Source organism: Ursus arctos, unplaced genomic scaffold, assembly GCF_023065955.2.
Source record: "Ursus arctos isolate Adak ecotype North America unplaced genomic scaffold, UrsArc2.0 scaffold_6, whole genome shotgun sequence".
Classification (NCBI taxonomy): domain Eukaryota; kingdom Metazoa; phylum Chordata; class Mammalia; order Carnivora; family Ursidae; genus Ursus; species Ursus arctos.
In genome coordinates this window covers 13,220,480-13,292,568 of record NW_026623078.1, presented here as the reverse complement: position 1 = coordinate 13,292,568, position 72,089 = coordinate 13,220,480, and positions in this window count along the sequence as shown.

The window sequence follows — 72,089 nt, the reverse complement described above, 5'->3', positions numbered from 1 at the left end:
AAGGAGATAGCTTGTGTCTTACAAAGTTAAGTAGATAGCCAACGCATGTGTACATCTTCTCAACCAATAAAAATGATTTCTTTAATAACATTTCTACCAGTGTTATTGGTAGAAACAATAGTGGAAACAGTGATATGAGTAAAAGGTGCCTTCTAGGTTTCTGGCTAAGATACCTGATGAGTGGCTGTGATAGCCACTGGTGAAGAGAACATGAAGTGAAGCAAGTTTACTGGAGAAAATAGTGAATTATGTTTTGATATATTGAGTTTGCATATGCGGGATAGACGAAACCTTGCAAATCAATGACATTACCTAGGAATGGGGTATAGGATGAGAAAAAAAGATCGCCTGTCATTGAATCTTGAGGAGCACCCACAGGGAAAAAAGGACTAGTTCAAGGAGGAGGCATCTATATCAGAGTGAGAGTGACAAAAAGAGGTGAAATATTTCATTCATTCACTCATTCAACACATATAATTTAATGCCCAATATGTGCCAGGCTTAAACTTGACAGTGTGTAAAAAAATAGAAAATGGTCAAATAAATATATTTTGGACCTAGCGGTCATTGGTGACTTTCAGAAGAGAAGTTTCACTGGAGTGGCGAGAGTAGGAGTCAGATGGTAGAGGCTTGAAGATAGAATGGGAGATAAGCAAATTGGACAATGAGTGTGAATAATTCTTCAAATAATTTGATTGTGATTGAAAAGGACAGAATGGTGAAGGAATGCTGGACTTGCCAGTAAAAAACTTGCAAAACTGTCAAAATTAATATTTTGGGGGCTCAGGAATTTAAACAAATACTTGCAGCAATCTGGGGAATGCTTATCCAAGAAAAATATTGAATCTTGCTAATAACAGAGAACGTTGTGGCAATTTTCACTTACTTAGACCTCACTGCCTGCTCTGTAGTTCCACAGTAGCCTTGAAAACAAAGCCTGCATTCCTAGCCCTGGAGAAAGCAGAAAGGACCTGATTCAGAAACAAATTCAATTCTTTGTTTTAGACACTTTAATGGCTCCCTGGGAGACCATGCCTGAAAGGCTTTTCATTTCTCCCCCCCCCCCCCCCCAGATTCAGAACACACTCAGTGCTAAAGATACTACCCTGGGATGTTCCTCAAAAACGTGTGTAAGAAAATGTTTTATAGTTGCTGCTGCCTGAAGTGATAGATAACAGTTGGGGCAAACAATAGACTAAACAAAAAGCTTAAGAGGAAAGCCTGGTGAATGAGGTTTTTAAAAGTGGTTTGGAAAGTTCTAACATATTCCTGAGAGTCTGAAAGGGCTTTCATATCCCCAAATGCTGTGCCTATACTCAGAAAAAAACCTGAGAACACCATATGCTCTCAATTCTGGCTGACCTTGAGGCTCTGTGGAAGTGGAAGTGAATGCTAACAGAGTTGTAAACTGTTTGACTAAGTATTGAAGTTATGCCCCAATGTGCATGGAGATCCCCTCAGCAAAGACTGAGAGATTTTTTGATTCTAGGAATTTAAGAAAAAATATCTTTCTAATCATTATCTGGCTACCATGCTGAGAAGTCTTCACAAGAAACAGAGAATATAGACCTTACAACATTAGATCAGAAAAGTCACTAAATAAACAACAACAACAACAAAAACAACTACAAAAGCAGTGACAAAAACTCTGGGAAGGAATGAAAATATAAGCTCCAAAGTAGTCACATTCTAATAAAAAACATTCAGTTTCCAAACAAAAAATTATGAGACATGGAAAGAAACAAGTACTGGCACATACATAGTAAAACAAAAACAAAAAACAAGAAAGGCAATCAATAGTCTGTCCAGAGGATGCCAAGATGTTGGACCTTTGAACACAGATTTTAAATCAGTTATCTTTTTTAAAAAAGATTCATTTATTTATTTTAGAGAGAGGGAGAGAGAGAGATTGAATGTGGTGGGAGGAGGGGCAGCGGGAGAGGGAGAGAATCTCAAGCAGACCCCTCCTGAGTGTGGAGCCCTATGCAGGGCTCGCTGCATGGCTCTATCTCATGACCCTGAGATCATGACCTGAGCCAAAACCAAGAGTCAGATGTTCAACTGACTGAGCCACTCAGATGCCCCTTAAATCGGTTATCTTAGTATCTTAAATATGTTCCCAGAGACAAAGGAAACCATTTCAAGAAGTAAAGGAAAAAAGATAATAATCTTACCAAATGGAAAATATCAATAAAGAAATAAAAAATTAAAAGGAAGAAAATAGAAATTGTGAAGTTGAAAAGTACAATAACTGAAATGAAAAATTCACTAGAAAGTCTTGACAACAGATTCAAACTGAGGAAGGAATCAGTGAACTTGAAGATAGTTCAGTTGAGATTATACAGTGTTAGGAAAAAAAAAAGAATAAAGAAAAATGAAGTCCCAGGGACCCATAAACACCATCAGGCATAATAACATATGCATAATGGGAGTCCCAGAAGAGAAATGAGAGGGATAAAGCAGAAAAAATTTTAAAGAAATAATGGCTGCAAACTTCCCAAGTTTGAGGAAAAACATTAATGTAAACAGCCAAGAAGTATTACAAGTCCAGGTAGGATAAACTTGAAGAGATCCATTCCTAGACACACCAGGATCAATCTGTCAAAAGTCGATAACAAAGAAAGAATCTTAAAAGCAGCAAGAATGAACTCATTACATTCAAATGATTCTCAGTAAGATAATAGTTAATTTATATTAGAAACCATGGCGGTCAGAAATCAGTGAAATGACCTATTCAGAGTGATGAAAGGAACAAGACTGTCAACAAGAAGTTCTATATTGCTGCTTAAATGAGCCAAGCGGCTTCTGTTTATTGGCCCCAGTTCTTTACTTCTTCACAGCAGAATGGGATCCATTGGCTCCAAAGCTCGATGGTACCAAATTCAAATTTTGTGCATCTAATTGTTTTAACTATAGCTCCCAATAAACAGATTTTAGATATTTAAAGACTGCCTGCATTGCATCTCCAAAAAACTATACCCAACATCTGATAGCCATAGAGAGGATAAACCTGGTAGCTCCGAAAGACCTCAAAGTGCTGCAGCTCTTGGACCCATAGGCTCCCTGCCGTGCTGCTGAGTGATCTTACCTGGACATATGATCCGCCTCTTAGGCTGTACTCTCCCCCAGGACTTCCCTTACCCTCCTTCATTCTGGTCCGTAGCCCTTACGCTGCAGCCTCTGGAAGGTCTTATGCTGCAAAACCCTTCCCCAGATGCAAATTTGTCAAACATCACCCAAATAAAGCTTGTTATATGTTACTGCTACATTGTGTTCTTATTTTCCTTGATTATCCTGGATATCCCTCCAACTCACTATATATATCTGGCAAAACCATTCTTTGAAAATGAAGGCATTCATACTCTTAAGATGATAATACTCCCCAAGTTGATCTAAAGGTTCAATGCAATCCCTATCAAATTTTCAATTGCCTTTCTTTTTCAAAAATGGAAAAACTGTCCTAAAATTTATATGAAAATGTAAGGGCCCTTGAAGTCAAAACAATTTCAAAAGGAGTGAGTTGGAGAATTCACATTCCAGATTTCAAAACTTTCTACAAAGCTATAATCATGAAGCCAGTGTGGTATAGTATAAAGATAGACATATAGAGAAATAAAAAAGAATTTAAGGTCAAGAAATAGAACCATATGTCTATGGTCAATTGGTTTTTTTTCTCTTTTATTTTTTTATTATTTTTTAAATAATTTTTATTTTGTTATATTAGTCACCATACAGTACATCCCCAGTTTTTGATGCAATGTTCCATGATTCACTATTTGCATATAACACCCAGTGCACCATGCAATATGTGGGTCAACTGGTTTTTAACAACAGTGTGAAGACATTTCAATAGGGAAAAGTAGTGTCTTTTCAACAAATGGTGGTGGAACAACTGGATACCTACACGTAAAAGAATGAAGTTGGACCCCCACCTTATGTCATATGCAAAAATTTACTCAAAATTGATCAGCGATCTAAATGCAAGAGCCAAAATTATAAAACCCTTGGAAGGAAACACAAATAAATCTATGTGACTTTGAATTAGAGTCTGACACCAAAACACAAACAACCAAGAAGAAAAAATAGATAAATTTGGGCCTTATCGAAATAAAGATAGTGTAATAAAGGACACTATAAAAAATTGAAAATCTACCCACAGAATGAGAAAACATGCTTGCAAATCATAAAACAATTAAGGGTCTGTATCTAGAATATAAAAGAACTCCTGTAACTCAACAATAAAAAGACAACCCAGTTTAAAAATGGACAAAAGATTTAAATAGAATCTACACATAAGTGATGAATCCTTGAATTCTACTCCAGAATTCAATATTGCACTATATGTTAATGAATAAAATTGAAATAAATAAATAAATAAATGGAAAAAACAGATTCTACATAAAAATCAACATGCACATGAAAAGATGCTCAAAACCATTAGGCATTAGGAAATGCAAATCAAAACCACAGTGAGATTCATTTCTTACCCAATAGAATTGCTAGAATCAAAAGTCAGATAATTGCAAATGTTGATAAGGATGTTGAGAAATTGGAACCCTAATGTATTGCTGAGAGGAATATAAACTGGTGCCAGCTGCCACTTTTGGGAAAGAGTTTGGCAGTTCCTCAAAAGTTAAGCATATAATTAGGATATAGTAATCCCATTTCTGAATATATAAAAGAGAATTGAAAACGTTTCCACAATAACTTGTACACAATCTTCAGAGTAGCAACCCAAATGTTCATCAACTGATGAACAGGTAAATGAAGATGGCACATCCATACAATGGAATATTATTCAGTCATAAAAAAGAATTAAGTACTGGTCCATGCTGTACTATGGATGGACCTTGAAAACATTGTGCTAGGCGAAAGTCAGGTGCAAAGCGTCGTGTATTGTGTAAATCCATTTATATGCGATGTCCAAAATAGATAAATCTGTAGAAACAAAAAGTAGATCAGTGGTTGCCAAGGTATGGAAAAGTGCCAAGGTATGGAAATTGAAACTGATTGCTGATCCCTACTTGTGTCTGTTTTAGTAATAGAAATTTTCTGGAATATCTGGTGATGTTTGTGAAATGTAGTAAATGTATTCTAAACTACTGAATCATTTTAAAATGGTGACGTTTATGTTACATGAATTATACCTCAATAAAAAATGTAAAAAGAGCGTTTTCTTTTTTCTCATTTTAACGTGGAAAACACTTGAGCATATTACAACGCTAGTTTGAAAAAGCCAGGAGAACTTGATAGACCACTCAAAGTTACTGTAACTGTGGAGAAAAATAGTATCATGCGGAGGGGTGGTATCCAGATCCCAGTGGAGGGACTTTGATGGAGGAAGGTCACTTCTGCTGTGGTGAGGGGGAGGGGATAGACCAGGTGCAGCCTGCTGGAGCAGAGTAGTGTTAGTTCTCCTTCTATGGCTCCCATATATTCTATTAGGTAAGTTATCATCATGCTGATGATAACTATAAGACAACTAGAGAATCATAGTGGATATTATAGTCACCGATAAGGTCCTCATGAAGACAGGCACCTGTGAATTTTTGATAAGTATCAATTTGTGGCGTTTGATTTTTCTTTCTTTTTTTTTACAGCAAAGCTCCGATATCTACTGCAGTCATGGAGAAAGTGTATATATTGATCCAAGACTAAAGTTTTGCTGGTCATTTGCAATAAAAGTGAGAAACTATAAACTGAATTGTCTGTTGAATCACTGGGGTCTCCTGGCAACAATTTAACTGAGACCAGTTTCTCTCAACTCCATTGGCAAGGACTTTGTAGAATTTCAACTTACTGTAATGTCTTTCAGATGTTATCAGGAGCAGTGTGCCATTCCCTGGAGCAACTGAAGACTAGCTGCAAAATCTACTACCAAGGCTGCTTTCACAGCCACAGAATCTCCCTGTGTTACTCAATGATCAGGTAATCTCAAAGCACAGGGCTGAGAGTGTTGGCACGAGTCCTGGTGTGTTCAGCTAAGGGTGGAACAAGCACACTATTCCGGGCAAGGCTGACAGTCCCAAGGTCAGCGGGTCACTTACCAGGGCCTCGGTCTCCAGGTTCTAGTGTGCACTGTGTGACATTCGTGGGGGTTAGTTGAGCCCTGAAGGATAAAGAGCCAAGCATATTGGCAAAAAGTAAGCTGAAATGATGATATTATAGATGTTAAGATGGATAAGGTGGAAAGTGAATATAAGAGGGCAATTTGGATGGGGAGAAATGAAGCAGCAGTGCTGGCAGGCTGATGAGAACAAAGAATAAATATATGGGATTCATTAAACAAAGAAGCTATGAAGATAGGACTATCATGAGGAATATCTGAAATATTTTACTGAAGGTGGAAAACTTTGGCTACATAACTTTCGCTACATAAAAGGGTGCCCTCGAAAGTGGGCTGCTGAAATAAGAGGAAGACTTTGGAGGTGATGAAGCCAAACACCAAGGCACCAAGACATGGATGGGTCTCTGATGTGAACATTGAAATAATTGAGAAGCCTGGCAGGTGTCAGGATGGCAAGGAAGACAGAATCTGATGCTAAAATATATGCTCTCTTTTGGATTTGAGTTTTTACCTCAGGTTGGATGACATGGAACCACATAAGGTTCCTAGGATTCTGAACACCAGGCTGATCTGAATTTATTATTTAATGAAACTTAGCTAAAAAGCAGGGCTCCGTCCAAGTACTGGGAGCAATTTTATTTTATATTAAATTCATTGCATGTTATTACCAATCAAAAGGGGATTTTTACATATTTCCTTTATGGTCACCATTGTGTCAAGTATTATGTGGGGATAGAAATGAACTATGAAATATAGTCCCTAGGATCAAAATTTAAATCTGAGTTTGAGAAATATAGGCAACAAACATAAAACAAAATCCAAATAACATAAGGGATTGTGCACGCTAAATTTTGTGATTCAGACGCTGGGTACCAAAAGAACTTGCAGAAGGAAGAGATAAATGGAATATTAAAGAAGATTTGGAGAAACTGTGAAAGCTGAGGCTGGATAAATGGGTATGATTTGGATAGCAGCCAGGGGAAAGGAGAGTATCACTGGTGAAAAAGGAACCAAGAGAAATCCCAGAAATGTAAGTGAACGTGGTGAGCTTGTGTATAGATAGCCTCTTAGCTGGACAAGAAGGAATGGCTGAGTAATATTCCATTGTATATATGGACCACATCTTCTTAATCCAGTCATCTGTTGAAGGGCATCTCGGCTCCTTCCACGACTTAGCTATTGTGGACATTGCTGCTATGAACATTGGGGTGCATATGGCCCTTCTCTTCACTACATCTGTATCTTTGGGGTAAATACCCAGTAGTGCAATTGCTGGATCATAGGGTAGTTCTATTTTTAACATTTTAAGGGACCTTCACACTGTTTTCCAAAGTGGCTGTACCAACTTGCATTCCCACCAACAGTGTAAGAGGGATCCCCTTTCTCCACATCCTCTCCAACATTTGTTGTTTCTTGCCTTGTCAATTTTTGCCATTCTAACTGGCGTAGGGTGGTATCTTAGTGTGGTTTTGATTTGAATTTCCCTGATGGCTAATGATTTTGAATATTTTTTTCATGTGTCTGTTAGCCATTTGTATGTCTTCATTGGAAAAGTGTCTGTTCATATCTTCTGCCTATTTTTTGATTTGATTATTTGTTTCTCGTGTATTGAGTTTGAGAAGTTCTTTCTAGATCTTGGGAGTTTTTGACTGTTTCTGATGAAGGAAAGGGGGTAGTGTTGTGGGCAGAAGGCAGCTGGCTTGAGAAAAAATTAATTTTTGAATATTTATTTTAAGTGACTAGCTCCTGTCCTTGTTTAAACGATCTAAGTCATATAAGCAAAAAATTTAATTTAGTATTTATTTATGTCAGAAGCTGTTCTGAATAATAAAATAAAGTTATTGGTCCTCTCTAAGGCATAATTATAGTTTATATTCTAATATGTATGTGTACAGAGATCACTAAAGAGAGGAATAATACAGAGGTAAAATACATAAATAAAATTTTGTTCAAAGTGCAAGTGAAGTTGTTAGAATTTATGTTGGGAGGAAAAGTGAAGAGACAATGACTTTGTGTTCATATAATATTATAGCTAAAGTTATGCCTAATTTTAAGCATATTTTTCTTGCTAATAGATAATAAATACTCATGCATTTTATTTAATAAGGAATTACTTACTATACTGTTTGGAAATCTACTTTTCTTAAAATTGAATTGATAATATTTTTATTATCAAATAGTATTCTTTGAATTTTTTAATGACTTCATAATATCTTGTTGTATTGATGTTTTATAACTTTTGCTAAGTATTGTATGGTTGGGTATTTAGTTCATTCCTAGTATTTTGTTACTTAAAATAATGCAAAGAACATCTGACAGCTTAATCCTCGAATATATCCATGAACATTCTCTTAGGATAAATTTCTGGAAATGGAGCACCATACAAATTTTTAAAATTATATTGCCAAATTTCTCGCTTGAGAATGGGAATTATCTTTGTTAATATAATAAGCAAAAATAGCATCTCACATTTAAATTAGACTTTACTTCTTACTTACATATACTTATTAGTTTTTCTTTTTGAATCATCTGTTCTTTTCCATTGTCCATTTTTCTTTTCTATTGTTTTGTAAAAGTTCTTTAAGCATAGTGAAGTCATATATGTTGCAAATATTTTTCTTAGTTTGTTATTTACTTTCTAATTTTGTTTATAATATTTTTGTACTAAATTTCTCCCCACAGTCATGCCAGTATCTCTGTGAGTAAAGTAATAGAGAAAAGTGGGGATAGAAGATATTAAACTAAATACAATTATTCTGATCTTCTGGTATAGGACTTTATCTTGGTGGAAGAAAATCTCCATACAACATGTGATAGGAAGTCAACGTAAGATGAGATGAAAACTTAATTTATTTCATTCATTCACAAATACTTTTCAATTATGCTTTGACAAGAAAATCAGGGCAAACATTTGTGTTTACCTATGTTCCAAGTACATTTTAGTCCTTTCTTAGTCTTTCTATACTTTTCTTCTTGTTTTTTTTTTTTTCTCGGAAGTATTTGGATCTACGTCTAGTCATGAACTACTTTGATTTTATTTGCATTTCATCTTTACCTGTTATGCAATTTTCCTTCCTCTAGGTCATGCAAGGTAAATTAGCTATTTTAGGGTCTATGCAAAGCATAACTTACTCAGCAAGAGAAAAATGGGCTCATGAAATAAAATCTGGGAAATTCAAATAAAAACAATTGATCAGCAATACAAATTCAGATAAATTTTATCATATATGAAAATAATCTGAGCACAACTATATACTCAATAATCACAGGTTAAAGCTTATTCTTAATCTTTTTTCTTTCTTTCCTTTACTTGGTTATAATGAGATTAAGTAAATCTTCTTTAAACTTTAATCTTTCTCAATTTAAGTCACTCTTAGTTAAGAAAATATTGCACGTTTCATTTTTATTGCTTTTTTTCTGGACTCCATAGTTTCATAGATATAGAAATGCTGTTTTGGTTCCTGCAATTTTGTGTGATATCTGGTAATCTTCTGTCTCCTTGTAGTAGATTGTCTTCTTCCTACACTCCTTTTAAAAACACTGTGGGCTTATGTACTAAAAACTCTTCCAGAAACAAGGAATGCTTCTAATAACAAAAGAAAAATATGAGGTTTATGATCTCTTTTAAGAATGTGAAATGAATAATCCTTACCAAGGGTTTAAAGTTATGTCTAGGTTACTCTAACCCTTGGCCACATATAGACTTGGTTTTCCATAATGGGCCCTGAAATGAGGGAAAACTATTTCTACCATTACTTGACCTTCTGTTCTACACTCACTGTTTCTTTTCTTGAACAATCTCTAATCTAAGGTCACAAGAGGATGAGTTTTGGCAAAAAAATTCTTTAGAATTGGATTAAAACTTATATGCAGTATTAGAAAATATTTTGCCTTAGAGCAGTATATTCTCTTTGTTCGCTCTGAAAGTCTAGCTACCAAATTAAGAACTAAAGGGAATAGACAAGTCTAACCTGGAGCTTATTATATATGTATTTGTTTCTTAATTGGAAAATTCACAATTGAGACTAATCATGTGACTATTTATGGCTACACAAATGGTTTTCATTAATAGTTTTGCTTCAAGCCATTCTTCCGATACAGTGTTCCAATAAATGTGACAAAAACATGTGGCAATTCCAGGTGCTGATACTGATTGTCAGTATGTTTCTCTGTCAGAAAGGTGGCTTTGTCACAGCTCTACCTGTTAAAAAAGACCATTTCCTGAGAAGTTCAATATTCCGATCTGGGTACTGGGCATTGTAATTTGACAAAAGATTACAAAACTAGATGTTAAGAGCTATTCAGAATGGTTCTCACTGGTGCTTGGCTTTTAATCCTATCTCCATGGGTTCCAATCTGTGGTCCCCCAATGTACCCAATATTACTGAGAACCGGTGTAATGGAGATAAAAACTTGAACCTAAAAGACTGGACTCCAGCTCTATCATTAACACACCATGAAACCTTAAGCAAGTCCTTAATCTCTCAGAGCCTTATCAATAAAATAGTGACAATTGTATTTAATTGTTCGGGTTGTTGGAAAAATAAAAGGAGATACTGTTATATTTAGGGCAGTGTGTAGTACCTAGTAGAAATTCAGTTAATGCTTGTCAAAGAACTTGGCTTCATTCAATCATCCAACAAATATTTACTGTGCGTCTACCTTAGGTCAGGTTTTTATCTACTTCCTTGGGATAAGTCAGTAAATAAAATAACTGCTCTGTCAGGCTTGTGTGTGTGTGTGCGTGTGTGTGCGTGTGTGCGTGTGTGTGTGGGAGGGGGTTGTTGCCCTACATAATCAGCAAGTAAACAAATAAGCTATTAGAAGGTGGTTTGTGCCATTTTGAAAAGAAAGGACCAAAATGAAGGAATGTCAGAGGAGCAGAGAGTGACAAAAGTAGAATATACTTCTTAAAATATAAAGGACTCCTCCAAAATAAGTTGAGATTTTGGTAGCAATCTGAATGAAACGAGCCATTTGTGTATTTGGAAGATGCTTGGTTGGGAAAAAGAAAGGAGGCCAATGAACCTGGAATAAAAAGAACAAGGAAGCCATGGAAGGAAATGAGGTCAGAGAGGATGTGGGAGAGGTTGATACGGATTATACAGAGTCTCCCAGGTTGTTTTAAAGACTGTTTTTTATTTGAGTAATAACTTTAAGCAGTGGAGTGATGAGATATGATTTACATTTTAAAGAAGCATTCTTGCTGCTACAGAATAGACTGCACAAGGGCAGGAATTAAAGTTCAAGAGGCCAGTTAGGAGGCTGTAATGGTGAAGGAAAGATGTGACTATGGTTTGGACCAGAGCGGTAGCTGAGATGGCTAATAATCAGATTTGGATACATTTTCTAGAGCAGGAGTCAAAGATGACTCTTAATGTTTTTAGCTTTGTGTAATTATAGGAATGGAGATGCATATACTGATATGATTAAGATGTGGTCTGAACAAAATTTGGAGGGAAAATAAAGAATTTTATATTATACATATGTTTGAGATGCCTTAGTCAATTTTGTTAAGAGGAGTCCTCAGGACTAAAGATATGCATTGGGAGTTGTCAGCACATGAATAGATTGGACAGACCAGAGAGGAGCTCAGGATCCTGGGCCACAGTAGCTCTCAGGATCTGGTGCATAAGAGGGATCTAGTGAAGGAAGGTGGGATAGGATGAGAACCAAGAAATAGTCATGTCTTTGATGTTAGGTGAACAAAATGTTTCAAAGAGAGGGTGATTCTGTGTATGAAACACTGCTACTTTGTCAAGTCAAATCAGGACAGATAATTGACCAGTGAATTGACCCAGCTGTTTTGAAGATTTTGTTTAGCAAATCAAACCTCTGGGCCAATTCAGAGTAATTTTCTGTTGACTGCTACTTTTCCTGAGTATGATCATATTTCCAATTTCTTTGCATGCCTCACAATTTTTAGCTAAAAACTGAACATTTTATACAATATATTGAAGCAACTCTGGATTCTGTTTTATAGCAAATCAAACCCAGCAACATACAAAAGGATTATATACCATTAAAATAGCATTGATCTCAAGTAAGGAGGGCACGTATTGCATGGTGCACGGGGTGTTATACGCAACTAATGAATCATCGAACCTTGCATCAGAAACCAGGGATGTACTGTATGGTGACTAACATAATATAATAAAAAAAACATTAAAAAAAGAATGCAAAATTGGCTTTACATCTGAAAAATCAATTAAAAACAATAATTTAAAACAAAATAAATATCAATTAAATATTAAATTAAAATTAAAAGTCAGTTAATTATTAAAAATTAATGTCTAACAACCTCTTAACTGATACAGGAAAAGCTTTAGACAGTCCAACATTTATTTATGATAAAAACTCTTAAGAAACTAGAAACAGAGATCTTCCTTAACCTGATAAGTTACCTACAAAAAACCTACAGCTAAGATAATACTAAATGGTGAAGGAGAAATGTTTTTCCCCTAAGACAGGGAATAAGACAAGGAAGTCTGTTTTCACCACATTTATTAACATTGTACTACAGGTTTTAGCCCTTGCAATAAGGCAACAGAAAGGATTTTCTAGGTTGAAAAAGAGTAAGTAAAACTGTTTATTTGCAGACCACATGATCTTATATGTAGAAAATTGTAAAGAATTTATGAAACAAAAAATCCCTAATAGATCTAATAAATGAGTTTACCGGGGTTACAGGATACATGATTGGCATGCAAAATCAATTGCATTGATATGTACTAGCAACAAGTAACCTGAAAATGAAATTAATAAAAGAATTCCACTTCCATCAAAAAGAGTAAAATAGTAATAAATTTAACCGAAGATGTGTAAGAATTGTACACACTCAAAATATGAAATGTTGCTGAGAAAAAGTAAAGAAAATGTAAATAAATTAAGAGATATTCCATGTTGTGGGTTGAAAGATTTAACATTTATAAGATAAAAATGTATTTTCAATTTGATCTAAAGAGTTAGTGCAATCCCTAGTCAAATCTCAGAATGCCTTTGTAGAATTTGAAGCCTACTTCCAAAACATTAATTAAATGTAAAAGAGTCAGAATACCCAAAAAGTTTTGGAAAAGACAAAGATGGAGGTCTTGTATTATCTGATTTCAAAACTTTCTATAGAGTTAAGGAAACAAGACTGTCCAGGTGTAGGTATAAGGGTAAACATAAAGATGAATGACACAGAATAGAGCTCAAAAATAAACTCATGCATTTATAGTCAATTGATTTTGAATGAAGTTGCCTAGGTAACTCTTTTTAACAAATGGTCCCATAATCATTGGACATCCAAATGTAAAAAAAAAAAAAAAAAAAAAAAGACTGCCTGTTAAGTTTATATGCAGAATTAACTAAAACAGATCATATGCCTAAGTGTAAGCGCTAACCCTACAAAACTTCTAGGTGAAAATATTGGGAAAAACCTTAGTGATGTATTTCTTAGTGATTACACCAAAAAAAGAGAGAAATAAAACAATAAATTAGATTTCATTAAAATTGAAAATGTTCGTTCTTTAGAAAATACAATTAAGGAAACAAGAAGATGATCCAAAAATTGGGAGAGAATATTTGCAAATCAAATATCTGATATAAAATTGCTATCCAGAATATATAAAGAACTCTTAAAACTCAGTTGTAAGAAGACAAACAACCTAATTTAAAAAATTATTTGACCAATAATTACCAAAGATAAGAAACACAAATGAGTGTACAAAATTATGCTCAACATAATTTCCAGGCTAGGAGATAAAAATGAAAGCCATAATATATTACCGCTACAAGTTTTGGTAAGGACCCGGAGAAACGGACATTTTGTGTAAATTTGAGTACACACTTGTTTCATCCAGAAATTCTACTACTAGTTATTTACCAGAGAAATAAGATGAACGTCTGTGCATTTGCATATGAATATTCGTAGCAGCTTTCTTTATTTGTAATATCTCCAAGCTGGTAATAACTCAGATATGCATGGACATATGGTATATTTATACAACAGAAAATGACTTCGGAATATAAAGGAATAAATTCTTGGCATAGGCAACGATGTGGATGAATCTCTAAAACATTATGTTACATGGAAGAAACTGGATACAAGGAAATATATTCTAAGTGGTTTCATTTACGTGAGCTCTTATAAATATGAACGTATCTATAATGGCAGAAAGATCAGTGGTTGCTCTGGGGCCAGAAGTGGAAGTGGATTGATTATAAAGAATCAGGAGAAAACTTTTCGGGTAATAGAAATATTTTATATTTTTTTGGTGTAGTGGTTACATGGGTATGAAGATTTGTCAAAATTCATTTGTACACTTAAAATGGTTGCATTTTGTTGATTGTAAATTATACTTTCATAAAACTGATTTAAAATATTTTTAAGGGGTACCTGAGTGGCTCAGTTGGTTAAGCGTCTGACTCTTGATTTGGGCTCAGGTCATGAGATTGCCTCACGTTGGCCTCTGTGCTGGGCATGGGGTCTGCTTAGGATTCTCCCTCTCTCTCTCTCTGTCCCTCTCCCCCTCTACCTGCCCCCCCCCGCTTGCACACTCACTCTATCTCTCTTTAAAAATAAAAATAAAATAAAATAAATTAAAATACATTAAAAAAAGGAGTACAGGAACAAATGTCTTGTACTTTCATCTTTTTGCATTTTTGCCAGTGGTTTATTGATGTAGACCTCCACAAATGTGATTGATGGGCCAAAATGTGAAATTTTTAGATTTATTAGATATTGCCAAATTTCCCCTTCATAAATGTTGCACCATTTTGCATTCCCAGTCATAAGGTTAGAAAGAACTATTTCCCCAGTCTTGATAATAGCGTGTGCTACAAACTTAGATGTTTGTCGATCTAACAGAAATGTATGAAATCTTAGTGTATTTTTAATTTGCATTTTTAAAAAATGTATGAGCAAGTTTTAACAACATTTTACATATTTAAGATCAATTTCTATAGGGTCTTTTTTGTAAGTTTCTTTTTAATAGGGCTTTGATTTTTTTTTTTTAAATCTGTTTTAAAAAGCTCCTTCTGGGGGCGCCTGGGTGGCACAGCGGTTAAGTGCCTGACTTCAGCTCAGGGCGTGATCCCGGCGTTATGGGATCGAGCCCCACATCAGACTCCTCTGCTGGGAGCCTGCTCTTCCTCTCCCACTCTCCCTGCTTGTGTTCCTTCTCTCGCTGGCCGTCTCTATCTCTGTCAAATAAATAAATAAAATCTTTAAAAAAAAAAAAAAGCTCCTTCTGGGGAAGCCTGGGATGGTTCAGTCCGTTAAGTGTCTGCCTTAGGCTCAGGTCATGATCCCAGGGTCCTGGGATCTAGTCCCACATTGGGCTCCTTGCTCAGTGGGGAACCTGCTTCTTCCTCTGCCTGCTTTGCCTGCTCTGCCTGCCACTCCCCCTCCTGGGTTCTCTCTCTGACAAACAGATAAATAAAATCTTAAAAAAAAAAACTCCTTATATATCAAGGACATTAATCCATCTGTGATGGAAGCTATCAATATTTTTTTCCAGTTTTTGTTTTCACTTTGCTTATGGTGTTTTTTTGCCTTGGAATTTTCATTTTCTTTTTATAAAATCAAAAATGATACATTTATTTCATATATTTGGATTTTGACTCATGATTAGGAAAGTTTCCTCTAATGTCAGGTTACAGAAGAGCTCAACAGGAAGTCTATTCCTGCTTTGTTTTATTTTCAGATGGGAGATATCGTAGTTGGTTGCAATGCTGATGGCAATCATCTGGTAGAGAAAAAATGATAATGCAGAAAGGAGAGAGAACTTGCGAAGTTTAAGATTAGGTAAGGTGGGAATGGGATCTGTTCAAAAGAGTAGGATTATGAATGTTATCTGAGGTATTTTAAAGAATATCTTAGGAAAGGCGAGAAAGGAAAAGGAAATTTTTGCTATAGGAAAATCAAAGTATTGCCTTCAGGGTTTTTCCACATAGATCTTCTATATTGAGAACTATCATTGTTCAGGACATCTTTTTGATTTTTTTCCTTTAATTTAATTGAGCTGAAATTCATATAACATATTTACATAAAGCATAGCCATTTTAAAGTGAACAATTTAATGGCATTTACTTTTTCATGGTGTTGTGCAATCACAGCCACTATCTGGTTCTAAATAATTTGCTGCACTCTCCCTTCGACTCGATACTCATTAAGCAGTTACTCCCCATTCTCCGTCCCCTAGCCCTTAGCAACGATCAATTTGCTTTCTGTTTCTATGGATTTACCTATTTTGTGTATTTCATATAATTGAAATCCTATGATATGTAACTTTCTATGTCTCTGCTCTCTCAATTAGTATAACGTTTTCAGGATTCATTCACATTGTAGCATATGTCAACAATTCATTCATTTTATGGCTGATAACATTCCGTTATATGGCTATACCAAGATTTACTTATCCACTCATCTGTTGATAGACATTTGGTGGTTTTCTTCACATCTTCATCAACTCCTGTTATTTTCCATTGAAAAAAAGTGTAGCCATCCTAGTAGGTGTGAAGTGGTACCTTGTTGTTGTTTTGATTTGCATCTCACTAGTGACTAATGATGTTAAACATCTTTTTATAAGCTTAATGGCCACTGTATATCTTTTTTGGAGAAATATCATCAAGTCATTTGACTCTTTAAAAAATTGGGTTGTCTTTTATTTTGTTGAGTTATAGGAGTTTTCATATATTCTGGATACTAGACTCTTACCTGATATATGATTTGCAAATATTTTCTTCTATAGGTTGTCTTTTTACTTTCTTAATAATGTCCTTCAATCATGAAGTTTTAATTTTGATGACATCAATTTATTCTTTTATTGCTCATGCTTTTGATGCTTTATCTAAGAATCCATTGCCAAATCCAAGGTCATGAAGATTTCCCCCTATGTTTTCTTCTAAGAATTTTATGGTTTTAGCACTTATAGTTAGGTTGCTGATCCATTTTGAGTTAGTTTTTGTATATGGTGTGAGTTGGGGGTACAACTTCATTCTTCTGTATGTAGATATCCAGTTGACACAACACCACTTACTTAAGTGACTATCCTTTACCCATTGAATAGTTTGGGCACTCTTATCTAAAATCAATTGACTATAGATGTGTGGGTTTATTTCTGGACTCTTAATTCTATTCCATTGGTCTATATGTCTATCCTTATGCCCAAACATCATTATTTTTCTACATCGGTTGAGATGATCATGTCATTAGTTTTCTTTTGTTCTATTAATTTGGTGTATTATATTGATTTTCTCATGTTGAACCACATTTGCATTCCCGGAATAAAGTCTATTGGGTCATTGCGTATAATCCTTTTAACATACTGTTTAATTCAGTTTGCTAGTATTCTGTTGAGGAGTTTTTCTTCATATCCATAAGAGACGTTTGTTGGTAGTTTGCTTTTCTTTTTTTTTATAATAATTTTTTATTATGTTATGTTAGTCACCATACAGTACATCCTTAGTTTTTGATGTAGTGTTCCATGATTCATTATTTGCGTATAACACCCAGTGCTCCATGCAATATGTGCCCTCCTTAATACCCATCACCAGCCTATCCCAATCCCCCACTCCCCTCCCCCCACTCTCGCCATTATTATTCAGCATAGTACTAGAAGTCCTTGCAACACCAATCAGACAACAAAAAGGGATAAAAGGTATCCAAGTCGGCAAAGAAGAAGTCAAACTGTCTCTCTTCACAGATGACAAGATACGCTATATGGAAAACCCAAAAGACTCCACCCCCAAACTGCTAGAACTTTTAGAGCAATTCAGTAATGTGGCGGGATACAATATCAATGCTCAGAAATCAGTTGCATTTCTATACACGAACAATGAGACTGAAGAAAGAGAAATTAGGGAATCCATTCCATTTATAGTAGCACCAAAAATCATACGTTATCTCAGAATTAATTTAACCAGAGAGGTAAAGGATATATATTCTAGAAACCTCAAATCACTCATGAAAGACATTGAAGAAGACACAAAAAGATGGAAAAATATTCCATGCTCTTGGATCGGAAGAATAAACATAGTTAAAATGTCTATGCTACCCAGAGCAATCTACACTTTCAATGCTATCCCGATCAAAATACCAGTGACATTTTTCAAAGAACTGGAAAACAGCCCTTAAATTTGCATGGAACCAGAAAAGGCTCCATCACCAAGGAACTGTTGAAAAGGAAAAACAAAGCTGGGGGCATCACGTTGCCTGATTTCAAGCTATACTACAAAGCTGTGATCACAAAGACAGCATGGTCCTGGCACAACAACAGACACATAGACCAATGGAACAGGTAGTTTGCTTTTCTTATGATGTCTTTGTCTAGCTTTGGTATCAGGGTTATCCTGGCCTTGTAGAATCAGTTAGGAACTGTTATTTCCTCATCTATTTTTAAGTAGTATTTGAGAAGGACTGAACTTTATTCTTTAATTGTAGAATTCCTTTTTTTCCCCAAGTGAGCCATCTAGTCCTAGATTTTTCTTTGTTGTAAGGTTTTTGATGAGCGATTAAATCTCTTGTTATAAATTTTTCAGAATTTCTATTTCTTCTTGTGTCAGTTTAAGTAATTTGTGTATTTTCTAAAAAGAATTTGTCCATATCATCTAGATTTCTAATTTGTTGGCTACGATTGTTCATTGTAGTCTCATAATCCTTTATATTTCTGTGGGGTTGATAGTAATGTCCTCACTTTAATTTCTGATTTGAATTATTTTCATTTTGTCCCTTATATTCTTAGGCTAACTTAAGGTTTGTCAGTTTTGTTGGTATTTTCAAAGAAATGACCATTTGTTTATTGTTTTTGTTTATTTTTCTTTCATTCTGTTTTTATCTCTCTGAATAGACCATTAACGATGGGTGAAGCCATATTAGCAAGGAATCATTATTAAGGGCACAGAAAATTTTCTTGGTAAATTATTTCAAGCATGTATGAGAGAAATAATTTCCATTCTGTAAAAACTTTCATAATGTAGACAAAGATAAGAAATGGCTCTTGTATTCTACAAAAATATGCAATGTTAATGCACAAATAAACACAAGAAATGCCAACATAAGTTATTAGCAATTGTGACTCCAGTGAATATTAAAATCCAAGAGCAAAGCCTTTTATATAATGGTGAACACAAGACTATAATGTTGATTCAATATAAACAAAACATAGAATCATGTTCATAAATGTTGAGACATTAACTGCAAAAACTTAACATCCATCCTGAAAAGAAAACAGAAAGTATAGCTTCTTAAACAAAGTCTAGATTAAATGCAAAGCTGAGTCTGTAGAGACCATTAAAATTAGGGTCAAATTAAGGATGCAACCATCCTTAATAGCAGCTATCCTCACTGTTATGTAAACATTAGCTTGGAAGTTCTGTCTTCTGTAGAAAGACATGGAACAAAAATCAGTATATAAATATTGGCAAGGAAGAAAATTGATCACTTCCTAGTAAAAAAACAAAACAAAACAGTCAATTGAAAATAAAAAAATAATATTAAATGTGAACAAAGTGATTAACACATAAATATCAAATACATTACTATGTCTCAGCAACGACTGATTAGAAAATAAAACAAAAATTGAAATGATACACTTCAGTGTAGCTACAATAAAGTACATTGGTCTAATCTTTTTTTTTTTTTCATTGGCCTTATCTTAACCACCTCTTAGAATCCTTGGATGTTGCTTTGGACAGGATGTTTCTTCCAGGGGGCCTGTAGAGAAGAAGCTGTGCAAGATGGAGTTATTGTAAAGCAATACAACTCTTTTGGGATACAATGTTGTGGTTTATATTGAGAGTCATTAAAATATTCATGTCCATTTATTATACTAATTTTATATCTGGAAATTTGCCCAGAGGTAGTAATACAAAATGTAGGGGATGTTATATGCAGAAAGGCTTCTAATCTTCCAAAAAACAAAATAGAAAATTATCAAAATAGTCAATAGTAGTAAAATAATTAAGTCAATATGGTACATTATTATGATGGAATATAATCTGATTATTAAACATAATGCCTATAAAGCTGCTTATGTAAAGTAAAAAATGGCATAAATTTTTGTTACAGTTTTACTTACACTATATTAAATATTACTGGGAAAGTACTGGAGGAAAAACAGCTTCAGATTGCCAATAGTGATTACTCTATCATGATAACACAATAAGTAGTTTTCTTCTAATTTCCAAAATCTCTGCAATTATTTTCATATTAAAAGTAAAAAGAAATAAAAACAGGGGTGCCTAGGTCAGTTAAGCATCTGCCTTTGGCTCAGGTCATGATCCCTGGGTCCTGGGATGGAACCCCAGGTCTTCCTCTCTGCTCTGCGGGGAGCCTGCTTCTCCCTCTCCCTCTGCCTGACACTCCCCCTGCTTGTGGTCTCTTTCTCTCTGTCAAATAAATAAATAAATATATGAAATCTTTATAAAAAACCATACACATGATTATTTACCTGATTCATATTTTCAAATAGTGGGAGAAAAACTAGTATTGAAAATGTAAGCTTTTCATTTTACTGTACCCTATACGCTGCTACCATCTTAAAATTTAAGATTTGAGTTTAATTCTTTTTTTGTCTGCTGTGTGTAGTATAACATTTAAGAACACCTCTTCCTTATGTTCTACACAGGTAATAGAATAAAACAGTCTGCTTGTAAATGTAGTAACCAGCACAGAAATACAGAGCACGTGAGAAGAAAGATTTCTTTTCATCCCACCTTTCTTCTGCCCTTGGCAGTGCCCCCTTTTGCCCTAAAAATTAACAGATTAATGCATATCGTTCCAAAACTTTCTGTGATTTTATTTAAATTATACAAGTGCATTTAAAGAATAAATTGGATTGCCTTACGCTGTGTGGATTTCTTCACTAATATTGCAGTGTTTTGTATAGCTTTCTCTATCAGTACCAGCAGCTGAGCCTCATTCTTGTAACTGTTAGACATTGAGAGAATCAACTTCAAAGGAATCCTTAATGAATTTCTGGTAAAAAAAAAAACCTAAATTCTCCTTATCACTAGTGATTATGGTTAAATTGTTGATTTCTTTCCTAGTTTCTATCAGTTTTCCTGCCATATATTAAGCTTCCTAATTCTCTTGTCTTCTTGATGGAATATATCCTTTATTATGTGAAAGGTCTCCTTTGAGTACATTTTACTGCCGTGCTTGCTTGTCATTCTTTCTTGTATTCCATGCCTTCCTCTTGGTGACTATTACTAATTCTCCTTTCTTGTCTGTTCTTGGTTTTACATGTTCTAAAATTTTCATAGTGTTCTATTTTCAAAATAATTTTTTTTCTAACTTGTATTCATTCAACAAATACTGAGGACTCACTAAGTGCCAAGAGCTATTCTAGGTGCTGGAATTACAGCTGTGAACAAAACAGACCTTAATCACTATTGACCTAGAGCTGATCATGAAAACTTACATTCCGTTAGATCTTTGGTCAGTAGAGTAGAAACAAGAAAAATGCTGTCAATCTGATTCTTGCCAAGAATTTAGAATTTACTTTTCAACTGAAGTCTTAAATTATTTTCCAGGATGCATCTGGATGAGTGTCATTGGTATATGTGTGTGCTTTTTAAAATTTTTTCATTTCCTTGCCACCCAATAGCTCTTCACATTGAGGAAATGCACTTTTATTATTTTTCCCATTATTATTCTCTTCTATTCCCTTTCTCTCATTCTCCCTCACTTTCTTCCTCCCTCAATCACGCTCTCTCTCCATCAGATTTATATAAAATTGCACACATTGGTCCTCTGTGCTTTTAACTTCATTCTTCCTTCTTTATCTCTTTGTCTTTTTGTTCTATATTTTAGATTTCTTGTACTTTACTAGTAATTTGATCTTCAGGCCATGTTCATTCTATTATTCAACTTTTCTATTGAAATTTTTATTTTGGTGATCACAATTAAAGGATTAAGAACACTCTCTTGCTCTTGTATTTTCTTTCTTTTTTTAAATAATTTTTATTTTGTTATATTAGTCACCATACAGTACATCCCCAGTTTTTGATGCAATGTTCTGTGATTCATTACTTGCGTATAACCCCCAGTGCACCATGCAATACGTGCCCTCCTTACTACCATCAGCAGCCTATCCCATTCCCCCACCCCCCTCCCCTCTGAAGCCCTCAGTTTGTTTCTCAGAGTCCATAGTGTCTCATGCTTCATTCCCTCTTCTGTTTACCCCTCCTTCATTCTTCCCTTCCTTCTCCTACCGATCTTCTTATTTCTTCTCTTGCATTTTCTTCTGTTTTCACAGAAGAATATTTTTTACGATACAGTATTCTCTTAAATCTCTCAAAATAGGCTAATTAGAATATGTTTAACTTTTCATCTATATTTGAGTTATTTCTCTTCTTTCACAGTTGGGCTTTTTTCACTTGTTAATTGGGCTTTGATGCTCCTGGTTTTCCTTAAATGTCAGTTTTACTTGGTTGTTATATCTTTATAGTAGTTTCAATCTGTGTATATTTTTTTCTGTGTCCATTTTTTTATGCTTATATTTATTCTCATTTGTTATCTGTCCTTCAGGAATTCTTCATAATTCCTAACTTATTGATGAAAGTTTTTCTTGTTTTCCATTAGGGCTATGAACATTTGAACAAAAATTTAAAATATTCTTCTAATAATTTTATAAGATTTTTTGTAGGATGGGAGATAAACATTTCTAATCTAACTTCTATCTTTACCTACATTTTAGTGGTTTTGTTTTTTATATGAGTAACATATTTCTAACAAGTAAAATGCCTGATTATTGATATTTTTAAAGTAACTTTAATAATTTGAAAAATAATCCCTGAATATTTCCAGGACACATACAGTGTCAAAATATTTAAATTTTGTATTGTTTTTGCTGAATATTTTTTAAGGATGATGTAAATAAGCACCTTTACCATGAAACACTGAGAATAGGACCAAATTTGTCAGCTTTTTCTTTTGTTACCCTTAATATTAATTCCTTGAAAGACATTCTCATGAAGAAGATACTCTGGGTTCACAAAAATATTTCAAAATTGATCCTTCAACACCCTCAATTACTATCTTATTTAAGTTATATTTCTAATGTGGAACAGAACATAACACATAGGCTTACACATTTAAAGTGAGCACATAGTTTAGATAAGAGGAAAAAGGACAACTATGGCTTAGCTATCTTTTAAAAGTTATGTGTTTTCTTATTTACATAAAACAAAAATGGAAGCCCAGGTAATCAGAACACAATAAACTCTGGTCTTGAAGGGAGCTTTGCTCGACTACAGGCCAGTGTGCACTAATTATTCACAGTCCTAACTTTTAGGTTAAGCCCTGGTCAGATAATAATGAATCTACTTTGGAAATTCTATCATGAAATGTCGTTCAGTTGAGTTTATGCCTTTGAAATAAAAGTTTGGGCATTACAGAGTGAAAATAAACAGTATACAAGACATGTTTTTTTTTTTTCTCCTAGAGATCATATTTGAACATGTTAGCAATATATAAAAAGAAATACATTCAAAAATCATCTAGCAGCAGAGTATTGAGTTCATGTACCAGAAATACATCTACCTACTATTAACGAATTATTGAGTCCTATTCAGCCTATAGTCAGAGTAGGGAGTTGTCTATATTATAGCACAGTTTGCAGGGCATTTAGAAACGCTGTCTAATGATATTCTTCTTCCAACTGGCCTGAAACATTTCCTATTAGAATTATAATTGAGGTCTGAAAGGTCATAATCAAATTAGACTGCTTGTCACCTAGGAAAAGGCAGGACAATCTTGGTTGGGGAGGGGAATGCAGGAGGAAGTTCTTTCCCTCTCTTAGTGTATGGCACTGATTAGTTTAATGGATTATATGGTTGTCTCCTTTGCCACTTTGCAAGGCATCGAAGAGTTTAAATGACAAAAGAAAATGCATTTCATTAGTCACCCGATGGGAGTGTTCATTTAGAACCAGCCTGGTAGCAGGAGAAAACCAACATACTGTTGTGTCAGATACACTCACCATGTATAAGAGGCACTCACTGTGAATCTTCTTGTTAAAGAAAGGCTACCACCATATTTTTCCTTGACTATTTTCACATCTTCTCTCATTGTTCCTGGTACCTAGTCCATGCATAATACTTCTCATCGAATTTCCAAAGTGCTTTGCAAATTGCTGCTCTGCTTTGATCTTAATTGCTGAGTGATGATAGTTAAATAAAGGCTTGGGAAGAAAGAGAACATTTGCTTTTCTCTGAAAAGAAAATACATAAAAATTAGGATTTTACTACAAATGATGGAGGAACTGGAGGAACTAACTGCCTGAAAGTGCTGTGATTATTTTGTTGAAGTGGGCAGTGTGGTTACTTTCTCCACCTTCTTTTTGTTCTCATCCGTTTCTTCACTTCCTCTTTATCATCACAGAAATCATTGGTTGTGTAAAGATATCTATTTTAGAATAGATATCCCAGACATGTTCCTGTATATGAGAAACTTGCCATTCAAAAATACATCAAGCAAGAATCAGAAAGTAACAAGAAGACAAACACAGGGACCTTTTGGGAGGATTCTAGTTTTGTCTAACAAACCCGGAGGCATGACTGTGTTCTTGTGGTGGTTGGAAAGAGCCAGGTGGTGACATCACTCTCTGGAACCACCATGTGATGGTGAGAATCCTAGAAGCATGTAGTGGGCCCCAGTTCTATGCCAGGCATTTGGATCTTAGCTTACAAGAACTTATTTTTAATTCCAGTAACTATATGAATTAAGTATTATTGAAAATATTATTTCTATTATATAGGTGAAAAAAACTGAGCCTGAAAAAGGGAAAGTAACTACACAGCTAATAAGAAGTGTAGTTTTGAGGCAAACCCAGATCTGTCTGCCACCAAAGCCTGAACTGTTATCTTCAGTGAACACGGTTATCTTCCTGGGGCTTTGAAGATCAGTGTTGCCTTGTTTTTGTTTTGGTTCTGGCTATTTCTATGTGGCCTTTCTACAATACAATCTTCAGGCTTCTAGGTACTTTTAACTCCTCTACAGTGCTTTAACACATATGACAAAAAAAAAGTGTGTGCCTGACTTGAGCAGTTGTAAAGCCAAAGGTAGCCACTGGCTTGCATTAACTCTGCTCTCATTTCCCTCTGTGGACCTCCGTGGGCTTTCTATGTTTTTGGCAGTTTGAGAGTTCCTTGTAGCTGTTGTAGTAGACAGCTGTTTTTTGTTTCCCCATCATCAATTCTTGTTTCCCTTTTTCCTGACAATTTATGTTCCAGCCCAACTCTAATTCCAAGACTTGGCTGTGATTGGTGGAAGTCCGCAGGCCATCCGATCTCGCTGGCCATGGGATTGGTTCTTAGATGAGCGCATAATCCAACCAGAATCAAAGAGATACAGTGTAACATTGGCCTCCAGGAAAGGGGAACTTTTTCATCTTTCAGGGAAAACGCTGGTAGAGTGCCTCTTGTTCTCGATGGTGTGTCGTGAGGGTGTGAGACTCAAAGCTGCTGTAGCCATTCACAACCAGCCGGAAAGTCGCGCAGCTGCCTGAGGACAAACCGGAAATGGGTAGGTATGGCAGAGAGATGGAGAAGTCCAGGGCTGAGTTGGTGATATCGTTTCAGAAAGGCAATCATCATCAAAGACGCTTTTGTGATTATAGTTACTCATTTGAAAGGACTTCATCATTGCTATTAGTGGAAATGGTAATTACCTGGAGTAGTATTTCTGATTAATTGAAATTTATGACTTCCTTAAGATCAGTTAAAAACCAGTTTTTATTTCAATAGTTGCTACTGAAAAACATTTTCCCTCGAAGGTTGGCAGACATGGCATGGGTCTGCAATTATTTAAAGGTTTCAGATTCTGGTTAATTGAGGTTTATTATAAGTTGTGATTTCAAATCTTTTATTGTTAAGAGCTTCCTGAGGCCACATAATTCAATACTACTTCTTTTGTCTAGATATTCCTCTCTCATCTAGCAGCTGTATTTACTGATACTGATGGTGAATTGCTTAACCTTTTGAAACCATTTTCTGTAATTCTAGGGTGATATTTGCACATGTACTTGGCTTTCTTTATAAATAAACTATACAAAGCTTATTTCAGAATGTTAGTAAATGTGGAAAAGCAAGGAGCTGAAGGCAGACTGACATTTTTACTAATTTGGGGGTCATTTAAAAATGGTTTATTCTGCAAACAGACTTTAAGCCATTTGCTTATAAACACTGTAACCTAAAAAAATTAGCTTAACATTGTTATATCTTATTTATTGCCATATAAGGAATGGTTTTTAAGAGATCAATTTTTGCTGACTTTTTTTGAGTTAGACTAGAAACATTGAAACCCATTGGGGAAAACAGCTTCTATTAAGAGCAACAAGAAAAATATGATGAAGCACACTGTAATGTAGAAATAATTCAGAGATTCACAGCCAATTAAGATCATTATGGGTTATTTCAAAGATTCAGTGGAGTGCCTGAAGAAGAAAAAGATTTTAAATTTTCATTAGGAATTCTGGGCAGGTCTACTGGGAAGTTTATGATGTTTCCTAGTCTTTTTGGTGAAAGGAAATGGGAGAAAGAATATATCATTTATACTTTTATAGAAGTATTGACAGTGAAATCTGGAGCACCCTAATTCAAAATATCACCTTGAACAATTTGCTTCATTTTTCACTGTGGTGTTTCTTCTCCAGAAAATAATTGGAAATCATGCAGGTTTGGTTATTAGAAAGGAAGAAGATAGATAAGCTGAGAGTCTATGCTATAAGCAACCTCTGCAAAGCCAGTGCCATGTTAGAGCAGACGGAGCACTGAGGAAATCAGCTCTGTCGTCAGCAGGGAGAGCTGCCCAGGCAGCTGGTGGTAGAGGAATTAATTCACGGAAGCCTCTTCTGCTGCCATGGTACAGATGGGATCATCTGGCTGACTTTCTCCAGGAGGAGGAGAGTGATACCCTTGGAGCATATGTTTGTTTGATTACCGTGGAAAAGGCAAGACTCTCCTGAAGTAGTTCTTAACGACCGGTAACAACATATCTAGCGTCATAAAGGCCGTCATAAGAAGAAAATGCTATTCAGAACATCTGCAAACTTGACAGTGAGGGACATAATGGCAGTACAGGCCTTGGAAGGAAAGATATGACCCAAAGGCCCCACCTCTGTCACTGAGCTGTGTAGCCGGGGGCTGGTTATTTATGAGTCCACCATGATAATTGTGTTGATGAAAGCTTCACATCCGATCTGGATTAGTCCCTTCATCAGAAATGGGGGTAAGAGTATGGCAGGCAGAGACGAGTGTGTGAGAAGGAGAAGACCACTATTTTGTGGGCCCCCAAAGGGCAGCGCATGGAGGACACAGAAGGGTCCCTGCTGGAAAGAGGAACTTAGGACCTCCCACCCAACCCTGGGTGGGACCCCATGGGTTAGGGCCTGATGAGAATTTGGAGAAGTAGGACTATTAACCAGAGGTAGCCAGTGAGTTTCAAGTGAAGGAATGGCATGCCCAAATGCCTTTTTTTAATAAACTTAATTTTTTTAGAGTAGATTTACAGAAAAATTGCAAAAATAGTACAGGGAGTATCCATATAGCCTGAGTTTGGTTTCTCCTATTACTAACATTTTACATTACATGGTACATTTGTCTTATCCTAAGGAATCAATACATTGTTACTAACTGATGAAAGTCCATGGGTTATTCAGATTTTGGTGTCATTGCTGCTAGGCTCTCTCAACTGACAGCAAAGAAATGTGTGTGTGGGGGCGCCTGGGTGGCACAGCGGTTAAGCATCTGCCTTTGGCTCAGGGCGTGATCCCGGCGTTATGGGATCGAGCCCCACATCAGGCTCCTCTGTTGGGAGCCTGCTTCTTCCTCTCCCACTCCCCTTGCTTGTGTTCCCTCTCTTGCTGACTGTCTCTATCTCTGTCAAATAAATAAATAAAATCTTAAAAAAAAAAAAAGAAATGTGTGTGTATATTACTCTGTATATATACACATATTTACTAATATTTTTGTATGTAACCACCTGTATCTATATTAAGCTAAACATGAGTTTATACTTGCTATAGACTGAATGATTGTGTCCCCCCAAAATTCATATTTTGAAATTTAATCACCAGTGTGTTGGCATGCGGAGGTGGGCCTTTCAGAAGTGATTAGGTCATGAGGGTGGGGTCCTCATGGATAAGATTTTTAACTTATAAAAGAGACCCAGAGAGCTCTCTTGCCCTTTCTGCCATGTAAACATACAGCAGGAAGACTGCCATCTAGGAACCAGGTAGTAGGTTCTCATCAGACTGAATCTGCCAGGGCCTTGACATTGGACTCCTCAGCCTCCAGGACTGTGAGAAATAAATCTCCGTTGTTTATAAGCTGCTCAGTTTGTGGTATTTTGTTATAGTAGCCAGAGTGGACTAAGAAAGTACTGATGCCTCCACCTCTTATTCATTACCACATGGATCATTCTAGCATCTTCTCATGCTTATCTGTAAGCTCCCAGCCCAATAGTGAAAAACCTGGTTCATACATCTGCCATCCATGAATCAACTGGTCCATTCCATTGGACATGTATAGCAGGATCAGATTTGTCAACCTATATTCCCATGGGATACAACTTTATCAACTAGAGTATAGAGCAAATGGATGATTTCTTCTGCCTTCTAAGCCATGGACAATTTTTGTATTGAAAATAGCTCTCTGCTATGTGGAGAAGAGATTTAAGGAGAGCAGAAGAATCAGTGGAGAAGCTAAGTCCAAGAAATAATGGTGGTTTGGCTTAGGATAAATAAGAACAAATATTAAGTTCTTACTAGCAAGTTCTGTATAAAAGTTAGCTATTATCTTTGTGTACCATAAGCTGTTCTAAGTACTTTATGAGCCTTAACTCATTGCATCTTCACAACCACTAGTGAGCTGTACTGTACTGACCCCATTTCATAGATGAGGAAGCTGAGGCACAAGTTTATAGCTTGCTCACTATCACATTGCCAACAAGTGTCAGAGCTAGGATTCACATTCTCACAGTTAGGTTGCAGGCCCTGAGCTGTTAACCAGTTTTAATTATTCCTGTCAGCCAAAATATCCGGACTCTTGACTATGTGAAGGCAGAAAGTCTCTCATTTACTTTTTGTAAAGTAGTAGTTATGTACTATAAGATCATCCTAAATAGGTTAAGTCAGCACCCTTGACTGAAAAAAAATTACATCAACAACCACAACAGCAAGAAAGAAAGAAGGAAAGAAGGAAAGGGAGGAAGGAAAGAAGGAAAGAAAGGGAAGGGAAGGGAAGGGAAGGAAGGGGAAACCACTTAAAGCCCACAGTGGTGGAGGACCACACACTTCACCAAATGGGAAAGCCATGTTGCTGAGCCTTCTGCCATCTGTGGACTGCAGAGGTAGATGGACATAATCCAGCAGCTGTGAGCTCTAATGTCTCCTGCTGGGCCGACAGAGGGTGGGGGGTGCAGCTGTAAACTACATTTTGAATTCATAAGAGCCTTTCAGGCACCTGGTTAAGTGGTTCCTACCCAAGAAAAAAAAATTCCATGCACAGTGTAAATCCTAGCTTTTTAAAATAAAGAAGCCATTGATAAAAGATGAAATACAGTTCTAAAAAAAATCTACTCAAACGATATGAAAAACAGTCTTTTGTAGGAAGCCTGTGCCTATTTATATTTGTGAATCAGTTATCACATGTCCCTCCGGAAATCAGAACAATCGTTCTGCATACTGAATTTTACCATCAGGGGCCAAGTTTGCTTTCAGATACTGGCGTGTGCAGTTGAGGGCATATTTTGCCATCTTCATGATCAAATAAAGTGCATCAATTTCAAGGGTCTCCTGGTGCTAATGTCCTCTTATGGTCACACATGGTTCCAAGTAGAATCTGAAACCCTAAGTCTCCCCTGCTTTAGAGCAGGGATGGGCCATACTTAACACAAAGCAAGTGGGCGGGGTCACTCCCAACAATTCTGCCTTAGGCAAAGTTATAACCTGATTTTGATCCCAAGACAGAAAGCCAGTGGCCTATGTTTTTAGTAAAGTCATCTTTTGTGGTAGACATTAGGTTCACTACCAAGACCCTGGGTTCCAAGGCATCTGAATGTGAAGCCCCAGGGCAGAAATATGTCTTGTTTCAGTGTTTTGTATCCTTAGGGCTCAGTATGGCTCTGTTTCATGGTGAGCATTCAATGAAATGCAGATATCTGTTCATTTTAACTGACTCACTGACTGACAGAACGAATGGATAGAATAGAAAACTATTTCCATCTCTAACCATGTACCTCTCTTTCTTTCATGGCCCATTGGAGAGGAGCCCAGAAAACTAATAATTCTCATGTAGAGCCCCAGAGGGAATTATAGAATCTTAGGCTTGTAGAGAGAGGAAAGCCTTATTTTCCACACCGATTGATGCAACAGAACTCATTTCCCCCAAGCCCCCCACTTTATGCCAAAGACATGGGGATTTAGGTGTTTTTCCCTAAGTTATCAGCTTGTTTGGGGAGAAATGGTCAAACTGCCCCCCCCCCCCCCGGGAAGAGAGCTGAGATACCACACTGAGCTGGAGCTAGAATCAGTACCTTGGTTGCTCAGATTAGAGGCCACAAACTGGGTTCCTCAGGAAACGGGTTATGTCTTATCCATTTTGTGTCCTGATAGAATCAAATCCTAGTCCAGTGCTCTTTCCACATTGTCAAAGTGAATTTATTTTTATTTTATTTTTTTCATAGTTTTTGTGACTCTTGTCTTTTTTTAATGGATTTATTTATTTGAGGTGGGGGAGGGGCAGAGGTTAGGGGAGAGAATCCTCAAGTAGACTCCCTGCTGAGGACAGATCCCAGCAACGGGCTTCATCCCAGGACCCTAAGATCATGACCTGAGCTGAAATCAAGTCAGGTACTTAACCAATTGAGCCACCCAGGTGTCCCTTATGATTCTTATTTGAAACAAAGTGAGTTTAATATAGGCCTTTTCTGTTTTTACTACACTCAGCTGGTTAGGTAGGGAAAAGTGTGCTCCCCTTTTACCATGTAAAATTACTTATAAACTGTTGCCTTTTGTGTGGTCTCAAGACAGCAGTGAGAAACAACACATCTCTATTATTTTCTTGTGCTCTATACCCTCTTTGCTTCTCAATATAAGGAAATTAATACACTTGTTGACCTAAGAATTGTGTCATTGACTTTGGATAAACCCTAACTCTTCGCTGTGTTATTTTAAAGTGTTGTAATTACTTGGAGTCAGTTGTGGGAAGGCTGTACTGTTGTTTTTCTTTTTTTTAATGTTTTCTTAAGACTTGGCAGCTGCAGTTGATAAATGGTAAAAACAAAACAAAGCAAAAAACTCCCAAACACTGCCTTTCTACCTTTACCTTCAATCTCCAACATCAGTTAATATCTCCCTGATAGCTAAATTCTACAGAAATCTTAATTTATGTGGGAAAAGGTAGCAGGAATAATTACTTTGCAGATTGTCTCGCCCCCTGACAAGTGCAACTCGAGGCCCATCTGCCCCAGACAGAGGGGTGTTGTGACTGGTTATTATTAACTTCAATTAGCATCTACTGGGGGGACGCTCAGTATGGTCAAGGAGAATAATAAAAAGGTAAGATATTCAATAAGAGGTAAGATATTGAATATTCATCAATGGAACTCCTTCCCCATGTTTTCAAACATTCCTCCTCAGATCCTCTTTCTTTTGCGTGATTTGTTGAGCTGCTTTTTCTGGACCAGAAGTGCTAGGACTTTCTGAAGTTCACACTCTCTTTCCCTTTCCACCCACTGCCCCATTGTAAACATGTCTTGAGTCCAGACCTCTTAGGGGCTTGGGATCCTGTCCATAATCTGTACCACCCATTATTCCTTTCCTACTTCTGTTATGCTTTCAGTCACAAGGAACCAAAAATTCCATCCAAAAGAGGCTCAAACGATATGCAGATTGACGATCTACCTATTGAGAAGTCCCAAGGTATGCACAAGTCCCAAGTGAATGCAGGCAAGGTTAATTCAGTGACTGCGTAACGTTATTGAGGACTGGGATCCCTTCCATCTTTCCATCCTTCTGTCTTCAGGGTCCTCATCTTGTCCTATAAAACATGTTGCTTTCATAGTCCTGCCTACAGGGGGTATAGTGTACAGACTAACCTTGGCCTTGGGTTCAAAACCCAACTCTGCCACCTAGAAGTTGCGCCTTACTCTCTTCATATGCAAAGTAGAGGAAAATCAAGGAACTAAGCCCACTTGTTTGCTATGAGAAAAAATGCTCTATGAGTTATCACCTTTATAATTAGAGTTTAACTACATAATTCCAGACTTCACACCCCAGCCCAGCAATGTACAATGGAGGGAAAAAAGACCATTCCTCCCAGTGTCTTTGTCTAAGGCCACTGTCAGTCTATAGGATACCTTCAGACTAATTAGCAAATGTGTCTTCCTTCTGGAGTAGCTTTGAATGTGGAGAGTGATTTGTATGCATTAGACAACAGTGCTTCCCACCCACGTGGTTGCAGCCCAGTGCCCCACATCTGGGTGATTTGCTGCTGCCTTTATGTAAAGACAAAATGTTCTTTCTCTGGGTAGGTGGCATCCTACATTGTTCATGGCCTGGTGATAAGAACCCATCTGGGCCCACCCCCAATTTTCTGAGAATACCAGGGCAGAACAATGTGAAAGAGATTTGAAGGGCCATGCAGTGATCTTCAAAACCCTCTGAATATGCATTTCCAAATGCTGCTTTCACAAAACAGTAGCTATATTTTATGAATGTCTACTATGGGTTAGGCATTGCTCTAGATCCTTTATAGAAATCACATCTAATTTTCACAGTAACCTGGCAAGATATATGTTATTATACCCACTTTGCATATAAGGAAGGAGAGATATCTGTGGGGGGCAGGGAAGCGGTGGAGATTTGAGGGTTAGGAGACTGGAAGCTGAGTTTAGGATACAGTTATTAAGAAAGGCCAGCGGACATGATAGAAGTCACTTCTATCTGAACAGAAGGCAGAACTAACGTAGCCATTAAGTCATGGGCCAAGATGTTTGTAAACTTCAGAAACCTCTGTAAAATATTCATAGAATGTTAGCTTGTTATTTTATTAACAAGTTTTAGCCTATTGAAATAAGATTTGCTTTATGGTCTGAATAACTAAATTTGTTCTTAATATATTTTAAAAGAATGTGTATTTTACAGTTTTTGAGTGCAGTGTTTTATATAAGCCCATAATACAGTGTGTTTATTGTGGAAATAAAAACTTCCATGTCTTTACTGATTTTTGTCTGCTTATTCTATAACTGAGAGAGGTGCATTAAATTCACTATGATTTTCTGACTTATATTTTAATGCAGATTCCCAGGTTCCCATATCATCACACATTCTTTGAAAACATGTTAACTTGTGTGTACTATATTTCTCTGTGTGTATATGCCATGATTTATTAATTACTATTTGGATATTTAGATGATTTCAGTTTTTCCCAACGTTTTCTAATTTTGTGTGTTATCTACACAATTTCTATTTTAATTATAAGGCTTTAATTTATTCTTGATAAGTTTTGTTTTGTTCCAATACCCCCAGTTTGTCCCACATTAAAAATGCTGGGAGAGAAGAAAGAAATATTATATCCATCTGCTTGCAACTATTTCCAGGGAGAGTGGGACTTGGGGACATATTCCAGAATTTAGGGCCTCTTTGGGGCCATGCTGTCTTCCTCCTAAACTTCGTAACCCTGCCTAGCGACAAACCCTCCTGAAGGTAACACAGACACACACACACACACACACACACAAAGCCAAGCCATCTTGAGAGCAACAGAAACAAATTTATAAAATATATAAGTCTATATATTATATGTACATTTGTAACATATAAAAAGTATTATAAGTATATATACAAAATATATAAGTATCTTTAGGGTAAAAATGACATTCAGATAAGTGGTTCTGAGGACAGAAATCATGTAACAGTTTGTAAATCTAACCAAGTTTCCAAGTCCAAGCGATTTCCCAGCCTCTTTTTCCAAGAATGCCACATTAGTTTTTTAGTTCAAATAAGAATTATTCTCAATCAAAACTGACCAAGAAATTTACATCTTCTGATCTTCAGGATCTCCACCTATACTAAAAACGCTGAGCTTTTTTTCTAGTATTCTCCACTCTACCTAGAGCCTCTGGTCTTATTTTCTTCTTTAACTCATAACCGCATTGCTTTTTTTCCAGAGAAGGCAGTCATGTCTTGCTTTCTTCTAAAGAGCAAACTGCTCACACACCTCAGTAGAGGCAGGGAACAAGGTTGCCGGCACAATGCCATACAGTCTATATGCCACAACAACGAAAAATGATCTATATCGGCAATAAGAAGATGTGCATGATAAATGTGGGGGCAAGAAAATATGTGAGTACAAGATAATATGAAATTCTTTGAAACGAAAATCAATTGTTTAGTAATGCTCTGTTTTAGACTCCCTTGGAATGAGGTCCTCAGCCGCAGCAGCGCCCCCTCTTGGGAAGAGATGGAAGAGCCACAGAAGAGCCCAGATTCCCCAGAGCAGGAGCAAGAACAAGAACGGTTAGCCCCTCCACAAGGGCACTCTCTGAATCCAGGACTACCACATATCATTTTTGTGAGGATTAAAGAAGATAAAATATAAAATATGACGATCATTGTGTCTAGTACATATAAAGCACTGAAAAATAAAGTAAGATGGTTCGTGGTGTATAGGAAAGTCTCCAGAGAAACTACATTATTTATTTGTAGAAAGCCGCGACTTAAAAAAAAAAAGAAGAGGTACAGGAAGATTGACAGGCTTGGAGAAAGCAACTGTGTCTCTAACATCTCCTGACATTTGAGAGAAAAGGAAAGAGCTAGGTGCACAGCTTGCAGAGTGAAGGAGCATGTTTTTTGTCACCGATGAGGCTTAGGTTTCTAGGGCCCTGCGCACCTGTCCCAGAGCCCTCTGCTGGTCCTGTACCAGCTGCTCCCCCCAGGCCATATCTTTCCCTCCTTCACACAGAAGGACGCCCTTGGGGGACTTCTGGGAAGGCGTTTCTTCCTCCTGTGGCTTCCTCAGGGCCGCATTTTTATCTTTGAAAATTCCTTTCATTTATGCATGACACCAAAGGACAGTGATTGTCTCCAAGCAGGCACTTGTTAAAATGCAAAACAAATCCTCATCCATCTCTAGAGGCCCAAAGCCCTTGACAGGAGGTGGCCATGATCAGGTTGTGGTTGCTGTCTGCTGGGCCTGATCAGGAAGACAGATGGGCTGGGCTCTGTTGAAACATCTATACCTGCCGCTACCCTTAAAGACCTACTCCCCCATGCGCCCGGTGGGAACTGGAGGACCTTGCCATTATCTGAAAGGATGACAAAGGATTTAGCTTAAAAAATGCACATTATTTTTCAGTGCTTCATATGCACTTGACACAATAATAGCAATAATTTATATTTGGGGGTGCTTGAGTGGCTCAGTCGGGTAAGCGCCAGACTCTTGGTTTTGGCTGAAGTCATGATCTCAGGGTCATGAGATGGAGCATAAGACGCTTAGGTGTCTCTTCTTTCCCTTCTGCCCCTCACCTTGCTTGCGATCACTCCCTCTCCCTCTCTCTCTAAAATAAATAAATAAATAAATAAATAAATAAATAAATAAATAAATAAATAAAAATCTTCAAAAAATAATTTATATTTTATCTGCTTTAATTCTCACCAAGAAATCCTATGTGGTAGTCCCAGTATTCAGAAATCAGAGAGGGCATCTATGGCGGGCTAACTGTCCTCATTCCCGCTCTGGGAGCCTGAAGTCCTCCGTGGCTATTCCTTCTCTGCCCAAAAGGGGGCGCTGCTGAGAAAGGAGGGCTTACCTGCCCCTCCCTTTTTTAATATAATATTTTTTTATTATGTTATGTTAGTCACCATGCAGTATATCCTTAGTTTTTGATGTAGTGTTCCATGATTCATTACTTGCATATAACACCCAGTGCACCCTGCAATATGTGCCCTCCTTAATACCCATCACAGGCCTATCCCAACCCCCAGCCCCTCTCCTCTGAAGCCCTCAGTTTGTTTCCCAGAGTCCATAGTAGTCTCACCTACCCCTTGCCGCACTTGCATTGGTGTTCTGGCTTCAGGTGCAACAAGAAGATGGCGAGAGATGAGCAGCAGAAGTGTGGGGAAGCCAGTGACAAGCTGCCCACAGTGTACACAGTGCCCCTAGGCTGATGTCCTAGAACATGAGGAGGCTAGCCTGGCCTGCATGTTCCTTTTCCCTCCCCACGTCCTCCCTCCTCCCCTCCCTCTTTTTCCTCCCCTTCTCCATCCCTCTTTCTTGTGTCTACTAAAAAATGTATTTAATAAGCTCGGCATGCTAAGTTTTACTAACTAAAAGCAGGCCTTGCATGGCACACTGGGTGTTATACGAAACTAATGAATCATAGAACTTTACATCAGAAACCAGGGATGTACTGTACGCTGACTAACATAATATAATAAAAAAGCATTGAAAAAATAAAAAAATAAAAATAAATAAAAAATAAAAGCAGGCCTCATTGGAACTAGCCGAGGTGAGTAGCAGTGGAAGGGGTTTGATTTTTATCAACCAAGTCTGTCTTGGTCCCTTGTCCCATCTTCTATTTCTTGTGTTCCTGGGCTGCACCCTTTACTGTTCCACATCTCCATTATCTCTGGGAAATTCCTTTTGAAAACGATGTCCAAGAGGACCTGGGTGGCTCAGTTGGTTCAGTGTCTGCCTTCAGCTCAGGTCATGATCCCAGGGTCCTGGGATTGAGTCCTGCATTGGGCTCCTTGCTCTGCAGGGAGTCGTCTTCTTCCTTTGCCCCTAGCCTCCCCACCCCACCCCACCCCCGCAAAATAAATAAATAAAATCTTAAAAAAATAAAAACAATGTCCAACAGGTAAATGTTGTGGCACCTAATGTAATACAATTCCTCTTATTTCCTTTTTCATTTTCTCCCTTCTCTCTTCTTTCTCGAACTCTCTTCCAAAGTTCCATCACCTTATTTAGATGTCCCTTCCAATTTTTCCTGGTGGGCGTGCTGCAGTTGTTTTTCCAGAGGGAGGGTGACAGGTGGCAGGAGGATGGTGTGTGTCTGAGTCTGCGTGGGTGTGCTGGCATGAAGGTATATATGGGTGTAGATCCCTGCGGAGAAGCTCCCCATACTGGCCTGATTTCCTGCAGATGAAGCATATTGGGTCACCAGGGCAGGCCTTAGCATTCCAAAGAGCGAGATTGGTCACATCCTTAGATCTCCAGGTTGTTAGATGTAACTCGGCCTTATTTGGTTGCTCTCTCTAATCCTGCATTGCCTGCCATTCAACTTCCAAGAATAAGAGATAGGAAACCAAGGGAATTTGGGAAGCTGAAATTTTTTTATTTTAAAAAATTTTTGTGATCTTCTAGTTTGGTCAAGGGTGAAGAGTGAGTGGGAAAATCTTTTGAGTATTTGTTTGCTTCACAGACAAATGAGCCTCCTCTCAATTGTAGGGATTCAGTTGGAGGAGCTTGGCTTCCCCCGGTTTCATTCTGGAGTTCCAGGGGGCACCTGTTTCAAAGGCTGGGGATTTGTCTGGTTTTTAAAAATTAGCTTCTGAATTTTTTTGCAGTGGTTATATTTGAAATAGGCTCATCTCTCTCATTTTCTTTTTAGTGTTTCCAGGGTGGTTATAGCTTTTTTTCAGTGCTAAATAGGAAATGGATGAAAGAGAAGGAGAAGAGAACACTCAGGAGAGGTAAAGACAAATGGAAGCACGCGTGCGCCTCCTACCCTGGCCAGATGGGGTGTCTCTGGTGCACGCCCCGCCCACTGCAGAACCTCCCTGCTCCTGCCTTGCTGCTCTAGGCCAGGGGACAGTCATGTCCCACAAGACACAGCTGAGGGACTTAGAGCTGAGACTCACTGTCCAGCTCACTGGTATCCCACCCCCTTGCAAGAAGTTGCTGCAGCCGAGTTCAAAGAGGTTGCTGCCTGTGTTCTCCTCTAGGATTTTGAAGGATTCCTGTCCCACATTTAGGTCTTTCATTCATTTTGAGTTTATCTTTGTGTATGGTGTGAGAGAATGATCCAGTTTCATTCTTCTGCATGTGGCTGTCCAATACCATTTGTTGGAGAGACTGTCGTTTTTCCATTAGATATTCTTTCCTGCTTTGTCAAAGATTAGTTGACCATGCAGTTGAGGGTCCATTTCTGGGTTCTCTATTCTGTTCCATTGATCTATGTTTTTGTGCTAGTACCATATTGACATTTCTCCAAAGAAGACATACAAATGGCCAACATACACATGAAAAAATGCTCAACATCACTGGGCATCAGGGAAATACAAATCAAAACCACACTGAGATACCACCTTACACCAGTTAGAATGGCTAAGATTAACAACTTAGGAAACAATAAATGTTGGTGAGGATGTGGAGAAAGGGGAACCCAATTACACTGTTGGTGGAATGCAAACTGGTTCAGCCACTCTGGAAAACAGTTTGGAGTTTCCTCAAAAAGTTAAAAATAGAGCTACCCTATGACCCAGTAATTGCACTACTAGGTATTTACCCAAAGGATACAAACATAGTGATTTGAAGGGACACACGCACCCCAATGTTTATAGCAACAATGTCCACAATAGCTAAACTATGGGAAGAGCCCATATGCCCATTGCCAAATGAATGGATAAAGAAGATGTGGTTTATATATACAATGGAATATTACTCAGGCATCAAAAAGAATGAAATCTTGCCATTTGCAATGCCATGGATAGAGCCAGAGGGTATTATGCTAAGCAAATAAATCAGTCAGAGAAAGACAAATACCATATGATTTCACTCATGTGGATTTTAAGAAACAAAACAGATGAACATGGGGAAGGGAAGGAAAAAGAAAATAAGATGAAAATTGAGAGGGAGGCAAACCATAAGAGATACTGAACTCTAGGAAACAAACTGAGGGTTGCTGGAGGGGAGGTGGATGGGGGGAAGGGATAACTGGGTGATGGACATTGAAGAAGACATTTGATGGAATAAACACTGGGTGTTATATGTAATTGAGAAATCACTGAATTCTACATTTGAAACTAATAAAAAAATTAAATTGTAAAATATATCATAATATAAAAGATATGTAAATTAAAATAAAGCAAATACCCAAGGGCCCACGACTCAGGGTAGAAAGAGCACAGTCCTTAGACATGTCCCCTGGGCTCCTCTTCATTGTTTTCCTATCTTATCCCCCAGCAAGTTGACTGCTGTCCTATGTCTGGTTTTAACTACTCTCTTACTTTTTAAAGAAATGGTTTTAACACCTATTCTTGTATCTCCGAGCAATATCTTATATCACTTTGAAAAAAATTGAGTAATAATTACTTATTTAGCTTTGTAAGTGAGAGACAATTTGTTCAGAATCAGAATCAGACAGTTGGGAGGAAAAATTACCATGGTGAGCATGTGGGACCCAGACGACCTCCTCATCAATAAGAGTGACTAAGGGTGTCTACTCAGGAAGCCCGCAAGGGAGGTGGTCAGTACTGGAAGTTCTAGCATCCTGCAGCTGAAGCATAATGATGGCTATGGTGTGGACTGGGAACTGAATACGGGGCAGAACTGCGGTAGGAGGAGTGCTGTTTTCCACGGTTCTGCTTCTAAGCTCCCTGTGGCCTCCCTCTACCTCTCTGTTGCTATCAAAACAGAGCCTTTGGTGAGGTAGAAGGAGCATATGCTGGTGTGTACTCAACAGGTGTGTCTCTTCGGTAAGCCCCGTGGACTCTAGATCTGACATAAGCTGTCATTCTGGGGCATTCTCCCTCATCCTCCCAGGAATTGCTTTGACTTTGTCCTGTAGTGCATGTCCTGTTTCCTTTATCCTGTGTCTTCGTTTCCCTTGGATTTCACTCCCGTTTTGCTGAAGCACATTCTGTAGTGGCTTTTTAAGAAAAAGTCCAAAGGTGAAATATTTTTTGAGGTCTGTCAGGTTTGAAAAATGTCTCTATTCAATCTTTATACGTTTTTGATAGTTTGGTTGTGGACTTCTAGGTTAGAAATCATTTTCCTTCAGTGTTTTGATGGGTTGCTCCTTGTTTTCAGGCTTGTTGATGAGAAATCCAAAGTCTTCTAACTCCTCATTCTTTCTATACAAATTGTTCTTCCCATCCATGCTGGAAGATTCTAGAATTTTCTCCTTGGCTACAATATTCTGAGATTTCCTGTTATTTGTTTACTTTATCTATTTTACTGGACATTTGGCCCTTTCAGTAATAGGAAACTTTCTTGAATTATTTTATTCATGATTTCTTTTCATGTATAGTCTCTGTTCTCTTTTTCTGGAATGCCTATTGTTTGGATATTGGGCCTCTTGATTTGGTCCTCTGGTTTTCTCTTTCAATTTTCCATCTCTTTGTTCTCCTTTCTGGGAGAGTACTTTGACTTTGCCTTTTAAGTACAAGACTTTGTCCTGTTGTGTTTTTATTTTGTGCTTTTAGTTGTCAAATGCTTTTCAAAATGCTTCTTATTCTCTGAATACTTGTTTTATAATATTCTGATTTTGTTTCATGATTGCAATATCTTATTTTGTATCTCTGATGATAGTAATAATTTTTATTGATATTTTCTTTCCTTTGCAGAATCTCTATTACATCCATTTGCTTTTCTCTGCTTGTTTTCAGTTCTACTTTCTATGTAATGAGTTCTTCTTGTGAATCTGGTAACTTTTGCTTGTCTGTTCATGATTAAGAGGGAATTAAAAAGCCTACCAAAGCTTTGACTGTATGGCAGTGACTTACTGATTCTGAATTTATTACAGGGTAATCTGGGTAGGCCATTTGTTACATCTTTCTTGGTAAGAATCTGTAGAAAGGATTCTTTAACTCTCGTGTCTCTAGGGCTGGCTTCTAGCATCATAGGAACTGAAAAGGGAACAGGGCTGGGCATTTTAAATTTTGCTTTCAATACACATGTGATGATTTAATGTCCTTATTTTCTTTACAGGACCAACCCCTTTTATTTGTGAGACATCATCCATTTCAGATATTCCTGGTTTAACTCTCTCTAGGAAATACTGCTCTAAGCTTTTGTTGGAGTAGGGTTAGGTTTGTTATTCAAAGGACAATAAATAGGAAAGGTGATCCAGAGGAGCTATGGCTTATCCAAGAGCTCTTACCCACTCTCCTTATTTTACGCAACCCCCCTCTCCCGCCTTGTCCCTAGTTTTGCTTCCTGTCCTTCTGTATCTTTTAAAGGGTTCTGATGTATAAATTGGATTAGATCTTAGCTTTCTTTTCTGGAGGCTTTGTGTTTAGGGCTCTTGGGCTGCCAAGCCAATTATCATGCATCCATCTGTTGCTGTTGGCTCTTCCTGTGTTCTCTTAACCTTCAGTGTGCATATCTTAATTTGTGTATGTGGTTTTACAGAGTTTTCAGAAGGGAGCAAAATTGTATGCATATGTTCAATTAACTATTTTAACATGGAAACTGGCCTGCAGTTTTTACAGTACAATTCATTTTATTTATGTCCTATAAAAATCATAGGGTTTAGAGTATGAAAAAATTTTGAACTTTATATACTCTAATGCCCATTTTTATGTATGAAAACATTGACTCCAACAAGTAAATAGCTTGTTTAAAACCACACGGCTAGTTTGTGTTAGGGCTCAGACTTACAGAAAAGAATTCAAGCTAGAATTTCGAGATTGTCCCAATGTCTGAAGCTGCTAATGGTATCAAAATTTAGCCCCTTCTATAGATTTCCTGAGCATAGTATGTAAAAGGTGTTATGCAGATTATGAGTTGTAGAGACTGAAACTTTGTTCTATAGGAAATTATGGTATTTGCCAGACCACAGTAATATAAGCAGATAATGGGACCTCTCCAAAATTAAACAAATATTGGATATAATCCAGGAACAGATAATTAATTTGGATTATGAAATCACAGAAGTAAGTCTATATCTAAACCAATGACTAAAAATCAATTTGCAGGAAAAATAAGTCCTATGTTTTTAAAATGTTGGTAAACCATGGTATGTGCACAGAGTACCTCCATCTGTTCTATTTGTTGTTCTGAATTTTGGGACCTCCCTTCCCCATCCTCCAAGGCCTCAATGTCCCTGTGCTTTCCAAGGCTCTTCTAGTCATAATGAGCTGGGTTTCCTTTACCTGCTGTGTGTTCTCCCACACACCTACCTTTCATTTCATTAACAAAACAAAACAAAAACACTTCAATGATGCTGACATTTGTCTCAAAACAGCCTTTCTGCATAATCGACTAACTCTTCTTTGAAAATCTTTTGTTATAATTCTCAGTGCCTGAAGGATGGAGCATCAAAATAAGCATGAGGGGAATAGGAGTCTTGTTGTTGTCTGTTGTGAGTTATGTGACTTGGCCCAGCCATGACAGGTCTCTCCCTTTCCTGATTTGCAAAGTGATCCTTGCAGCAGGATTCCTCAGTTATTTTAAACAAATAGTTATTGGTTATGTAGAGCTCAGGATGAATGGAATGGATTTCTAAGTTGACATTTCACTCTGTTGTGGAGGCCGTGGTGTTTGAATTTAGGGCCATGGGAGGAGAACTACAAAACCCCACCATTTAGGTGATTATCTTTCCTCAAAAAATGGACACCATCCAAAAATTTGAGGTGCAAGGGAACAGGTGTGATTTTGTGGCTGTAAAAACCAATGAGATACAATTTTAATCTTCATATATTGGTGACAGATGTTTATTTCGCAGCTGTACAACTGATGATCTAAAATTTAGGCCTTCACTTGTTTTCTCTTGAATTAAGAATCTAAAAATATAAATGGAAAATAACTTGTAATTGAATTCTGTCTTCCAAAGGGAAATGACATTTATACTGTTATAATCTTAGTAAATATATATATATATATATATATATATCCCAACGAATGGATGATAAGTCAGTGATTTAGCTGTCTTTTATGTTGACTGCTTTGGACTTTATAGCCGTTTGTTTTTGAATTAACCTAGTAGTGTATCATCCGGAGAAGGAATCACATAATTAAAAAAGAGGAACTAAAGAGGAACTAAAAAATTTACCATGTTGATTGGGTTTGATATCTGAGTTATGAGTATTATGCTTTTATGCTTGTTTGTCTTTTTTTGATGTGGGAGGGGCGGCATGGAGTTTTATTGATGCCTTGCTTTTTTTTCAGCTTTTAGAATATTAGTTTTGAATTATTATTGAATTGTTATTAAAAATAATTTATCATAAACACCAAAGTGAGTGAAAGAGACTTTAGAAGTCATTAAAGAAATAAGCATATGTCTCGAGCCACTCCAAGTAATTATTCTTCTTTGCTCATTCAGCTGTCTTCTGTTTCTGCTTCCCACAGCCTGAGTCCACCACCTCCAGGTGAGCTCTTAAATGTGGCCCCTGATTTTGCAAGGCTGAGCTCAGGCAACAGTCCTGGGGGGCTTAAAGCACAGAGCCCTCAACCCCATATGGAAATACTCAGATGGTGTCTTTCAGCAGGGTGACAAGAAGGGAATGAGATGTGTTTCCCTGTATATCTGCTAAATTGGAAGCCTGGTATTTTATTTAATGGAAGCATAGTTGATATCAAATATTATATTAGTTTCAGGTGTACAACATAGTGAGTCCACCATTATGTGTATTGGAAAATGTTCACTACTATGTGTAGTTACCATCTGTCACTACAGTTATTACAAGTTATTGACTATATTCCCTATGCTGTACTTTTCATCTCCCTTATTTATTTTATAACTGGAATTCTGTAGCTCTTCCTCCCCTTCGTGTATTTCACCTGTTCCCTACTTCCCCCTCCTGTATTTGTTTTGAAGACTTTTGTGAATTGTTGGTTTTTGAGTCAGTGGTATCCAGATGACACTGGGCTAGGTTCCTGCCCCTGGAAGTGGCCTTGCTCATTCCATGTGTGGTTTACACCAGGAACGTCTTCATCGCTCTCACAGGTAATAGTGATGCTGTTCACTGTTATTTTCTTGCCACGTCATTGTCTTTGCTACTGAAACCAGAAGAAGGCAAATAAGAAATTCAAAGACCAAGGAGAACAGTGACCTTCCTTCCACCCACAAACAAAATTTGAGGAAATGGTGGATGACTTTAACAGAGACCCTTTAGCTTGCTGTGTCTCCTCATGCAGATAAATGATTCAATTTCAAGAAAACAAAATGTGAAATGGAGAAATAAATTTGAATAAATTGGCATTTTTTTTATTTATTTATTTTGTAAATGACAATGAGTGTGATACTAAACCATGGTTTTATTGCATGGTTCATATACAGAAATTCTTTATATTTTGTCAGGCTTGGATAATTTCCAATAAAGTGGATCTTCCCCATTTGTCATTTAATATCACTTTGTTTTTTAAATTGGCTTCAAAAATGCCAAATCCCAAGGACAACAGCATTTGCCAGTTTCTCTTTGGTGCTTTAGTTTTACAGTTATCAGCCATAGCTGACAGATTTTTTTCTCTTGTGAATATCAGTGATATTTGTTTAACCAGATTTACATTGTTTCTCTTTTATTATTGGCATTTTTATATAATTGGATGATTGCAGGCTTAGCAATAGGAAAAAAGGAAAACCTTCTTTACTGTTAACATCAGGCCTGCAAAGCAGAAGCATTATTCTACAGAAAACATGTATGCATGCACTTAGCAAGGATTTGCACTTTGGAAGATGTGATGAGTAAAGCAATACCCTTACTCATATGCTTTCAGATTGATGACATGAACACACACACACCTAACAATGAGAAGAATACAAAGTGTACAGGAGATGTGGCAGAAATCGATCCTCAGGTCCATAATATGATGAAATTTTCCATGGGAATTTACATCCACAGAATGTGGGCCACTTCGATGGTTGTCGTATAAATCTCCTGTGGGTGCTCCCTATGGTTTCTCTTTCTGCTGGCTGGTTGCAGATAACAAGGAAGCCCCCGGACACGAAACTTCCTAAGGTGAAAAGAGCCCAGGTCCCTGAATGGAAGACAGCCACCCCAGTCCAGGACAAAAGTCCTGCCAGGAATGTTTGGTGAGCAAGAAGTAAACTTACTGTTCTGTGAGACTTTGAAGTTATGAAGTTTATATTTTTCACATAGTTTAAGCTAACTGTATTAAGCTGAGTCCAAGAAACTGACAGAGAGAACTAGAAGAACAACAGCAAATATCTACACGGGTGTTGTTTGAGTGCTTTTGTTTAGCTATCATCATCGCTACTAGTAGCTATTATTTTAATAATGAGTGAAGGGAAGCTTACAGATTAAAAAAAACCAAACACACCCAACATTCCATGCAATATAGTTATTTGGGAGGACGGCCCAGCTGAAAATTCTGCCTACCAAATGATCCGTAAGGAAGAGCCATGCATGTTCTTATTTCTAGAATGACACATCTGAGGGCAATGTGGATTCAAAGCTCAGAGAAGTACACATTTTTAAAAATTCAGTACAAATATAGTCATACAAAATCAATGCTCAGAAATCAGTTGCATTTCTATACACGTACAATGAGACTGAAGAAAAAGAAATTAGGGAATCCATCCCATTTACAATAGCACCAAAAACCATACGTTATCTTGGAATTAACTTAACCAGAGACGTAAAGGATCTATATTCTAGAAACTATAAATCACTCTTGAAAGACATTGAGGAAGACACAAAAAGATGGAAAAATATTCCACGCTCATGGATTGGAAGAATTAACATAGTTAAAATGTCTATGCTACCCACAGCAATCTACACTTTCAATGCCATCCCGATCAAAATACCAATGACATTTTTCAAAGAACTGGAACAAACAGCCCTTAAATTTGTGTGGAACCAGAAAAGGCCCTGAATTGCCAAGGAACTGTTGAAAAGGAAAAACAAAGCTGGGGGCATCACAATGCCGGATTTCGAGCTATACTACAAAGCTGTGATCACAAAGACAGCATGGTACTGGCACAAAAACAGACACATAGACCAACGGAACAGAATAGAGAACCCAGAAATGGACCCTTGGCTCTATGGTCAACTAATCTTTGACAAAGCAGGAAAAAACATCCATTGGAAAAAAGACAGTTTCTTCAATAAATGGTGCTGGGAAAATTGGACAGCTACATGCAAAAGAATGAAACTTGACCACTCTCTCACACCATACACAAAGATAAACTCCAAATGGATGAAAGATCTCGATGTGAGACAGGAATCCATCAAAATCATGGAGGAGAACATAGGCTGCAACCTCTACGACATCAGCCACAGCAACTTTTTTCATGACACATCCCCAAAGGCAAGAGAAACAAAAGATAAAATGAACTTGTGGGACTTCATCAAGATAAAAAGCTTCTGCACAGCCAAGGAAACAGTCAAAAAAAACTAAGAGGCAGCCCACAGAATGGGAGAATATATTTGCAAATGATGCAACAGATAAAAAACTAGTATCCAAGATCTACAAAGAACTTCTCAAACTCAATACACAAGAAACAAATAAATCATAAAATGGGCAGAAGATATGAACAGACACTTTTCCAATGAAGACATACAAATGGCTAACAGACACATGAAAAAATGTTCAAAATCTATTAGCCATCAGGGAAATTCAAATCAAAACCACACTAAGATACCACCTTACACCAGTTAGAATGGCAAAAATCGACAAGGCAAGAGACAACAATTGTTGGAGAGGATGTGGAGAAAGGGGATCCCTCCTACATTGTTGGTGGGAATGCAAGTTGGTACAGCCACTTTGGAAAACAGTGTGGAGGTCCCTTGAAAAGTTAAAAATTGAGCTACCCTATGACCCAGCCATTGCACTACTGGGTATTTACCCCAAAGATACAGACGTAGTGAAGAGAAGGGCCATATGCACCCCAATGTTCATAGCAGCATTGTCCCCAATAGCTAAATTGTGGAAGAAGCCGAGATGCCCTTCAACAGATGACTGGATTAAGAAGTTGTGGTCCATATATACAATGGAATATTACTCAGCTATCAAAAAGAACGATTTCTCAACATTTGCTGCAACATGGACGGCACTGGAGGAGATAATGCTAAGTGAAATAAGTCAAGCAGAGAAAGACAATTATCATATGGTTTCTCTCATCTATGTAACATAAGAACTAGGAAGATCGGAAGGAGAAGAAAGGGATAAAGAAAGGGGGGTAAACAGAAGGGGGAATTAAGCATGAGAGACTATGGACTCAAACAAATTGAGGGCTTCAGAGGGGAAGGGGGTGGGGGAATGGGATAGGCTGGTGATGGGTAGTAAGGAGGGCACTGGGTGTTATACGCAAGTAATGAATCATCGAACTTTACATCAAAAACTAGGGATGTACTGTATGGTGAATAACGTAATATAATAAAAATAGTATTATGGAAAGAAAAGAAATACAATGAAAATGAAAAAAAAATATATAGTCAGATGAAATTAAATAAACTTTTCTACATTCAGTGAAAAACTTATCCAGAGAACTTAAGTAGGCAGAATTTAAGATGCTTTAAGAGCCACATCCTTGTCTTTTCTTTTTTTTTTTTTAATCTCTGTCTCCCAACCTCCAGAAATCCCTGAACATCAGATACTAAAATTTAAAAAAATACAGATTACCACAGATCGATTTTAGGGCAAGTTACAAATAGTTCCATGTTTTCAACAGCCTGAGGGTCCACTGAAGCATTACTATAAATATAAGACATATTATTGTATATTTTCCAGGAAACTCTTAAAGATGTAATGTTGCAGATCAGCTAACCTAGGGATTGGCAAACTTTCTAACAAAGGTCCAGATAACAAATACTTTAGGGTTTGTCAGTCAAGTGACAAAAGGAAAGATACTATGTTATTCTGTCATCCTTTAATAATGTAAACACCATTCTTTCTTTGTGGGCAGTACAAAAGTAGGTAGTGGGTTTGTTCCACAAACCTCTGAGCTAACAATTCTGGAGAAATACATGCATATTTTGTGCGTGGGGATATGTACTTACACACGTGCTCATGAGACTTATGAGTCGTTTACAAAGGGCACCAATAACTTGGTTTAAAACTCCAGCCAGATGAAAAGCATTTTATTGGTTAATACGGGACCATAGAAGAAGATGATGCAGGCTGAGCTCATACAACACCAACAGAACTAGATGAAGGAACCATGACCTTTCCTGGAGGGGACAGGAATGTTTATGCTAATAAAATAATTTTCATAATTTTATTTCATTTTCTTAACTGATTTATCATTTTAGTGACTGATAGGTGTAGTCGTAGCCTTGGAAATGACTAAAACATAGTTGAACTGAATTAACAAACATCTGTGAGCACAGCTTGCTCAGCCTTGGATTCCCCACATGAGCTTGGATTCCTAAGACCCCCAACATGGCAGGAGAGAAGTGGATGCATTCAAGCTCTCGTCCTGGAAAAACGGCTATATGAACAGGAAAATGAGGCTGCAAATTTGGAAAGCCAACTGCTCGAGGACGGGGCTGGGAGGGGGGGGGAGGTCCCCATGCCATTGTTTTTCCAAATATTTCATAGCACAAGTTAATATTCACATTATAGAAAAATTTTAACAGAAAAAATCCTTTCCAACAATTCTACTCTCATAACTATGATTAGTATTTTGATGTGTTTGATATGTTCTTATACATATTCTTATGTGGCTATAATCTCATAGTATGTACAAATCCAAATCTTGCTGTTTTTCACTTGGTGATATAAACAATAATTTTACATCTTAGTACAAATCCTCAAATGTTTTCAGTATAAAAAATAATATATGCTGATTAAATAAAATTGGATAAGAAAAAAGGAGAATTTTTTTTTTACTCTATTACTCTATTTTTTTACTCTATTTTTTACTCTAGATATTTTATATCTCTCTTGTGTCCATCACTCAAACATAATCAGAATATTCTACTTCGTGCACTCAGTGTGACATTATAAAGACTCTTCTATGCTGTTATCTAAGCTTTAAAAACTAACTTTGGTAATTATGAGAAAAATACAAATTCTCTGCATGTTACTGAGGAACACAGAAAAGCACAAAGACAAAACAAAATGCCTTATAATCCTATCAATGTAAGATTGATAAATAGTTGTAAACAGATCCATTTGCAGTATCTTTGTCTGCTAATATATCTAAGTATATGTACATAGATAATTGTTTCTATAATGGGAGCATATCATACACAACATTTTATAGCTTGATTTTTTTATCTTTGTACTATATCTGTGTTGGTTAATTTTATATGTTAACTTGGGTAGGGTATGGTAGCCAATTGTTTGTTCAAACACTCAATATCAATGTGAAGATATTTTGTAGAAGTAATTAACATTTACCATTGGCTGACTAAGTAGCTTACACCTGATAATGTTGGGGGTCTTATCCAGTTAGCTGAAGGCATTAAGAACAAAAACTGGTTTCCAGCCTTCCAGCCAGTCTTAAGACTGCAACATTAACTTTTGCCTGAATTTCCAAACTGCTGGCTTGTTCTATAAATTTTGGACTTGTTCCCATGGTTGCATAAGTTGATCCTTAAAAGAAATCTCTCTCTCTCTCTTTTTTTCTACACATATATGTATACGTATATGTCCTACTCATTCTCTTGCTCTGGAAACCCTGACTGATACGATATCACTGATACTTTCCCATATCAGTATTCTCCTACAGGAATTTAATGGCTTTCTAATATTTAATTAAATGGTAATCATCATATTAATAAGTAGAAACATAACGTTCAGTTGAATGAATGTTACATAATTTATGTATCCATTTATCCACTGTTAGATACTTGGATTGCTAACCATTTTTTTCTTGTGGTAAAATACATCGAACATAAAATTTACCATTTTGACGATTTGAAAGTAAATGAGTCAGTGGCATTGTTTACTTTCATAATGTTGGACAACCATCACCACTATCTATATCCAAAATATTTTTTTTATCATCCCAAAGAGAAACTCTGTAACCATTAAGCAATACTTCGCCAGTGCTCTACCCTTCTCACTGGTAACCTTTAATTTAATTGTCTCTATTAATTTGTTTATTCTAGATTTTATTTTTTTACTCTAGATATTTTATACTAGTAGAATCATACAATATTTATCCTATTGATTGGTTTATTTAACTCAGCATAATGTCCTCAAAGTTCATCCAGGTCATAGCATGTATCAGAACTCCATTCTTTTTTATGGATGAACAATATTCCATTGGATGTATAGACGATATTTGTTTATCCATTCATCTGTTGATGGACACTTGAGTTGTTTCCTCTTTTTGGCTTTTGTAAGTAGTACCATAATGAACATTGGTGTACACATATCTGTTTTGAGTCCTTGTTTTCATTTCTTTTGGGCATATACTTAGTAGTGGAATTTCTGGGTAGGATGATAATTCTATGTTAAGCTTTTTGAGGAAATGCCAAACTGTTTTCTACAGTGCTGCATAATTTTACATTTCTATCAGCAACTTTGAAATTTCTCCAAATTCACATCCTGCCAGTACTCATTTTTATTTCCTTCTTCTCCCTTTCCTTCTTCCTCTTTTTGATTATGGTCAACCTAGTGGGTCTTCCATATAATTCTTTGATAGTACATTTTATTTCTGTAAAGTCAGTAGTTGTATCTCCAATTTCATTTCTGATTGTAGTTATTTGCATTTTCTTCTCCTTATCAGTCGATCTAAAGGTTTGTCAATTTTGTTGATTTTTTTCGAAGAACCAGCTTTTGGTTTTATTGATTCTATTGTGCTCTATTCTTTGTTTTTAGCCCTATTGTTTCTTTCTTTCTGTTAATTTTGTGTTCAGTTTGATCTTCTTTTTCTAGTTCCTTGTGGTGTAAAGTTAGGTTACTGAGTTGGAATATTTCTTTTTTTTTTTTAATGTAGGCATTGCAGGTAGAAATCTCCCTCTGATTACTGCCTTACTGCATTCTATGACTTTTGTTAAGTTGTGTTTTCACTTTCATTCATCTCTAAGTATTTTCTCATTTCTTTTGTGATTTCTTTTTTGACTTATTGTCTGTTCAGCAGTGTGTGTTTAATTTTAACATATTGATAAATATTTCTCTTTTCCTTCTGTAATTGATTTATTCTATTGTGGTTAGAAAAGATACTTTATACAATGTTAATCTTTTAAATGTATTGAGACTTGTTTTGTGACCTAACATATTATCTATCCTAGAGAATGTTCTATGTGCACTTGAGAAGAATGTGTATTCTGCTATTGTTGAATGGAGTGTTCTATGTATCTGTTAGGTCTAGTTGGTTCATCATGCTGTCCAAGTGCTCTACTTTATTATTGATCTCTGTCTAGATATTCTATCCATTATTGAAAGTGATGTATTGATTTCTTCAAATACAGTTGCAGAATTGTTTATTTCTCGCTTCAATTCTGCTTCATATAATTTGGGACTCTCTTGTTTGGTGCATGTATGTTTATAATTGTTATATCTTCTTGAATTGAAACTTTTATCAATACATAATACCCTCTTTTGTCTCTTATAACTGTTTTTGGTTTATGGTCTCTTTTGTCTGATATTAGTATAGCCCAGCTGTGTTTTGAACATGTTGAGTATTTATTTGTCATTAAGGGGAACTGCCCTGAAAAAGACACTTGTCCAGTCATACTTTAATCGAGAGACAAAACACATCTCAGCACAAGTCAATTCAAAATTTGCGTTGATTGTGCCCTAAAAAAGGTCACTTAGTTGGTTCATGTGTTGTTTAATGTCGGGCATAAAAACACTGTTTCTGCATCTTGCAGATTGTGTAGTAACCTCAATCTAATTATAAGAGATAGCTTTCATGGCTTTATTTTGGAAAATCCTAATTTACTCACCCCTCAAAACCTCAGATCCATTTCTGCCTCTTTCCTCCCCCTCATTTTTAAAAATCCAAGGGTTGTATGTTCCTTGTAGTGTCTTAATGCATCCATCTCTTTCTTTCTAGGGTCATTGCCACAGGTACAGTTTAAATTTTATAAAGAGAGGGGTGCCTTGGTGGTGCAGTTGGTTAAGTGCCTGACTCTTGGTTTTGGCTCAGGTCATGATCTCAGGGTCCTAAGATTGAGCCCTGCTCTGTGCTTAGTGTGGAGTCTGCTTGAGATTCTCCCTTTTCTTGTCCCTCCCCCTTGTTCTCGCTCTCTCTAAAATAAATAAATAAATCTTTAAAAAATGTTCATAAAGAGAGCTTATATAATTAAAAAAGATTTACCTAACTTGTATTTCTAATTCCATTAATAAAGGTTGTTGTACTAAATTATTTCATTTTTGTTTATCTGAAAATTCCTTTATTAACCTTTATTATTAAAAAATAGTTTCCTTGGGTACACATTTTTAGAGTGACAGGGTTTGCCTCCCCCCCACCCCGGCTTAGTGTACAGAATACTCGCTGGTTTCAAACTACTATTGTTGCTCCACAGATTCTGAGTTCAGTTGTGTTTGAATTGCTGTTAATCCACTCACTGATTTTTAAATTTTTATCATCTTTAATTTCTGTAAGTTCTATTTAGGTGTTTTCCAAATCTCCCTGTCATTTTTGATAATCTCTTGTAACTTTCTGGTTTTGTGATATTTTTGAAACCTTTCATTCATAGTTGTTTTACAACCTTGTATCTGATGATTCCATGACTAAAGCTTCTGGAATCTACATCTGTTGTTTGTTATTTCTTTGGACTGATTGTCAGGGTGGATGATCTTGTCTGTGCCTGGTGATCTTTTTTTATGATCTCATAATTGACTATTTTTCATTGTGCTAACACTGGGGTTTGAAACTGAGAATGTTTTCCTCTGGAAAGGAGTCACACCTACTTCTTCTATCAGGTGGGCCATGCCCAGCTCCCTTCCAGTTTCCTCAACTAATTATGAATTTCCATGACTTCCAATTATAGTCCATTAATTTCATGGCCAATCAGATTTAGTTCTTTCATCTTGTTTGGATTCTGTCCTTCTACCCTAATACCTATATGAATATCTGCTTCTAAGGGGATCCTACCTGTCATATAGACTCCTGCCTTCACTTTCAGTTCAAGATTTTCCTATGATAGAAACAAATGTTATGTACACCTCAGATCATCTTGACAGCCTTCTCTTCCCCAAGGTGCCGTCCAGCCCTCTGGCTGAGCTGTGATCATGTTCTGCCTATGCTGGTTGCAGAACCAATCTGCAGCCCAGGAACACAAGACAGCTGTCCCATGTGGTGTGAGATTTAGCATCTAGAGGAGATACTGGGGGCGGGGGGGAGGACAAATAACTTAACCCAAAGGAACAATTAATTTGTTGCTGGATACATGTGAAGCATGGAAAAACTGGAGATGAAAGGGAGCAAGAAAGAGAAACTTACCCTCTGCCTCTTTCCTCTTGCCTGAGGATCATTCCAAGGCACGTTTTTTTCTTTCCAGCCTACCCAAGGAAGCCTTATGTGCTGAATGGGTACACTAAGCATCTTGGTGTGTCCCCTCACAGATCGTGAGGAGTGGTAATTGGTGGGGAGTGCCTCAGACTGCGTCGCTTCATCTCTCCTTACTCTGGTAGATTATTTGAGAAGATGGTTTTAATGTCTCCTCTCCTCCTTGTGCCCATGTATTTTTGCAATATAACTTTGATAATCTTACCATGAGGAGAGAGATTCCCTGCCTCTTGAGTCAGGGGTGGCCATGTGACCTGTGATGACCAACAGAAAGTGATGTTGTGCTTGACCTAGAGAACTCGTGGCTTTCGCTCTTTTGGAACAATGCCCTCTAAAGATGACCATGTAAAGAAATCTGTAACGAACAAGAATCTGCAACAAGAGAAGCCTGGCCATCGCCACTGTTCTAGAGAAGCACGATGAGAGCCCAAACATGTAAACAATACTCTGATAGGTCATCTAGGCTGAGCCAGACCATTCACTGGCTGTAGTCTCACAAGCAGGTGAGGCCAACCGAGGAATTGCCAGCCAGCCATCAAATCCATGGGAAATTATACACCATAATTGTTTGAAGTTGTTAAGTCTGGGAGTGTTTGTTACATAACCATATATCTATAAAACATACAAATTGGCACCATGAATTTGGTGCTATGAAGAAAAATTGAAAACAAGTATCATTGATCTTGGAACTGGGCAGTGGGCAATGCTGGAAAAGTGGTGAAGAGGCTATTAGAACCATTGGTGAAGGTTGAAACATGTGCGAGAAAATTCTTTTGTTGAGGCTGGATAAAGAGTGTCCTGTGTTAGGTAGTAATGGACTAATTGACAAATATGTCACCTGTACTAACTAGGAAGACAGGAAATGTCTCTAATGAACTTGTGTCTCTGGCTAAGGAGATCTCTTGATAGAATGTTGAAAATGCCATTTGGGTACTTCTATCTGCGTATGATAACATGCAAAATGCTAGAGATATGCTATAAACAGATCTTTTCAAATTCCAAGCAAAATTTTGAGAAAATATAGAAAATTAATTACTTTCTTAGTTGGAAGATAAAGCTGTTTCTCATTTACCATGTTTCCAGTCTCTCCAACTGTGACAGGTTTTTAGAAATGAAAAAGTAGCTTCAGAGTAAAGGCCAAATCAAGGTTGTGGTTATAAGATCCTTTGTACCTTGGAAAGATTGAAGGTCATGCCAGGACCTCTTAAAAGACAAAGGGCTTCTAAAAATCTTAAGGGTATTATCCCCCAGCAATCTCACAGACCCCAAACTGAAAGAGATCTGTCTCAAAAAGAATTATGGTTATGAAATTTAGGGCATAGAGTGAACCCCACAGTTTTGAGTCATATGAGTCATGGCCCAATTGGACTAAAGAGGTAGAAAGTTCAAAATAAAAAGAGGTTTCTGGAACCCCAAATTTTATGGAAAGGGAACAGACTAGAAAGCTACTTGGCTGCAAACATGGTCCATTTTCTGTTGAAAAGGAAAGATACCTCAGAAAGTAGAGCTAAGAGCAGAGAAGAACAGAGGATTAGAGATGAGAAAACCACCTCCATGGAGCAGAACCAGACTCATCTGTGTCTCCTCCTTTGCCAGAATGGGGGGACTCGACAATATGTCTGACTGGATTTAGAATTGCTACAGAGCAGCGATCGTTTCGTATCCTAATCTTCCTTTTGCATAGGGTGTCTGTTCGGGTTTTCCTGCCCCATCTCACCATTTTAAGTTTTGCTTGTGGGTGACAGGAAACTTTTCTTAAATCCCCAGGCTCTTGGATTACAGGGGGTCACATCTAAGGAGCTACTCCAAGGATCCTGTCATCTGCCTTTGTCCCTGATGTAGGATAGGGATTGTGGATGTTTAATCTGTGGCTATGAGCAGATGAGACTTTAGGGGTCTTAGGAAGGGATGTTTACTCATCAGGAGGAGGATGAATTACTGTGGCCAGAGGGCAGACTAGGGCAGGTTGGTTGTGACAGTGGTTGCCATAACTCCCTCATCCCTACTGGTGCCTCTCTACAACGTGACTTCACCATGCCTTCCGTCAACAAGTGGAGTGCAGAGAAATACTCACTCTGGTTTTAAGCCACTAAGTTTTGATGTTATGAAGCCATACGTAACCAATAGAGTCATTATCATTGGTTTCTTAGGTTCTCCATAACTTTATTGTAAACTATATCAAAGTTAGAGAAAATATAAAGGTAAGTAGAAAACTGATGAATTTTGTTTCTTCATATGGTAGTTAATAATCTCAAACCCTTGAAGTTTGCTATCTTTTACATCTTACTAGGAGAATTAGAAGTCTTGAATGAAAATTCTCTTTTTGAGAAAGAGGCAGCATTCATGGAAAAGTGTCTGGTATTAGTAACAGTAGGAAATCAGATATGGGAACACATAGTGATGCTTTTAGCTAGTCGCAGCCTTGGTCAGATGGAACCAAATCCATGATACTCTAGATCAGAAACTCAGATACTATGAAAAGACCCAAAATAACTGCTTTCAAAGATTCAATCTGACTTTTTCCATGTGGTGCTGATGAAAAACTATCACAAAAGATAAAGCAGGTAGGAGGGGCTGGTGAATAACCAGAAAACATTATGTGAAGTTTTTCTCATACTTTTACTTGGTCCAACCAAAGATCCGCTATAACACAAACAGGGAATCTTTCTTCTTATCTTCTGGTTGTCACAGGTTTTCAAAAGTTTTCACAGATGTGTTAGAAGGCCCTCCAAAAAACAAGTAATATTTCCATAGTAGGTCCAGTAGCAGTAGAGGGTTCCACAAATGGAAATCCAAAGGCATTGATGTGAAACACTGGATCTTTAAGCCACCCTTCTGCTAAGACAGGGCAAGCCTCTGTATAAAACCACTATGAACTGAGCTTTATGGACACTGAGCTGTAGTGTTCCACAGGGTCTTCAGAAAAAAAAAATGTTCCCTCTTTTACCATTCCAAAAACTATTGCCCTTCCAACTTTAATTGTACTAACCAATAAGGTTCTTCTTATTTTAGCTGGGGTTTGCTTCAGCTTTCATTGGGATGAGAACGTAACCACTGGAGGAATCAGGAATTCATGGCTGTGGATTCTCTGATGCAAAATGGTGTGCGGTATACAGTTGGTGCTTCCTAATAAGATACCTGTGTTTTAATTGTTGTTTCAGTCTCTGTTTTGGGGGCCAAATCTACAAAATTTATTGACTCCCCTAGCATTTTTTTAACTTCCTGTATGCCTAGCAATGCAACAACACTTGTTCTATGAAGGATGTAGTTGCTTGTAGGGGAAGGGACTTCCTCCCTAGAGTGTGAAGACCAGCATGCTTTATTCTCCTTAGTCTAGACTTACTCTCTGCCATTGTATCTCGCCAATATGTAATACATAATATGCCAATGCCAGATTAATATTTCCAGGGATTTACTTAATGTTCATCTATCCACTCTGTATTCTTAGAAGGCACCACGGAAGCATGTTGTCATTCACTTGTCATTATTGGGTACCTTGGGTGTGTGCTCTTGGGATGGGGATGGACACAGGGGCTTACAGTCTGCAAGGGACATGTGATTACCTGCAGTGATAAGTGACAGGTGCCTACATTCAAAGTTCCCTTTTCTGTTTCTTCTTGCAGGAAAGCCCATCTGCATTTAAATCTCAATATTCCTTGATCCTCTCAGACCAAATTGATTTCCCAGAACTTAGGTGCACTTACTCCTATGCCACTCATCATATGCCACCTTAAGTTTCTATTTATTTTTCTTCTGTCTTATGAATAAATACATTCTGAACTCCTTGAGGGTTGGGAGCATATCTAGCAGTTTCCTTATACTTATCAAAAACTAAAAAATAAATATCTATTAGTAAGTCTAGAAATTTCCTTTTAACTATATTGATTTATACAGGAGTAAGCTTGTAGGATAATAAAACTGTGAGATAGTCTTGCTTTAAGTACAGATTGATTTGAGTGTTCAGATTATGTCACCAGTGTTTAGTTTCTGTGTCTTCATTTTTGGGGTCTGCTTCTTCTGGTTTGGCTCCATTTCTCTATTTCCCACATGTCATAGCAATATGGTCTCAGCAGCTCCAGACCCTATATCTGTTTAGATAAAAGCCAGCATGCTGGAATATTTTCATTACCTGATAGAGAGCTGAAAGAACATCCTAGAAGTTCCTGTACCTGGAGCAGAGCCAAATCTGTTGGCTCATATAAGTAAGGGCAGAGAAATGGTGTTTCATCAGGACTACGGTGACCAAGCCTCCTGGTTTGTAGGGGACCATCCTGGTGTTAGCACTGCACAGTTCTGTGTTCTAGGAAATCCCCAGTCTTGAACAAACTCACACAGTTGGTCATCCGACCAGAAGCAAAATAAAGATGCTGTTCCCAGAGGCAGGGTGAATGGAAGCTGGATGGCTGATGAACAACAGATGTTCCCTATGTTGGAGAGGGTAGAACAGCTTCTAAATAAGTTCCAACATCTGTCTTAGTCTGATTTATATTGATTTCACTAGGGTTGGAATCGTAAGAGTTCTATTCTGGATGTGCTAGCCTCATTTATTCTTTCATAAACATTTATGGGCACCTGCTTATGGTTGAGATCATTTCAGTTCTTGCAACATGAGGGAATTAGGCTTCAGTGACTGTAATGTATTATGACCAGAACTTGGAGCTTCACACCAAGGGGAAAAAATCAGTGGAAGATCTCCCAGGGTCCCGTGGGAGTGACTGGCAGCCCATCTTAGAATATCATCTGGGGGAGAGAGGCTGGTTGTTATTCCTGGTGCTGGGAACTGACTTCTTTTGTATGTTTGCCAATGCGATATTTATTTGGCACATAGTAGGTTCATAATAGTGTTAATAACTAATAGCATCTCTGTTTTGTCATGTGCCAGGCCTGCTTGAGCATGATGCACTTGGTATGCGCCATGCATTCCCAATGGCTGGAAAACATGTCAGGCATAGAGCAGATACAAAATAATTATGTCAAATGAATGTGTGAATTTGGGATTTCTCAACGTTTCTGCAGAAGTCCTAGGAATGTATCTGTAATTTGATCATGGTCCAATCTTTCAACAGCTAAGCTTTCTTCTCCAAGCTCCTCAATATTAAAAATTAAGTATTCTAAAAGAAAATCAGCAAATATATGTAAGATCATTTGAACATCCTGAACAAAGTTGAGTCTTCACTGTACAATGTCCAATTTTCTAGCAGAAGGGGCTAATATATTATAGATACCAATTTTCCCTCCCTCACAAGCTACTACTAGCGGCTACTTCAAGAGTCAGCAAGTACTCAATGCAGTGACTACACACAGGCCAGGCTCAGCAGGTAGTTGTTGAGCGAATGACAGAACCAATTGATTGATGGATGGGCTCATAAACAATATTCAGGCTGCATCTGTGGACTAATAATTAATATCCCTCTGTTTCTTATTCATTACTGTAGAGATAGGTCTCAGATAGTCCAAGGGTTAGGCCCACTGAGGAAGAATTAGCCTGAAAATCGAACTTCAATTCACCCAGTCTCCCAGTAAATATTAAGACATGTTCAAGTTTTTTGCACATGATGGACTGTCAGAGTGTCTAGAGCAGTCGGGCTGGGGAAGGGAAGCAAGGTGGATGGGTATATAATCCTGTTTCCACAAGAAGGGCAGAGATGAGTGGGGAGCTTCTCATTTTCCGTGGGAACCCCAGACTACAAGCGTATGACCATCCACAGCTTTATTTCTCAAGGGAATTCTGAGGTTTTTGGGGATGTGAATTTCTATGGCTTGCACAATTCACTGCCTCCTGCTCTGTTTACCCTCCTCCCTAATGTTTCCAGTCTTCACATTCATAGCCTCTCACTGTTAGTGCCTTTCAATCATTCATATCACAGACCCATTGTGACTACACGTAGGGAAAATGTGCTTTCAGAAACATTTCCTCTCTTGATTTGAATGTAAATACAAACCTGTGAAGTAGAAAAAGAATCTCCAGGAAAATAAGGTATGAGGTTAGACAGTTTGTAAGCCAAAGTCAGAATCAGGACCCAAACCAAATGTAATTTTTTGGGTTTGAAGCCTGCTATCTTTCTATCATGTTGCTCAGCTTCCAAATTGTTCGGCAAACTGCCGTGAGCAGTGGGACTGCCCCTTCTTGTTGATTCTTCAGGATATCTGGAGGAAGTTGGATTGGACCCCAGGATGCTCTCTGGGGAGCAATCTCTCCTCCATTTTACAAGACTATATTATTCTTTAGTTTCCTGCAAGGGCTGAAAGCCCTTCTAAAAAGCTCTTTGACACCTTCCTTACTTTATAGATTATATCTGAGGGAATTATTGAACTGTCGTCAGTGTTAGCTACCATAGGGGAGGTCCCAGCACGGGAAGTGTGAAAGGCCCTCTGGCGGTGGGAGCAAGGACCTCCACTGTCACACTCACAGCCCTTGGTGGAGGCCCTGGCACACACAGGGAGGGGCCCACTGGATGCTTGCTTACAGACTTCACATGTCAGTCTTGTGCACAGTGAGTTTAAGGGTAAATTTCTTCCCCTCTGTCTTCACATTTCCATCTAGAAGGAAATTTTCATTCCTGTCCTGGGTGTGAGTATCAGAATGTAGGGTGTGGTTTTGGAGTAAACACGTTTAGTAGCTCTCCTACATTACCCACTTACTCACCCCTTCAGGAAGAGGAGGAGATAATTTGACATCGCAAAGAGCCTGCTGCTGTTTAGGCCAGAGTGTGTGTGTGTGTGTGTGTGTGTGTGTGTGTGTGTGTGTAGGTGGTATATGGAAAAGGCATGGTCTCTTTCTCTGGCTTCTTTTTTTTTTTTTTTAAAGATTTTATTTATTTATGTGACAGAGAGACAGCCAGCGAGAGAGGGAACACAAGCAGGGGAGTGGGAGAGGAAGAAGCAGGCTCACAGTGGAGGAGCCTGATGTGGGACTCAATCCCGGAACACCGGGATCACGCCCTGAGCCGAAGGCAGACGCTTTAACGACTGCGCCACCCAGGCGCCCCTCTCTGGCTTCTTCTTGAGTGTGCGTGTGCCTCTGGGTGCGGTGAGGCTGGCCTCTCCTGCAGGCTCCTAGTCCTGTGCCGACTTGTCCCTACCAAGCCACGGCCTCCCCAGAGGACTGCACCTGCTCTTCGCAGGTGCTGGGCGGCTCCTCAGTGGCTGCACTTCTGCCCTGCAGCCTAGGTGCCCAGGACTCAAAGCAGAATAGACTGGAAGCTTCAGGCCTGTGTTCTGCCATTCAAACAAGCTTTGTCGGGAAGCTCTACCATTTCAGCCATTATCAACTAAGTTAAGACTATGAATTCCTAAGTGACTTCTATCTACTCCACACTAGGTAGAACATGAGAGTCCAGGACTCATAGGAGGGTTAGGGTTAGCATTAAGTGTGAGGGATTGGCAATCCAACCCTACACAGTTTGGATTTCTGTGAACTTGCATTCTCCATTTTTCACCCCCTTTGGTTGCAGGCAGTCTTTCCAGTACAGAACATTCATTTCTTCACTAGTAAGAGAAACTGTTTCTTTTTCTTCAAACTCCTGCCTCACCAGATTCCACCAGCCTTCCTGTTGGAGTGCAACCTAACCCACATCTCAGCACTCGCATATGTCACCACATAGGAAATCAGGGATCCTGGGGAGGCCATGGCTGCACAGGGCTGTGACCTACCTTCCTGGGTGGTAACAGCCATGGGTAGTCACTGTCCCTTGGGGGGAGAAGCTGCAGAGCGTCTCTGCTGAGTCCTGACCTCAAGTGATAAGCAAAGCCAGCTGAGCAGTTTTATTGGGATTGACGAGACTCCTTCACTCAGGGAAATTGCAGGCACCTGGTATTTTCACTCATCAATTGATTGATTAATTATACATCAACTATTGGGTGTCCTCTGTGTGTCAGATAATAACACTAATACCAATTTGAGTTTATTCTGTAATAAACATTTTGCAAATATTATTTGATTTCACCTGCACAACAAACCTGTGAGGGATACATTTTGGTCACCATCTTGCAGAGGAGGAATGCTGGTTGATTAAATAACTTTTCCAGTGTCACAAAGTAAGTGCCAGAACAGAAATTTGAATCCAGGCCGTCTATTCAGGCTCAGACCTCTTAACGCCTTTGTTCTGCTGTTTCCAGATAAAGCGGGTAGGTGAGGGAAGAATGAAGAATGGTTTGAAGATGACTGACACAGGATCCCTGAGCTCCAGGAACTCAGAGACTAGGGAGGAAATAAATCGCTGGACAACAAACACAACTTGAATATAAGTTCATGTAAAGTGTTATGAAATAACAGAAAGGCAAAAATGTCACCCGGAAAATTGTTTGTTCTTGAATGGACATGAGTCTTCCAATGGACACAACTGGGTCCTTGCCCTTTATAAATTTGTGCTTACAGGTAACCAAAAGTATTTACTGAGCATCTATTTTATGCTCTCAACTAGCCAGGCATTGTATCTACTTACAAAAGACAGAGGTTTAGCTCTAACTTCCAGCTCAGCACTCTCCAGTGGGGAGATTAACGAAGGTCATTCCAGCTTAGAAAGTTCCTGACACATATATGCATTCAATAAATACCCATTGAATTAAATTTATATGCTGGGTATAATATTCAACTCTATCTTCTTCACAGTTTCGTCGCAAGTACAAAATGAGATAATGTAGATAGAGCTGCCAAAAAAGAAAGTGTCATATGCATGCGGTCAGCATCTGTCCATTGAAATTATGTCCCTACTTGTAGTGATGCAGAAGACGGGGACAGTCAATACGTGGGATCAGATGGCCTTCCAGCCTGGCATGCTGTAGAGGGTGCGTGCTTTAGACAACTCACTTGCAAAGGCTGGAAGATGCAGAAATATGTAGGAAAGGAGTATCTAGCCATAGAGTCAGTATATGAGGATAAGAGGCATGAAAAGAAAAACATACGCGTATGAGCCTACATGCATTGTCATATGTACACATGCATAAACAAGCACCTGATTGCTTTTTTGCTCATGCACAGGTGTGCACACACACACACCCAGCCACAGATATTTATTATACTTATTTATAATCCCAGACTTATGTCCATCAAGGAACAAGGTAATAAAACAGATTTCTTTAAAAAAGTAAAAAGTAAGCAAAGATATACAGATAAATGACAACAAAAAGAAAGTGAACATTAATATCAGAGTAGATGGAATTTTATTTTTATTATTCTTTTAAAAGATTTTGTTTATTCATTTAAGACAGAGAGAGCACAAGTAGGGAGGAGGGGCAGAGGGAGAAGCAGGCTCCCGATGTGGGGCTTGATCCCAGGACTCTGAGATCAGGACCTGAGCTGAAGGCAGTCCCTTAACCAACTGAGCCACCCAGGCACCCTGAGAAGATGGAATTTTAGATTAGAAGTACCAAGTAGAATACTCACAAAAATCATTTGTGTATTTGACTCCAGAAAAGACCTTATGGAAACATCCAAAAAGTAAAAAAATATATATATATATATCACTTTCTTTAATCATAAGCTCACGACATTAGGAGTAAATAATAATAATAATGAAGAATCTGAATACTTAGAATTTAATGAAGACACTTCTAGATAACCCTAGAATCAAAGTAATTACACCAGAAACCATAAAAACAAAAATTGTTGCTAAAATATACAAAGGGGCTTCTGCTACTGGTCAGAATGTAGAAAGTTGTGTGAGAATGCCATCCATATGCCAGTAATCAAAACAGATCAGAGAAACTCCAAAGTAAAAGTTTTAAACCATTTTTTAAATTAGAGAAACAGCCAATTTTTAATAAACTTTTAATAGTTTCCTATAGGCTGGCATGAAAGTTTAGAAGTTTTAGAAACTGCTGCCACAGTGCCAGCCAGCTTCTCCCGGGTCTTCCCAGGGTGCCTGGGGTCATGCAACAGGGATAGGGGATAAGGCAGGAGAGCTGAGAATCATCTTTCCTGGGCACAGTGGGCTTCCCCCTCCCTGCCCAAAGCGGTACCCTCAGAAAGCGGGAAGCAGTGTTTGTTTGAGGCACTACAGGCTTTCAGGAATTGCAGTCTGAGAGCAGGGCAGGAGAGTTAGGAGAATTCTTCCCAAAACACGCTGGGATCAGGAAGACTACTAACAGTTTAAAGCAGGAATAATGATAACATATATTGTGTGTTTTATAGCATATATAGAAGAAAGATATGGGCAAATAAAAGCTTTATAGGCTAGGGGGTTAAATGAAATTATATACTTGTAAATTTCTTACATTCCTCATGAAATACTATAATATTGTTTAAAAAATGAACTATGGTAACTTAAAGACACATATTCTAATCTCTAAAGCTATGCTTCCTACTACACTAGGCACTAGCCACAGGAGCTATTTATGTTTTAAGTAATTAAGATGAAATTAAATAGAAATTTCAATTTCTTACACTAGCCCTACAAAAACTAAGTGTAATAACACTGGTCTAGCTATCTTCATATCACGCAAAGTAGATTTCAAGACAGAAGCTATTACTAGAAATAAAAATGGGACATGGCATAACGTCACAAAGATGAATTTATTAAGATGACGGAAACATCCTGAATGTGCATGCATCTAATAACAGATCTTCTATATATATGAAGCAAAATTGGAAGAACTAGAAAAAGAAAGTGACAGACCTATAATCATAACTGTCAATTTTAATGCCCCTCTCCCAGTAATTTAGAGAAGCTCACAAACAATTAGTAAGCACACGGAACATTTAAATCATTTGAGTAACATTATGAACCAACCGGACCTAACTGGCATTGATAAAACCATAAAACCAACAACTGTGAGATGTTCTCCCTCTTCAAATGCACATAAAATCCTGGCAAAACTGAGGATGGATTATAGGCTATGCCATAATGTAGATCTAGATAAAGAGAAATATCAAAAGATTGGCATTTTACAACACCGCAATGGTATTTAGAATTCAGTAGCAAAGACCTATATGGAGAATTCTTAAATATTTGGGAATTGAACGATGTATTGTCAAATGATCCTTACATCAAAGAGGAAATCACATGGGAAATTAGGAAATATTTTCAAGGAAATGATAATGGAAATCTAAATCCCCAGGTGCTGGGGATTAAGGAGTGCACCTGCCAGTGATGAGTACAGGGTGATGTATGGAAGTGTTGAATCACTATATTGTACACCTGAAACTAATATCACACTGCATATTAACTACAATGGAATTAAAACAAAATAAAAACTTGGAAAATGCAAAACAAAAGCCCTAATATGTCAAGATTTGTGGGATGCCACTGAAAAACTGCTTAGAGGAAATATAAAGCTTCCATTGTTCATTTTAGAAAAGAAGATGTGTATAAAATTGATTTCCTAAGTTTCCATATTCCAAAGATAGTGCTAGGACAAGAAATTATACCTTAAATATGTAGAAAACAGGGGAAAAAGCCCCAAACAAACATAAAAGCTGAAACCAGTGAAATGAAAAATGAGTAATAGGTAAAAGCACAAATACAAGTTCATTAAAAGATTAATGAAAGCGGTAAACTTCTAGCAAGACTAATCAAGACAAAAAGGCTGGGAATACAAGTTACCAACATCAGTAATAAAAAGTGTATCATTAAAAATGTTAATTAATAACTTTATGCCAATAACTTCATCAACTTTGAAAAAATGGATACATCCCTTGAAAAACATAACTTACCCAAAGACTTCTGAAGAAATAGAAAATATAAATAGCTCAAATTAATGGAAGAAATTAAATTTGTAATGAAGCCCTATCTTCAAAGAAAATTCCAGGCTCAGGTAGCTTCACTGGTGTGTTCTATCAAGAAAGAACGAATTTGGCACATTTAAACTTCTGACTCTTAAAAGTTAATTGAGAATAAGCTCTTAGATGTTGCAGTCAGAGAATTTTAGAACTGAAGAGGACTTTGAAGAAAAAACTGAGAAATTAAAAAAAAAAAAGAAGAAATAACATGAATCCTGTACACGCTCTTTCAGAAAATAAAGAAGGGAAAAAACCCTTCAGATTTGCTTTATGAGGCATGCCCTGGATATGCCAACCTGACAAATGCTCAATGAAAATTTACAAAATAATTTCCTTCATGAATGTATATATAATATTAGCAAATCAAATCCAGCAATACACAGAAGAGATAATATATTATGACAAGTGGGATTTTTTTCAGGAATGTAAGATTGATTTAACACATGAAAATCAGTAAGTGTAATTCACCACTTACCATCCATGTGAGTATTTCAATAGAGTCAGAAAAAGTATCTGAAAAAAGTTAACAACTCTTCAGGAGAAAAACTCTCAGTAAACCAAAATTGGAAAGGAATGTCTTCAATTTTACATGAGGCAGTTGTGAAAAACTCACACCTAACTTCCTACTTAATAGTGAAACATTAAACTACTTCTCCCCAAGATTAGAACCATGGCAAGGATGTCTTGCTGTTTTTATTCAACTGAGTGTCCTAGTCAATGTAACAAGGAAAAGAAATGTCAAAAAGTTTGAAAAAGGCAACATGATTTTATATGTAGAAACAGTATAAAACGAATTTAGAAACTTCATAAAGGTCACGAAGATAAAAACAGTTGCATTTTATAGACTAGCAATAAATTTTTATAGGCTAGCATATTGAGCTTAACATTCACTTTACGAAAGAATACAAAATCAAATATTAGGAATACGTCTAATTAAAGAGGTGTGAGATCTTTATTCTTAATAGAGTCAAACCAATCCCAATAAAATCACAGCAGGCATTTATGAGGAGATTGGCAGGCTCATGCTTACATTTTTTATGGAAATGCAAAGGGTCTAAAGTAGCCAAAATAATTCTAAAAAAGAAAAAAACTTGAAAGACTTTTACTACATGATTTCAAAATTTACCTTGAAGCTACAACAGTCAGGAGTGTGTGGTATTGGCACAGGAATATACATGTAGTTCAACAGAAGAGAATGGAAAGCCTACAAGCAGACCCAATGTACACTCCTTGATTTTCAGTCAATCCATCTGAATACAATTCAAATGATGCTGGAAAAACTGGATAGCCTTATAGGAAAAATATGAACCTTGGCCTCTACCCATACGGAAGTATTAATTTGAGATGTATCGTAGACCCAAACATACAATCCAAATAAATCTAAAACCTGCATATAAAGCCAGATAAGGTTGCTGGAATAGAATATAAGGGATATTCTTAGGTAGGTTGATTTCTCAAGCAGGACACATAAAATGCATAAATTTTTGCATAAGCAAAAATTGATAGACCGGGCCAACAAAACTTTTTTCTAGTAAAAATGCACTATTAAGAAAATAAACATGTAATTTTCAAAAGATATATCTGAGAAGAAACTCACATCCAGCATATATAAAAATTTCTACACTCTAAAAGAAAAAGGAGGATGAACAACTCAATTTTAAAAAATAGGCAAAAGATTGGAACAGATACTTCACAAAAGAAAATATATGAATGTCCAACAAGGGCATGGAAAAGTGCTCAACATAATTAATTATCAGGGAATTGTAAATTAAAACCACAATGAGATACAATTCCATACCAGCTAGATTGGCTAAATTCAAAAAGACTGATGCCACCCAGTTGTTGACCTGTGGAATAGTGGGTATTCTCAGACATTGCTGGTGGAATGTAAAAAGGCTCAAACACTTCAGAGAACTGTTTGTGACATTTTTGTATGAAATCAAACATAATCTATGGTATGACCCAGCAATTTTACTCTAAGTATTTGCTCAAGAGCCATACACATTCATGTACACAAAATACTTGTTGAGGTAATGCTCACAGCAGCCTTATTTATAATAGTCTCAAAATGGAAACAAACCAAATATCTATTAATAGAAGAAGAGGCAAATAGAGGTGTAGTTATATAATGGAACAGTACTCATCAGTAAAGCCTCAGAGGTACTGACACAGGCACAACATTTTTGTGCAGATAATGCTTATTGATGGCAAGATATGAAGAGAAAGATTCCCTCATAGTATTCTTAGGCAAAATATGAATTATTATAACAATTTTTTGTTTTTATTTCTTTTTTATTGTTATTTTTTAAAAATTTTATTCAAATTTCAGTTAGTTAACAATGTTATATTAGTTTCAAGTGTACAATATAGTGATTCAACACTTCCATACATCACCCAGTGCTCATCATAGCAAGTGCATTCTTTAATTCCCATCACCTATTTGACCCATCTCCCCACCCATCTCCTCTCTGGTGACCATCAGTTCCTTCACTATAGTTAGGAGTCTGTTTCTTGGTTTGTCTGTCTCTCTTCCCCCCCCCCCCCCTTTGCTTGTTTTGTTTCTTAAATACCACAAAAGAGTGACGTCATATAGTATTTGTCTTTCTTTGACTGACTTATTTTGCTTAACATTATACCTCTAGCTCCATTCATTTTGATGCAAATAGCAAGATTTCATTCTTTTATATGGCTGAATAATATTCCATTGTACATATACACCACATCTTCTTTATCCATTCTTCAGTTGATGGATACTTGGGCTGTCTCCATAATTTGGCCATTGTAGATAATGCTGCTATAAAGGTATCAATATATATTAATGAACATATACATACCCCAGAGATTTAATTCTAATGAATATATCCCATCAAAATAAAGGCATCATTATATAAGAATACATAGTCAAGATATTTACTGCATTTACAGTAGCAAAAAAACATAAAGAAACCATATCCATCAATAGGAGAAGGGTTGTATGAAACAGAATCTCTTCGATTCATGGAATTTTCTTGGTCTTTGAAAATAACAACTTCAAACTTTGTAATCTGATTTGGATATATTGAAGACAGGGTTGATGTGGCTAAATGAGAAATGCAATATGCAGAGAAGGATGGATAATACAGTTTTATTTTTATGAAAAAGATAGAACACAACCTTTATGTGTCTGAATATAACCATATAATCAGAGAAACTTTGGAAGGATGCATTCTGGGCTAATAATAGGGGCTGTACAGGGATTGTGGTGATGCAGTCAGTGGTGAAGGGAAGAAGAGGGAGAAAAGAAAAAAGAGTGATCTAACCAAACAAAATGTAAGATCCCATGTAAGCCTTCAGGTAAGTTCTTCCCCGACTCTCCTCACATCATTCCAGCAAGGGCGGGGGCGGGGGGGCTCTTTGCTGCCTTCCCGACATACCAAATATGACCCTGCTTTCCGGTCCTTGCACTTGCCGCTAATGCTGTCTGGAACCCCTCCCTCCAGGATTCTGCGCATGTCTTACCCTCACTTCTCACCCCTCTCTGCTCAGTGCTACCTGTCCTGGAGACCTTCCTTGGTTACTCTGTATAAAGTAGCAACACATCTCACCCCAGCACTCAACTATTCTTCCGCTGCTTTGTTTTTCTCCATTGAACTGATTACCATCTGAAATGTTCTGTTCTTACGCATTTGTTTGTGTCCTCATTGTTTCTTTTCTCAAGAATGACAGCTTTGCTGAGTAGGAACCATTTTCTCCTTTTATGTAACTCTGGAAACAAAAATAGTGTCCGGTGAAGATCAGTCACTTACTACATACTTGCTGAATTAATGGATGAATATGTCTGTGAGTGAGTGACATATACTTATGTGGGAAAATCGAGCAGTCTGTCTACATTTAAATGAGAATTCTCCTCTTAATGCTTAACTTGGAAAATCAATTATTGATTCTCTCAAGGGAGAAAGCAATTTCCTCACATGAATTAGAATGTATTTTTACAGTTGAATTTGACATGATTTTTACATTTGACCAAGAAGAGGCATCAGAACAGTGAATTGGGATCCCCCTTCTGGGAGACTCAGCAGGTAATCCATTTTGGTCTTTATTTTATCTGTGGCTAATCTACGAACATTGTTATAAAATGTTGCCAAAATCTATTCGTGAAAGTACTTTGTGTTATCGAGGTGCCTTTCCTCCAGATTTCAAGTTATTCAGACTAATAAATGCCACTACCTTATTTTAAAAATTCTGGGTGCACACTTGGTGTCTGCCACGTACACTCCATTAGCCAAGCCCTGAAAGCCAACTGTCATTTAGAAAATTAGCAGATACCTTTCTTTAATATCTGAGCCTGTTTTTGTAAGATGATTGGTGGAAAAGCTTTTCACACAGTTGGATGAGATGGGATTAGGTCATTGTGCTTCAGTTTTGGCTTTCAACCAGCTTTGTAATGCTCTCTGCATGGTTCTGTGCACATGTGGATGCTTTGCAAAGTGCTTCTAGGTGCTTTTGACCTAGATTTGTTGGTTTCTGTTGTTTGTATAATAGCTTGGAAATGAACAGGCATAATGTGGTCTGCAGCCTTTTAAAACCTAGACATTTTGGACTCTGTCACTAAGCAGGAAGTGAAAACCTGTAGTCAATCATCTCATTTCTTAATCAGATTAAAAATATGTATTTAAAACTTGCTGTGATGACTATAACTGTTCATATATATATAACACTTGGATCATAGATATATCACATAATACACATAATCACATTTTTTAAATTCATTTATCCATTGATGGACACTTAGATTGTCTCCATGTCTTGGCTAATTGTAAATAATGCTACAATAAACATGGAGATGCAATCTTTTCAAGAAACTGATTTCATTTCCTTCAGATAAATACACAGAAGTGGAATGGCTAGATCATATGGTAGCTCTATTTTTAATTTTGTGAGGGGCCTCCATACTGTTTTCCATAGTGGCTGCACCAATTTACATTCCCACCACAGTGTACAAGGGTTCCATTTTCCCCACATCTTTGCCAACATTTATTTTTGGTGTTTTTGATACCAGCCATTCTAATGGGTGTAAGGTGATATCCCATTGTTAACATATCTTTAGAACCTGAGACACGGCCTTTGTGATGGAGTTTATAGCTAAGGGGCAAAGGCGTCTGGGTCTTACTGGGCAAACTCTTCCCCCTTAGAGTAAGGAGAGTCAATAAGAAGTAGTTTTATAAATAAAGGACCACATTTGCTCATTTGTCAAAGACTTCGAGCCTCAAAAATCTTAAACTGAAGTTTTAAAAGCACAAACTTCCATTTCAACGTATCTCATATTTATTTTATTGTTAAAGCTTCTTACTGATGCCTCGGAAGAAAGAATGACAGTGGTCAGTGCATACACATGGATGTCCATTCAACTTAGAAATCTTTATCTTATCAATAACACTAGTCCTGTGAAAGCAAATAGGATGCTTGATTAGTTTTAGGAAGGAAAGGGGGTGGTGGCGGGTCAACAGCACTGATTACTATTTTAATTACTCCTGTCAACAGCATTTATTCCTAGTAAGCCCTTGCACAAATTGCTGCGTCTGTCAGATCAGAAATAATCATTATTTAAAATATTAATTTGCAAGACTCAGTTCCAAAATTTCCTAGAGACTCTAAAGGATATCTCAAATACCTTTTTTCAGCCAGTAAAATCATGGGTCATCTGTGGCTAAAATGCTGTCTCCATGTACCGTTATATCTTCTGCCATTATTTTCAAGTGTAAAATTGCATCTTGTGTTGACTGTGAAATTGGAATGCCCTCCTTTTGAAGGCCAAACCTGATAATTGAAAGGAATGATTGTAGAACTTAACAGGGCCTTTTCTAAAGGAAAGGTGATTACACTTTTAAAAATGTGTGTAACTGAATTAAATGGAAGATGGGAAGTAAGATAGACCAAGGTTACCTAGATTGGTCCATTGCTGCCTGGCTGAATAGCATTGCTCAGGGAGATTTGACATTCTTAGGGGAAGTCAAGGACTTTGATCCTAGGGTCAATTAGTTTTCAGCTTTTCGGTGCTGACAAGTTGCAATGTGACCCAGGTCAACTGTCTGGAAAATTCATGTCCCTTAATTATAAAAGGGCTTAGTAGAATGAATATATTAGCACAAATCCTTCTTTGTCCCTGGAAGCACAACTCAGAGCACTAGCAGCCTGGCGGTAGTAGTGCTGTGTGTGCACACAGAGGCCAGTGATCACACACACACACACACACACACATTAATGCCCACATCAAAAAAGAACAATTAACAGATCATTAAAGGGCCTATTTACTCTCCCATTGCTAATGTTATTCATATTTAATAAATGTGAGAACACAGCAATACATATCATTATACAAAACTATGGACTGACACGGAATCTCTGTTATAAAATACCTTGAATATTGAAGTGTAACTGTGGACATTCAAGCACATTCTTACTTATATACAATCACTAATAGCCTCTGTAAAAACCATTTTATTTATTTATTTATTTTTAATTTTTTATTGGAGTATAGTTGACACAATGTTACATCAATGTCGGGTGTACAACAGAATGATTCAACAACTCTATATGTCACGCTGTGCTCACCGCAAGTGTAGCTACCATCTGTCACCATACAACGCTATTACAATACCATTGACTGTATTCCCTGAGCTATACCTATTATTCCCAAGACTTATTCATTCCGTAAGTGAAGCCTGTATCTCCCACTCCTCTGCATCCATTTTGCCCATCCTCCCATTCTCTTCCCTCTGGCAACCATCAGTTTGTTCTCTGTATTTATAGAGCTGATTCTGCTTGTAAAAAACTTTTAAATGGGAGTTTTCAGCCACAGTTAATCCTTATTTTTCCCTATGCTGTGAGTATGAACTCACTCTGATTATTAAGGGGTTATGAGGGGGCATCAACCATTTCCATACAGAAAATAACAAGAGTTAGGCTATCTCTATGCCCATGACAGAGTGTCCTACAGGATGCCCTTGCTGTCCATC